Source organism: Coregonus clupeaformis, unplaced genomic scaffold, assembly GCF_020615455.1.
Source record: "Coregonus clupeaformis isolate EN_2021a unplaced genomic scaffold, ASM2061545v1 scaf0227, whole genome shotgun sequence".
NCBI lineage: Eukaryota > Metazoa > Chordata > Actinopteri > Salmoniformes > Salmonidae > Coregonus > Coregonus clupeaformis.
Window position 1 is genome coordinate 351,222 of NW_025533682.1, and position 71,182 is coordinate 422,403.

At 43.7% G+C, this 71,182-nt stretch overlaps 4 protein-coding genes across 7 annotated transcripts in view; 2 read left to right on the forward strand and 2 right to left on the reverse strand.

The window, feature by feature from the left end:
- Positions 1 to 13,947: 13,947 nt before the first annotated feature.
- Positions 13,948 to 19,677, forward strand: LOC121546254 (aldo-keto reductase family 1 member B1). Its single transcript, XM_041857398.2, has 10 exons — positions 13,948 to 14,140; positions 15,709 to 15,876; positions 16,107 to 16,223; positions 16,521 to 16,598; positions 16,856 to 16,978; positions 17,645 to 17,751; positions 18,039 to 18,120; positions 18,240 to 18,323; positions 18,410 to 18,492; positions 18,738 to 19,677. Exons 1-10 carry the CDS (start codon positions 14,075 to 14,077, stop codon positions 18,778 to 18,780), a joined length of 951 nt encoding a protein of 316 aa, XP_041713332.1. The 5' UTR covers positions 13,948 to 14,074; the 3' UTR covers positions 18,781 to 19,677.
- Positions 19,678 to 19,808: 131 nt separating this feature from the next.
- Positions 19,809 to 25,090, reverse strand: LOC121546253 (aldo-keto reductase family 1 member B1-like). Its single transcript, XM_041857397.2, has 10 exons — positions 24,853 to 25,090; positions 24,195 to 24,362; positions 23,734 to 23,850; positions 23,549 to 23,626; positions 23,307 to 23,429; positions 23,085 to 23,191; positions 22,714 to 22,795; positions 21,951 to 22,034; positions 20,481 to 20,563; positions 19,809 to 20,393 (listed from the first exon to the last, which is right to left on the reverse strand). Exons 1-10 carry the CDS (start codon positions 24,922 to 24,924, stop codon positions 20,351 to 20,353), a joined length of 957 nt encoding a protein of 318 aa, XP_041713331.1. The 5' UTR covers positions 24,925 to 25,090; the 3' UTR covers positions 19,809 to 20,350.
- Positions 25,091 to 32,110: 7,020 nt separating this feature from the next.
- LOC121546251 (short transmembrane mitochondrial protein 1) lies at positions 32,111 to 35,559 on the forward strand. Its single transcript, XM_041857396.2, has 3 exons — positions 32,111 to 32,327; positions 32,551 to 32,604; positions 34,793 to 35,559. Exons 1-3 carry the CDS (start codon positions 32,313 to 32,315, stop codon positions 34,862 to 34,864), a joined length of 141 nt encoding a protein of 46 aa, XP_041713330.1. The 5' UTR covers positions 32,111 to 32,312; the 3' UTR covers positions 34,865 to 35,559.
- Positions 35,560 to 39,669: 4,110 nt separating this feature from the next.
- Positions 39,670 to 71,182, reverse strand: part of LOC121546250 (striatin-interacting protein 1 homolog) — a 38,343-nt gene continuing 6,830 nt past the window's right edge. For 3 of the 4 annotated variants that reach the window (XM_041857394.1, XM_041857392.1, XM_041857395.2), the window contains exons 4-22: positions 68,838 to 68,972; positions 68,512 to 68,632; positions 52,688 to 52,756; positions 51,863 to 51,969; positions 50,382 to 50,509; positions 49,889 to 50,077; positions 49,432 to 49,482; positions 48,372 to 48,604; positions 47,144 to 47,209; positions 46,941 to 47,004; positions 46,367 to 46,438; positions 45,889 to 45,963; positions 45,615 to 45,712; positions 44,676 to 44,802; positions 42,767 to 42,867; positions 41,661 to 41,727; positions 41,434 to 41,538; positions 41,038 to 41,242; positions 39,670 to 40,502 (exon numbers count right to left, since the gene is read on the reverse strand). In XM_041857394.1, the coding sequence (XP_041713328.1) occupies positions 40,249 to 40,502; positions 41,038 to 41,242; positions 41,434 to 41,538; positions 41,661 to 41,727; positions 42,767 to 42,867; positions 44,676 to 44,802; positions 45,615 to 45,712; positions 45,889 to 45,963; positions 46,367 to 46,438; positions 46,941 to 47,004; positions 47,144 to 47,209; positions 48,372 to 48,604; positions 49,432 to 49,482; positions 49,889 to 50,077; positions 50,382 to 50,509; positions 51,863 to 51,969; positions 52,688 to 52,756; positions 68,512 to 68,632; positions 68,838 to 68,972 (2,267 nt within the window). In that variant the 3' untranslated portion in view covers positions 39,670 to 40,248. The remainder of the gene's footprint in view (positions 40,503 to 41,037; positions 41,243 to 41,433; positions 41,539 to 41,660; positions 41,728 to 42,766; positions 42,868 to 44,675; positions 44,803 to 45,614; positions 45,713 to 45,888; positions 45,964 to 46,366; positions 46,439 to 46,940; positions 47,005 to 47,143; positions 47,210 to 48,371; positions 48,605 to 49,431; positions 49,483 to 49,888; positions 50,078 to 50,381; positions 50,510 to 51,862; positions 51,970 to 52,687; positions 52,757 to 68,511; positions 68,633 to 68,837; positions 68,973 to 71,182) is intronic. The other variant, XM_041857393.1, reaches the window with a different exon arrangement.

A 71,182-nucleotide genomic window follows, 5' to 3' on the forward strand; every position in this document is an offset into this window, starting at 1 on the left:
TGGGCTGGTGTGGGCTAGCCCGTGTCGGGCAGGTGTGGGCTTGGTGTGGGATAGCTCGTGCTGGGCTAGACCGTGTTTGGCTGGTTTAGGCTTGGTGTGGGCTTTGTGTGGGCTAGCCCCTGCCCACCTTGCCCACGAAATACCCACATGGGGCCAATGGGATCATGATTGCTTGGTAATGTCCTTGTCTCTTCCTAAAGCTACTAAATGTAGTAGGAGATAATGAAAGTATCACTAGTAATAGGGAGCATCATGTTCTGTATAAACCATCTAAATTACCGCGGCATACAGCATTCAGTTGATACATAAACCAAATCAAGCTGGGCAATTGAATTGGGAAAACAAGTCTGCCAACAAACCAATGTTATCAGTAAATAACGAGAGTTAACTGTAAATGACCTAAAGTGACATATTGTGGTGAATTCGTCCAAATCATGCTTCAGCACAGTGTGGCCTATCCGTAAACAGTGTAATACATTTAAATTCCATGGTTTACTTTATGTTGTATAGTCCCACAGAGAGATTGTACCTCAATAAGTCAATTTGGGGCCTTTCTCAGTAGTGTATTTTACACATGCGTCAAATAATTGCCCGTAACCACTGATACAAGTTGACATCTTTCGTCTTCCTTGTGGTTTTGTGTAGATATGGAGTCGGGCAACTTCTGCCTACAGTGTGAATCACCTCTGGCACAAAAGAGGACCCCTCAGCCAGCTTCAGCTGCCCTGGCCAATGCCTGTCTGAATGTCTGTGTGTCATCCCTATGTGTTCCCCTTTAGAGATCAGGCAGTGGAGAGACGGCTCCACACACTCAGAGACAGCTTTGAGAAATAAACAGAGCAGAGACTAGAAGGGAAGGGGCCTCTAATAGGGAGGTAAGGAGAGGTGGCAGTGAGGTGGAAGGGATGGAGAAGTGTGTGGGCCCTAAGCAACTGCCCTTCTCCTCATCATCCCTTCTTTTACATGGAGAGGTAATTGGCAAGCTTCTGGCTGCCTCTCTCCACTTCTCTTTCTCTCTCCCTCTCGCCCTCCCTCTCTCGCTCTCTCTCTCCCTAGCCCTCTCTCTGTGCATAATGCAAACACTACCTCTTATTTTTTCTGTCGCCAGCATTGCAGAACACTGGGGCAAGATAATTGCCCATTCTATCTCAGACACTGGACAAATGTGTTGGATGAAGACGGGAATTTTTATATTATTTTGTCCACCTATCTGCATTCCACGGGTGATGCCTGTTTTAGCCTGCCCATTTGGAACAATTGGCCTTGTCTGCACTTGACTTGGGTCTGTGTCTGTGTTAGCCATTGTTTGTGTGTAGGTCCCTCTATTAGGTATAGGATATTCTGCCCTCCCAGACAAGGAGTCGATTTTGCCAGTGGTAATATACTAATGGGCAGTTGTGGGCAAGGTAATGTTACTAAACCAGGCTTTTGTTGCCAGTTGCATCCATCACACTACTTAGCCATATTTAGAGGTCAAATGGCCCTAAGTAATTTAGCAATGAATGTCTTTGTCTATAATTTACTAAACAGTTGACACCTACAGTGCATTCGGAAAGTATTCAGACCCCTTGACTTTTTCCACATTTTGTTACATTACAGCCTTATTCTAAAATGGATTAAATAAAACACATTCCTCATTAATCTACACACAATAGCCCATAAGGACTAAGCAAAAACAGGTTTTCAGAAATCTTTGCAAATATATATTTTTTTTAAACAAAAACAGATACCTTAAGTGTCCCTTTGCTATGAGACTCGAAATTGAGCTCAGGTGCATCCTGTTTACATTGATCATCCTTGAGATGTGTCTACAACTTGATTGGAGTCCACCTGTGGTAAATTAAATTGATTGGACATGATTTGGAAAGGCACACACCTGTCTGTATAAGGTCCCACAGTTGACAGTATGTCAGAGCAAAAACCATGAGGTTGAAGAAATAGTCCGTAGAGCTGCGAGACAGGATTGTGTCGAGGCACAGATCTGGGGAAGGGTACCAAAACATTTCTGCAGCATTGAAGGTCCCTAAGAACACAGTGGCCTCCTTCCTTCTTAAATGGAAGAAGTTTTGAATCACCAAGACTCTTCCTCGAGCTGGCCGCCCGGCCAAACTGAGCAATTTGAGGAGAATGGCCTTGGTCAGGGAGTTGACCAAGAACCCGATGGTCACTCTGACAGAGCTCCAGAGAACCTTCCAGAAGGACAACCATCTCTGCAGCACTCCACCAAGTGGCCAGACTGAAGTGGCCAGACTGAAGCCACTCCTCAGTAAAAGGCACATGACAGCCCACTTGGAGTTTGCCAAAAAGGCACCTAAAGGACTCAGACCATGAGAAACAAGATTCTCTGGTCTGATGAAACCAAGATTGAAGTCTTTGGCCTGAATGCCAAGCGTCACGTCTGGAGAAAACCTGTCACCATCCCTACGGTGAAGCATGGTGGTGGCAGCATCATGCTGTGGGGATGTTTTTCAGTGGCAGGGACTGGGAGACTAGTCCGGATCGAGGGAAAGATGAACATAGCAAAGTACAGAGAGATCCTTGATGAAAATCTGCTCCAGAGCGCTCAGGACCTCAGACTGAGGGCGAAGGTTCACCTTCCAACAGGACAACGAACCTAAGCACACAGCCAAGACAACGCAGGAGTGGCTTCGTTGACAAGTCTCTGAATATCCTTGAGTGGCCCAGCCAGAGCCCGGACTTGAATCCGATCAAACATCTCTGGAGAGACCTGAAAATTGCTGTGCTGCGACGCTCCCGATTCAACCTGACAGAGAAACTCCCCAAATACAGGTGTGCCAAGCTTGTAGCGTCATACCCAAGAAGACTTGAGGCTGTAATCGCTGACAAAGGTGCTTCAACAAAGTACTGAGTAAAGGGTCTGAATACTTATGTAAATGTGATTTTTAAGTATTTTAATACATTTGCAAAATTTCCCCCCGAAAATATTTCCTTTGTCATTATGGAGTATTGTGTTCAGATTGATGAGGGGGAAAAAAACATTTTTAATACATTTTAGAATAACGGAACAAAATGTGGATAAGGTCAAGGGGTCTTAGCCATAAGACTGCTGAACAATTAATCAAATGGCCACCCGGACTATTTACATTGACACGCCCCCTTTGTTTTTACACTGCTGCTACTCGCTGTTTATTATCTATGCATAGTCACTTTATCCCTACCTACATTTTACATTTTAGTCATTTAGCAGACTCTCTTATCCAGAGCGACTTACAGTTAGTGAGTGCATACATTTTCATACTGGCCCCCCGTGGGAAACGAATCAGTCAATTGAAATAAATTCATTAGGCCCTAATCTATGGATTTCACATGACTGGGCAGGGGCGCAGCCATGGATGGGCCAGGGAGGGCATAGGAACACCCACTGGGTTCCAGCCAATCAGAATGATTTTTTTCCCCCACAAAAGGGCTTTATTACAGACAGAAATACTCCTCAGTTTCATCAGCTGTCCGGGTGGCTGGTCTCAGACGATTCCGCAGGTAAAGAAGCCGGATGTGGAGGTCCTGGGCTGGCGTGGTTACAAATTCTCTAAAACGACGTTGGAGCCGGCTTATGGTAGAGAAATGAACATTGTACCCCCTGTCTATAGTCTGTGGTCCTCTGTAGCTCAGCTGGTAGAGCACGGCGCTTGTAACGCTAAGGTAGTGGGTTCGATCCCCGGGACCACCCATACACAAAAAAAATTAATTTATGCACGCATGACTGTAAGTTGCTTTGGATAAAAGCATCTGCTAAATGACATATTATATTATAGCTCCGTTATTGTTATTTTATTGTGTTACTTTTTATTTTTTACTTTAGTTTATTTAGTAAATATTTTCTTAACTCTATTTCTTGAACTGCATTGTTGGTTAAAGGCTTGTAAGTAAGCATTTCATGGTAAGGTCCATGTGACAAATACAATTTGATTTAATTTGATGTTGCGTTTTATATTTTTGTTCAGTATATTTCAATGAGATGGACCTCATACTACATGCATATTCCATATAGAATAGATTCAGAAAATTATATTCCCAGTCTGCCGTAAAATCAAGGTTGAATATGATTGAGTCACAAGATGACAAAACATGACATGTTAGGAAGCTTCAAAGCTTTGAATCCCCTTGTATTGTGTTCTCTGTTGCACCTTATTGATCACAGCATGCCATGATCACTTAATTCTCTGTCAATGGGTCAATCAGATCCCAGTTACATCTTCCTGTTTCAACGGGCCTCCAGGCTATTTAGTTGGGGTCTTTCGAGGGCAACATTCAAATGTTATTCTGTCTCGCTCTTTTTAAAACAGATGATAAAACAGAAACATGTCGTCATTGTCCCTCTGCTCCTCCTCTCACACACACAAATGTTTGTTTTACTATCCTTGTGGGGACCAAACAATTGATTCCCATTCAAAATCCTATTTTCCCTAACCCTAAACCTAACCATTAACATAACCTTAACCCCTAAACCTAACCCTAACTCCTAACTCTAAACCTAACCCCTAACCCTAATTGTAACCCTAACCCTAAAATGGCCTTTTTCCTTGTGGGGACTGGCCACATTTTCCTTGTTTTACTATCCTTGTGAGGACTTCTGCTCCCCACAAGCATAGTACAACCAAAAACACACACACCCACCTCCTTCTCAGCCCCAGAGAGAGGAAGTCAGTGCATCGTTTCCTCAGTAGGACGTTATGTTCTGAGCGTCTGTGTCACAGTCTGACGAGCAAACCCCCCTCCTCCCTCATGCCCCCTTTCACCCACTCCTCCACCCTCCACCTCTCCTCCTCATTAAAACCCTTCCCATAGATACCACCGCTCTGTGAGGCTCTCTGCTCTCTCGTCACCTTCTATCCCCCACTGCCTCTGTCTTCCTTTGAGCCTCAACCCTTTATTTTCATCAGGCAAGACATGAAGAGAAAAAACATGTTTCGTCTCTCTTCCCTCTCTTGTCTTCAGTGGGCTGCTGGGGCTTTGTGGCTGGCCTTTCAAGTAGCAAGCACCTATTTATTTGCTCTTTTCACCGCTAATTCTCCATCATTGTCCCTCCACACCTCCCATGGAGCTATGAACAAGGCAGCCATGAGAGACTGCTTTCTCTCCTCAGGATGTGAGTCACTGAGCTGGAATAATGATGAGGCTACGGACCCTGGAGAGATCCAGGCCCCATTCACGGCACAGCACTGCTATTCTGTTCTGAACACCCCAACAGTAAGCACTTTGCTACTCTACAATCACCACGTGTTATGTGTGCAAATGAACTCAGATTATAGGTCATAGTTATGAAATGACTTCTTGACATCACTTTTTCTTTCAATGCTGGGTAGAATAGGCATACCAGTCCATTTTGTGTTTCAAGATGTTACCTGACAATCTGATCATTCTTTGGGTTTGTTGTTTGAGAAAGGCATGTTGACACACAGGCTATTTGTTTTGCGTCAAGATATCACACTTGTTGATTGAACTTGACACTGTTAAATACATTCCTGGCAGGAACCGTCTCTTCACAAACGTGTACCACCTGTGTTCAGTTATCAGACAGACAGACAGACAGGCAGAGAGTCTGCCTAGCGATTACAGCATTACCCTACCCATGAGAGAGAAAATACACTTGTATCTGTCTGACTCACAAGTCAATCAGATCCCTTTCATTACTTCAAAGACAAAAGCGCCTTAGCATAAGAGACAGTGGAGTGGTCTCAGAGGGGAAAGATAGATTCCTCGTCTCCATCCTCTATGTCAATCTATGTCATCTCTGGTTGGTCAAGTCTGGGCGGCAACGTATACGTTCACTGAACTCAATGAGACCCCCCACTGGGGTAAGGTTAGCATGGTCTCCACTTGGAACTGAACTGTTAGACCATACAATGTTTACATTATTTTATCTATTTCTCTCTCTCTCTCTCTCTCTACATCTTGGTCTCTGTTTCTCTATCTCTCTCTCTCACTTTCACTCTGTCTGCATTTCTGTCTGTCTGTCTCTCTCCCTTCTGTCTATCTCCATCCCTCTATCTGTCTATTCAAGCCTTCTTTCAGCATTTTAGGTTAGTGTCTGTGGAGCAGTGAAGTGTCCACTCTTTTTCCCTCTACAGCAAAGTGAGTGTCTGAAGGGCTCTCCCATCACCAGACATAGCACTTGATAGAAGAGGAGTGTCATCTCAAACCAAAGTCATCCTTTTTTTAATGAGGCAATGTTATTTTGTCCACTATTATTAACATTAGTATGATATCTGAACTGTATTATATCTGAAATACTGAACGCTAAGATGGTAGTGGTCCAAGATGCTCAACTGTCTTCATGCTCAAGTTGTCTTTCCCCTATGATCCACAAGAGGGCAATGTATACACTATTTCCTATGCTCCTGGTCGTTCCCCTCTATTGCCATCCTATAGGAATGCATTGTTGAATCTCCACACCCAGTAACAAAAAGTACTATTATATGTTTAAATCCAGTTGGGGTAAAATTATATTAAGAAATCCTATTATAGCCTAGTTATTACATGAATCATGAATGAACTCTGACTCATCCAGTAGCCTACTCCCACACAAATTATAACACACTGACAGCACGCCAACACTTTTCACATAGTGGACACACCAGCCATAATGCACAGTATGCATGCAGTGGGCACTGCAATCCTCTCTGTCCTCTAAAGGTTTTAAAATAAAAAAATGTTGCTAAGTCATAGTGACACATTCTGCAATGACTCATGTGTCCCTTTAAATACTCACACTGGGTCCCTCGCCCCCTCACCAGTGTGGGGTGCAAACTATTGGGTGCAAGCCAATACATATCCTGTCTTAACAGGATGCCCATATAACATGATCAAATCAAATGCCCCATGATGATCGTGCCAAATTACAGAAGTCCGGAGAGTGTGTTCTACACATATTGAGAATAATATCTGGTGACCAAACAAAAGAGGAAATCCCCAAAAGAGGGGGGTGTGGAAGGCTTTTCTTGCAATGTCATTGTGTACATTGTAGAAGTTCACTGAAACAAAAACAATCACAGCACATGAGACATGCTGTTCTCAGGGCAGAAGAACAAGCACAAACAACTGCAAGGCTGCAGCAACACAATTATCTACAATGAACACACAAGGATGAATTCATAGTGAACTTCCAAAGCAATGTAGTGATTCACAACTCCTTGTCAATTAACACATTATCCAGTGCTATGACATCAGTGCTATCAGATCCCTAGAAAAGTGTTTTAGAGAGATACATTTTTATTTCCTTTCCTGATACTTCTCAATCACAAAGCGAGATGGATTTTTTTCTTTGTTAGGAGAAAATCTAATGGCAGTAAACCTCAGCATTACTACATACATTTTAATCAGGGCATATAATGATTCATGATGAAGCTTATGTATTATTATAGAGTTATTTTAGTTCTCCAACATCGCATAGCCAATCAGAACATCACTTAAAAATACCCAATCATGTGAATCAACAAGTTTCAACAGTTTAAATGCTTCCTATGTTTCTAAAGCGCAATCCATCCTGAATAAGATATACTTCCTGTTAAGCAGGATGTGGTTAGTGGAGAAGTTAGGGATGGATAGGACCAGAGTAGGTAGAAGTTGTTCCAACCACTCGTCTAGGGTCAGATACTTCATCCCCCCTCATGCTCAATGGTAGCATTGGGGATAGGGTTATTTGATCCTAGATCTGTGGTTTTGTGTACCTCCTGCTTCAAGCAATAGACAGGGGCAGAATTCCATCATCATCCAAATTCATGGAATCCATTCAAATTAAAATCACACAGACCTACTAGCTACAATTTATAAATCAGAAATATCTGTGTAGATAAATCTGTGATTATTGGTTATTACTAAGAAAACTGGCCCTATATGGATTAGCCTACCTGTGTTTGGAGTGAGTAGCAGGTCTGGAGGTGAAGTCAATTGAGTCTTATAATGTAGCACTCTAACTTCAGCTTTGGATATCAGCCCTGGATGAGCAAGTGAAAGGGCCCTAGATATTTAACCAAACCCTGTTTCCTCTTTTGTGTCTATTGGAGCGGAGTGCAAAGGGAAGTTCTTACGTCAAATCCTTGGTTGGACATATCTGGGACAGAAATAATCCCCCACAGATTTTGACAAGTCATCCTGCTATGTATACTGATGAATGTGTGTCACATCACTCTCTCCATGGCGTCTTTTTTGAAGAGGGTTGCATTGTTAGGACAGAGGAGTTTGAGCCGTTTGGAGCGCTGATCGAAAGTATAAGTGGAATTTTCAGATGAATTTTCAGTTTTTGATGAGGCATCTATTTCCTCAATGAGGGATGATTGTGAATTATTTTTAACAGAATATTGTTTACAGTAAACTGGGCTATTTGAAGTCCTGAAAGTCAGATACATTGCCTACATTCATACTAAAACTCATTTATAGAGACAATTTGATATCATGAAAGAGAAATACTGACAGCAGTTACTTGACATTCTTTTTTTCTATATTTTTACATTTTGCTCTTTATTTAGACAGCTGGAAACAGAGAGGGAGACAGGCAAGTATGAGAACAGTAGGAAAGGTGGACGCGGGAATTGAACCCCGGTTTACGGTGGAGTCTGGGGATTGGTATATGTGTCTAGCCACGAGCGTTGCTGCTAGACCTTAGGCTGTGCACAGTTACTTGACTTTCAACTAAGTCTTGACTCCTCAATCCTCAATCATTCTTGAGACAGTCTATCCATGTCTGTCTGTCGAGTGCAGTTCCTCTTCTCATGAACAAAGAAGCACACAGGAGAACGTAATTGCCAACCTTTGTGGAACTCTGACACTCTGTTCCATCCGGTACAAAGGCAAAGCACTTCTATTCCACATCTGTTGAGCACATGTCTGACACACACAGTATAATCTGCATAATTAGAAAGATGAACAGCCCATCAGAAGTGATTTGAGAGAAAAGGCCTCCAATTCCCTCTCAAAATATGTACTATATTGATTATGTTTATTCACACCAGTTAGGGCTGACGAGAGAGGGACATGGATGGGCACTTGTTTTAGCGAAAAAGAAACATCTTCAGATTGTCCACAGGGAACAAACAGTATTAAACCCAAAAAATCAAAGCGTCAGAGAAGCACTTCATTACTCTGCTTTTTCCCTGCAGTATTCTGTCTGAGAGGATGAACTAAGTGGTTAATCAAGCTGAAGCCTCTGCCTTGTTTGAGGGGCCAGGAGTAGACAGGAGAGGCCCATGGCTATGGATGCTCCACGGACCTTACACAAACACACACACGCAGTACGCACACACACCACATTACAAACACACAGGGAGGGAGTGGGCAGACGATGGAAGCAGACTCTCAAGAGGCTCGTGTCTGCCTCAGTGCCCAGCAGAGGTGAAGGTTCGCCCAGCTCTGAGAGGGGCAGCAGGCGTCCCACTGGGCAGAGGGGCTCTTTTGTGTGATGGTGAGGTGGATAGTGCAGACTACTTGTTGCATGTCTTTATATGACCTCACTCCTGAGAACTGAAGTATCATCATCAAGGCCTGATTGTCCAGCCAGAATTCCATCAAACTCTGAAACACTTTTATATTTAATGAACCATAGACTTTCTACAATGTTTCTGTTTCTATGTTTCTACATTGTGTTTTCCCGCAAATAACTTTTCTCAGAAGATGATAATCCACCGCTTTATTTTGATTCACACTGATCAGCATTGATCAGACCCAATTCAATTATAACTGCTTTGTTAGTGTTCATTGTCTATTAACCCAGTTGAGATTGCTATTATTCCTGGTATTTCCAGTGAAGATTTATAGTAAAAGCATGACGATGAAAAGCATTTTCCATTGATTCCAGTAGAGATTTCTAGTAAAAGCCTGATGACGATATCTCCTATATCGTGTTTAGTCCATAGACAGAATGTACGGTATGTGGTTGAACTCAGCAGGAGCTGACACTCAGTATTACCTCTGTGTGGACAGGGATGACCCAGTGCACCCTGGCAGACAGACAGAGTCGGAGAGAGAGAGAGGAGGCCCAGCGAGCCGAGCACAGAGATATTGTTTGATCTCCCCAGGACAGGTCAGGACTCAAAGATTTAGTGTGTGATCTCTGGTAGGGAGCAGGGAGAAGAAGGGAAGCATGGCCACCGGCCCACAGAGACCCCATTATAACCACACACATCAGGGAGGCCAGACTGGGAGATCAGTAGATCAGTAGCGGCATCAGGGGAAGGAATACTGGGTCAATAGTGTGTGTTGGTCAATAGCCTGAGTGTGTGTGCATGTGTGTTCTCTGTCCATATTTCTCTGTCTATATTTGCTTGCCTGTACTTTATCATAGGTAATATTGATCATACAGGCATATTGTATGTCATAGCATATAGCCATATCTTGACATGGATGAGACAGTGACAGTATATATGTATTTAATTAATGACTTTAGCATGAACTTTAGACGGAAGGTGATGAATATTCCATCTCAAATTCAAATTCTTCAGAATGTTCACACAACTCATTACAGTGTTGAACTTTTTGTCCAAAAGTTTCAGAGAGACAGTCAGATTAAGATCAACTAATCTCTCTTATCTTCAAAACGGATCATCTTTTTATCCTTGATTCTGATCGATGCACTGTCTCTGTTCGCCAGGAGCCGTGTCAACTCAGCCTAGTCAAGTTACACAAAAGATAAATGTAAAAAAATGAAAATGTTTTTTAGATGGCAATTGTATGTGGCCTCATGTCTGGCTTACCTGTGCCTTTTTGATCATGCCGGAGCATGGAGATGGCATGGCTGGGCGTTTGATTCCAGGGGTACTTTGACAGCTCACAGGCTGGCAAAAGGCTGTCGGATGTCTGCAGGCAGATCAGACGAGATGGGGTGGAAATCAGAAGTCCAGCTGGGAGAAGATCAGAAGAGACACAAACTTCAGCGAGAGCCATTGTGAGGTACACAGACAGTGGCTCTGATAACTTTTCTGTTTCTTGTTTCTTTTTCTTTTTTCTTTCGGTACGGCCTTTTCAGAATTTTGAACGGCGCATTTAAAGGTCTGTGAGGTTTTGTCTGACTTTGACTAAAGAGTTATTTTATTTTTTATTTTATTTGCCTCTTGGGGTTTGGCTTCATGGTGGTGAATAACTGTTCCGTTACTTACAGTAGGCTCCACACATTCACATTGCACATGTTTCAAGATAGAGTTTTTGAAAAATAGATTTTTATCTCAACGAGACTAAACTGGATTCAATCCATATCGTGGAAGATCCGCTTTATAGCTCGATAAAAATGTAAGGGCAATGTTCCCGCGTTCGCGGAGACTGCATTCAAGGTAAACGCTGCATATGTCGTCTCAATCGAAATTACCTTTACATTTTTACACGGATCTTTCGCGATACTTCCACGTTACGGATTTAATCCAGCCCTTAATAAAAGTTACATGTAAAAAAATATTATGGTATACTGTGTTTTTTACATTTTTAACCAGGTTGAAATTCAAGATACTGTATAGGAAGTTTTCAAATTACACTGAACAAAAATATAAACGCAACATGCAACAATTTCAAAGATTTTACTGAGTTACAGTTCATATAAGAAAATCAGTCAATTGAAATAAATTCATTAGGCCCTAGTCTATGGATTTCACGACTGGGAATACAGATATGCATCTGTTGGTCACAGATACCTTAAAAAAAAAAGGTAGGGGCGTGGATAAGAAAACCAGTCAGTGTCTGGTGTTACCACCATTTGCCTCATGCAGTGTGACACATCTCCTTCGCATAGAGTTGATCAGGCTGTTGATTGTGGCCTGTGGAATGTTGTCCCACTCCTCTTCAATGGCTGTGCAAAGTTGCTGGATATTGGCGGGAACTGGAACACGCTGTCGTACAAGTCGATCCAGCGCATCCCAAACAGGCTCAATGGGTGACATGTCTGGTGAGTATGCAGGCCATGGAAGAACTGGGACATTTTCAGCTTCCAGGAATTGTGTACAGATCCTTGCGACATGGAGCCGTGCATTATCATGCTGAAACATGGTGATGGCGGCGGATGATTGGCATGACAATGCCTCAGGATTTCATCACAGTATCTCTGTGCATTCAAATTGCCATCCATAAAATGCAATTGTGTTTATTGTCCGGAGCTTATGCCTGCCCATACCATAACCCCACCGCCACCATGGGGCACTCTGTTCACAATGCTGACATCGGCAAACCGCTGACTCACCCGACGCCAAACACGCAGTCTACCATCTGCCCGGTACAGTTGAAACCGGGATTCATCCGTGAAGAGCACACTTCTCCAGTGTGCCAGTGGCCATCGAAGGTGAGCAATTTGCCCACTGAATTCTGTTACGACGCCGAAATGCAGTGAGGTCAAGACCCTGGTGAGGACGACGAGCACGCAGATGAGCTTCCCTGAAACGGTTTCTGACAGTTTGTGAGGAAATTATTCGCTTGAGCAAACTCACAGTTTCATCAGCTGTCTGGGTGGCTGGTCTCTGACAATCCCGCAGGTGAAGAAGCCGAATGTGGAGGTCCTGGGCTGGCGTGGTTACACGTGGTCTGTGGTTGTGAGGCCGGTTGGACGTACTGCCAAATTCTCAAACGTTGGAGGCGGCTTATGTTAGAGAAAGTAACATTAAATTCTCTGGCAATAGCTCTGGTGGGCATTCCTGCAGTTAGCATTTCAATTGCACGCTCCCTCAAAACTTGAGACATCTGTGGCATTGTGTTGTGGGACAAAACTGCACATTTTAGAGTGGTCTTTTATTGTCCCCAGCACAAGATGCACCTGTGTAATGATCATGCTGTTTAATCATCTTCTTGATATGCCACACCTGTCAGGTGGATGGATTACCTTGGCAAAGGAGAAATGCTTACCAACAGGGATGTAAACAAATTTGTGCACAACATTTGAGAGGAATAAACCTTTTGTTGCTATGGAACATTTCTGGGATTTTTTATTTCAGCTCATGAAACATGGGACCAACACTTTACATGTTACGTTTATATTTTTGTAAAGTGTAGTAAATACTAGTCTATATTATACTCCCTAATCACATACTTTAGGCTTTATCCTTTTCTAATTCTTATTTTTTAAATAAAATATTGATGGCATTGCAGTTTTTTCTTTCTTGACCACATCTCTTCCTCACATTTCACACAAATATAGACATCTTAGTATCAATACCATATTAGAATGTAACCTTTTGACTTCATGCAGGTATCACTAAATGCATAATTTCAGTTTTTCCTTAGAGTTCAGTATTCCATGGTGTAGTATCCATAATATCCAGTTAAAGGTGCAATCTGCAGTTCAAAAAATAACAAAGCGGCCACACCACTTCTAAATTGGTAAATAGCTTAGGGATTGTGGCTGGAGAAATGTTACCACTCTTAAATTCATAGACAGAGCTATGGATGCTCAGTCCTTGCATAAAAGTGATAGGTTTAACCGTGTTTTGAGGCAATACAAACAAAGGAGTAAAACAAGCTTATATTTTAGGTTCTGATGCGGTAAGACAATTTAACTAAGCTCATGAGGCATTTATAAGTTATATTTTTGAAGAATCAATGGATATATGAATTTTAAAGTTTAACAAATCGTAACAATTGCAGATTTCCCCTTTAAGTGTTTGATTGCCAGCTGAACGGTGTGGTAATGTCTCCCTCTAGTGCTTGTTACACATAATGCTTGAGGTGAAGCATACATTTCTGATGAAATGTCAGAGACAAATTGATAAGATGCAAATGTGGAATTCAAGGTGTGGCGGGGAAGCAATGACTATTCAATTTGTGAAAATGCTATTAATAAACTGTTTTGGTTCAGGATTCTGTTTTATAAAGAACTCATTCGTATTCTGGAAATATTTAAAATCCATCTGCAGGTTTATGTCAAAGTAGCCTGTATGACGCCAATGTAAAATCATTAATAAAGAGAGTGAGGGTGGCGCTGTTGTCCAAGATGTTTACTTTTGAGCTAAATATAATTCTAGACATAAGCAATCGATCAACAATGTGGGTTGGCTGCTGTACATTCGTAGTCTGCACTGTGCGCTGCACTTGAGGTTGGACCGGCAGCGTCTGCAATTGCAACAAAGTATATTTTGCAACAAAGAGGACGATGGCAACATCCGTGAAATTGAACAGCGGTGCAGACATGCCCATTCTCGGTCTCGGGACGTGGAAGGTTTGTTCTAAATTTAGCAAGTAATCCCCTTTACTTGTAGTTTGTCAAGAAAGCTAGCTAGCTCCAACTTTTTTAGTTCTTGGTCTTTGAGCTAGTTAGCTACTTTGGAAATTACATAATAGTATGCATTCATGACAAATGAATACGTAGCTTTCTCTCTTCCGTTATTAATGTAATTATAATATATTGTCAAGTACTTTTCTCTCTATATACATTTGAATCCACAAGGGAGGGACCGTACATTTGCAGGCTACTGAATATTTTTTTCCCCTTTCTTTTTATTATTGGACCATCCACCATCCCCACTTCGAAGGACAAAAATAACTTTGTTTTTACAGCTTTTTCTTTTTTGTTACATGTACATTTTACATACATTGCACTTTCTTTTACACAGTAGTTACATAGCAAAATATAGTTATTTGACACATTACATCTGGATACATAGTACTTTTTCTTTATTTTTACTATTTTCTACATTTTGTAGAATAATAGTGAAGACATCAAACCTATGAAATAACACATGGAATCATGTAGTAACTAAAAAAGTGCTAAACAATTCAAAATAGATTTTATATTTGAGATTCTTCAAATAGCCACCCTTTGCCTTGATGACAGCTTTGCACACTCTTGGCATTCTCTCAACCAGCTTCACCTGGAATGCTTTTCCAACAGTCTTGAAGGAGTTCCCACATATGCTGAGCACTTGTTGGCTGCTTTTCCTTCACTCTGCCGTCCGACTCATCCCAAACCATCTCAATTGGGTTGAGGTCGAGGCCAGGTCATCTGATGCAACACTCCATCACGCTCCTTCTTGGTAAAATATCCCTTACACAGCCTGGAGGTGTGTTGGGTCATTATCCTGTTGAAAAACAAATGATAGTCCCACATAGCCCAAACCAGATGGGATGGCTTATCGCTGCAGAATTTCTTGCGGATCTATTTGGACAGTGCACATTCGGATCAAAATTATTGTTAATTAATATCATCACCCCTTTTGAGTTTATTTGCCCATGACAGAAATATTTCTTCCTCCCTGTCCTTTTTCCACACAACCTCATCTGTAGTTGTAGAATGAGTTTCCTGTAAACAATAGATATTATATTCCTCTTTTAGCCAGGTAAAGACTGATGTTTTAAAAAAAATCTGCTAAGCCATTACAATTACAGCTAGCTATACTTATTTCACCACTTACCATAATGAGATACCAATTTCAATTATACTTACCATAATATATGCCTGTAAACTTACTACCAAAAAGTACCATGATGATCAAGCTGCTTGACACCCTGGATTTATCCATACTTACTAATACTACCAGAATCAATGCCTGACATCTATCCATGTAGCTGTACCATAATACATGCACTGCTAAACATACTGTAGCTGCAACTGACTCTAAGTAGACCTCCAATTGTCTTTCCAATATCCCTCCTGGGAAAGCCTCCCCCATCCCAGAAGGGTCTGTTGTCCCTGATACTATCATACCACCCCTGTACCGATTGGCTACTGAAGATCTTAATAATGTTGTAGTTGAATCATTCTGTTTCCCTCTCCCTCCTCTGTACCAGTCCCCTCCAGGTAAAGTAACTGATGCGGTGAAAGCGGCCATAGCTGCAGGCTACAGGCACATCGATGGGGCCTTCATCTACCAGAACGAGACAGAGGTGGGAGAGGGCATTCATGCCATGGTCAAGGAGGGGGTGGTGAAGAGAGAGGAGCTGTTCGTGGTCAGTAAGGTGAGATACAATGTCACTGTCTGCAGGACAGTTTTCTGTGGTCTCAAGTTTGTACCACTGACATTGCAGTGAGAAGTTGAACCACTCTTTAATATGCTTCTTAAAATAAACAACTTGATATCAAGGCTGTATGATTGAAATGATCAAATCTTGGCTAGTGAATTTGTGGTTTAGATTGAATTGAGGAAATTGGGTGGTAGTTACGCAAGTCAAGCTTGTTCTCGTTTCAGCTGTGGTGCACATTCCATGGGAAGTCTATGGTGAAAGAAGGCTGTCTGAAGACTCTAAGTGATCTCAAACTAGACTACCTGGATCTTTATCTGATACACTGGCCCATGGGCTTTCAGGTGAGACTAATACCATTTTAACACTATCTCACTTGTAGCTTTTTTTGCTCAAGTAGGCTCCATCATTGGTTTATGGCAGGGGTATTCAAATCCAAGCCTGGAGGTATGGCGTGCTGCTGGTTTTCTGTTCAACCTGATAATGTCCCAGGACTAAATCAGTCCCTGATAAGAGGAAGAATGAAAATCAGCAGTAGAACTGGCTTCAAGGTCCAGGTTTGAATACCCCAGGTTAATGGTGTTGTAAGAGGAGTGTCTAATGACTTTTATAATTGTTGAACTACTATTGTTGTTGCACAGCCTGGAGAAGCCCTCTTCCCTACGGACAGCAATGGAAATAATATCGATGATGGGTCCAAATTCCTGGAGACATGGGAGGTGAGTCAGTGAGAGAGGACGCGTCCTCTAAGACACTATAGGACACTGTACAGTTCTCTTCAATTGAACATCACTTAAACTGGGTTATATTCATTAGACAGCAAACAGACTGAAACAGGGACTACCTGGTCCAATAAGAACCGCTCATTTTAGTTTTCTGTGTGCCCTAATTAATACAACCCTGAGTTTATTGTAATCTATCACACTTTGGTTATGCTGTATTGACTTGTCTGATCTGATGTTGTCCTGTATACTAGGGTATGGAGGAGCTGGTGGATGCTGGTCTGGTCAAGGCTATCGGTGTCTCCAACTTTAACAAAGACCAGATTGAATCCATCCTGAACAAGCCAGGCCTCAAGTATAAACCTGCCAACAACCAGGTACTTACTTTCCTTCATTACTGAATGAGAGTTTACTAATACTGATAGTCACTGAAAAAGCTCACAAGCCTGGGATCAACACAATACATTGTGAATCACACAATGCTGATCCTATATTCTTATGTGATGTTAATTGTATCTATCAACCTTCTTCTAAATGAGACTTTTCAGGACACTGAGCACCCAACGCTTGTTTTAAACATTGTCAATATCCCTGCCCCATTGTCTTATTCACAGTGACAGCTTGGTTAGATAAAGGCCAGTTTAGTGTCTTATAGTCAGCCTCTTTCCCCGAGGCAAGGCAGCAATGCTTTGGTGACCTTACATTCCTGCTGTTTTCCAGGCACATCTATCCCAATAGACATCCTGATTAACGGGACATATCAATCTGATTATTTGAGTGGACACACCCTCTTGTGCTTTCTATTGTCACCATACTGAACAGCCTCCCAGGCCTCCCGAATAAACTGCATAACTTTATGGGGCTTATTTAACAGTAATACACAATGGGTCTTAATTAAATTTGATTTGTAATCCACCATATAATACAATTCTGTATGTTTAGCAACATAAAATACCACTTCACTTATACTACAGTACATCCCATGTGTTGTAATAAGAACTGTATGTGAAGTGAATAACCTCACAAATGATTTCTACTGACAGGTTGAATGCCACCCGTATCTGAACCAGGAGAAGTTGGTCAACTACTGTCACTCTAAGGGCATCTCTGTGACAGCCTACAGCCCCCTGGGGTCCCCAGACAGACCATGGTGAGTACATACTTTAACTAATAATACCTAAATGATATACACTGAGTATACAAAACATTAAGAACACCTGCTCTTTCCATGACAGACTGACCAGGTGAATCCAGGTGAAAGCTATGATCCCTTATTGATGTCACTTGTTAAATCCAATATTGCGACTCATTATTAGGAAGGTGTTCCTAATGTTTGGTATACTCAGTGAACATTCACCTTGTACATGAATTATGAACATACACAGCCATTTGCAGTTCTCCCTGTGAAAAGATTGTAACACTGTGCGTCAATAACAGGGCCAAACCAGAGGACCCTTCTCTGCTGGAGGATCCCAACATCAAGGCCATCGCTGAGAAGCACAAGAAGACCTCTGCCCAGGTACAGTACTCCAATACCCTTTTCACATTATAGAGCCAACCCGAACCATACTGATATTTTCTTTAACCTGTGATCACATTTACATGTCCGCTTTTCTCTCTCCGTCATCCTCACTTCAGGTCCTGATCCGCTTCCATATCCAACGGAACACGATTGTGATTCCCAAGTCTATCACCCCCACACGTATCCAGGAGAATTTCAAGGTATTATCCCGCAGAAATGTGATGTGTGTCATCTGTTTTAGTTCACACGTGGCTTTGGGGTAATTGTGTCTTTTTGAACCATGCAGGTGTTTGACTTTGTGTTGAGCGACGAGGAAATGAAGACCATTCTGGGCTTCAACAGGGACTGGAGAGTCTGCCCAATGACAGGGTGAGACTACGTGGTTTATTTTGACCCATGTATTTTACTGTATACTCACTCTCTGCAGAGGCTCAAACTGTCTAAACAAGTATTATGAAGTTCCCCCAAATTTCAGTCAAATCATCATTTTATTGTGATGATGACAGCTATGTTTATTATAGTGTTACTTTTCTTTGAATGCAAATATACTAAGTGTTTATTTGATTTCTGAACATGGGAACAACTGTTCGTTTTGTTTTTCCTTTGTCACCCAGGAGCATGAAGCACAAGGACTACCCCTTCAATGCTGAATTTTAAGGAAACAGTGGATTCACAAAGTTACATCTGGTGCTGTGGCTCACTTGATGTCTGCTCTCTCTCTGTTCTTGTTTAGATTCATTCTTATTTCTCCCTTTAAGACAATGTGCATAAATAGCCGTCCTTGAGCTAGTTTCTAGCGATTACAGACTGTGATTTAGTATCTGTGTGTTGCACAATGCAGTTGCAGTATTGTATTTCTCATGAGATATACACTCTGACCTATATTATTGCTTTCTACCATAGCTGAATACACAATGGTCATTATTTTTCAACAATCATGGAAACATCATTTGACATAGGATCGATATTAGTGAAGTGTAAAAACAAAGCTTGTGAGTTTGGTTACTGGTTTGGTAGGAAATCTGGAGCCTTGGATTTGCTAACGCACAAAGTGTGTGGCTTCTCACATGACTCAGTTTGTTTGTGTCTCTTTGGATTTGAGTCTCTAATGGTCTCTCACAAGCGTTTATCAATGAGCCTCCACATTTACAGGCCATATAATAACCATATGACTTTAAATAATCAATGTTAACCATAAGAATTCATAGTTCCACCATAGGAGTTGGGTATGTCATACCTGGTCTTAATGTAGTAAGTTACAGAAATACCACAGTGGTACATGGACGTTGTATGTGATGTACAGTATTACATATCATCTGTGAGATATTTCATTTAAATCCATCTGGTTTTGTTTCAGGGATAAAAACAGCCACAGTGGAAAGTTGGCGTGAAATGTAGACATAGCTTATCCTAATAGTACATTGACCTATGTGCATGAAGATATTTTGTTGAACACTCCTTCCCTCAAATGCCTAGTCATATGAGCCCTTTTGCCTAGAATGAGTCATCCACACTCCTTCCCTTACAGGATGATAAAGCACTTCTACTCATTGACTTTGACTTGTGTGGTGATACTGTTGTGAAATTCCCATTTCCCTTTATTTTTTAATATAAAGCTTTCTTTGCTTCAGTCGTTTTGTGTGCTTATATAATATTATACATGCAGATAAGGAAATATTCATATATCAAGGTAGTCAGTTAGAAGTTTATATTTCAGGATTAGAATCTTGTTTCAAAATATGTAGAAATACATAACATCTTAGTGCAGAACATCAAGAAATTCTGGAATGAGTCACATTTTACTGTGTAAGTTGTCAATGTTAACATTGTTTGAGATATCGCTAAAGAGCACTGTAATGAATTATAATTTCATAGAACGAGGAGCACAGGGACGCCATGCTTTCAAAGGCACTTTCCAACATGTAAGTAAACTTACAACTATGCAACATGCATAAACATGTTTAAACTCTGAACAAGTAAAGGCAACACTATTTGGCACTTATTACATTACACATTGACATTATCTGTGGATGTTCTGTTCAGCTACTGAACTTCTCTGTATCTCATGAACAATGTCAAAGTAGTGGTTGAATCTATATACAAACACTGGACTTCTCGCTGTATGTCCCCAGTGTCTTTCACAGACAGGAAGACAGGCACTACAGTATAGGAATGTGGGTGTCAGGTCAGTGTCCTTTGTCTTTAGCTCCAGTTCCACTCAGATGTTTCAGTACTCTGCATGCAGAGGGAAGTCTTTGTGCTTGTTGCCCCTGCAGTGAGGAGGAGGGTACGTCAGGGAAGAACAGGTAAAAGAGGAAAGTGGGGTTGAAGTCAGCATCTAGACAGTCTGGACTCACCATTCCATAGCGAATCCTCTCCAGTTCCTGTTGAAACCCAGGATGACTTTCATGTCTTCGTCATTCAGCTCGAAGTCCAACACCTGTTTGAAGGCGACAAAATAACAATGTAGAAGTGTGAAGGAATCAGTGGCTTGAAACCAAAAGATTGTAGGTTCAAATCTCAAATTTTCTCTTTTTGCATACAATTCTGCAACTGTCAATATCAAATATATGAAGAGAAGAGGTAAAACTGTAAAGGTGTCAGTGTCTCCCAGGTTAAATCCCTGCCTTGCATGTAGGTTCAAAACTCATCTCTTGTCCGTTTGTGTACAACTCTCAATATCATATACACTGAGTGTACAAAACATTAGGAACACCTGCTCTTTCCATGACAGACTGACCAGGTGAAAGCTATGATCCCTTATTGATGCCACTTTGTCTTGACCATTCAGTGGGTGAATGGGCAAGACAATATTTAAGTGCCTTTGAAAGGGGTATGGTAGAAGGTGCCAGGCGCACCGGTTTGAGTATGTCAAGAACTGCAACGCTACTGGGGTTTTCACACTCAACAGTTTCCCGTGTGTATCAAGAATGTTCCACCACCCAAAGGACATCCAGCCAAATTGGCACAACTGTGGGAAGCACTGGAGTCAACAGGAGGGGAGGGGGAGGGAGCAACTCAATATTATAAAGGTGTTCCTAATGTTTTTCACACTGTGTATACAAAGAGAAGGGTGAGAAGTCTGAAGGGGTCTGTGGCTCTGGTGTAAGGATCTTGCCACCCCCAAAGCACGAGGTTGTAGGTTCGAACTCAGGTGCCAGCTCTTGAGCATGGTTGGGTACTGAGGACTGCTGGTCAGTGAGTCAAGGCCACTTCAGGGAGTGGCTGCCACACAATGATGCCCAGAGGGCAGTGGAGTTGGCTAGAAGGGCGTGAAAAGTGGACGGGCTAAACCACTCCTGGAAAAAATAGGCACTTAGTTTAATATAGGCATGTCTCCATTTAAAAACTAAGTGGCTACTTTTTCCATGAGTTTTTCTCCATAACCGCTGCTTTTCACAGGAGGGGACCCCAGGTATTTACCACCATGAGTTCTGAGAGCCTTCCAACAATCCTGGAGAGTCAACGCAACCACATTCAGGAGCTGAGCCTGGGATCAAATCTACAACCCTGTACATCAGAGGTAAGATTCTTACCAGAGCCAACGGCTCTTCCACACTTAGAACTGCTCTTCATACATGACATTGAAAGCTGAAGAAAACAGACGAGATGAGATTTGAACCTAGAACCTCTAGGTTGGGAGGCAGGGATTTAACCTCTGAGCGACCAACTCCTTCAGGATTCTGTCTTTCCAGAATTGCCCTGTGTAAGCACGCCCTTAGAATGCACTTACAGTGATTTCCACATCTCTATCTAGGCAGTTATATGTGATAGGAAAAGACACTGCCAAAGTTCGCTTCCATCCAGTTATAATTGTCAAAAAATACCTGGAAATTTTCCTTGATCCGGGAGGGCGTAGCCGACTTGGGAATGACGATCACATTCCTTTGGATTTGAAAGCGGATAAGGACCTGTGGAGAGGATAAGAACAAGGATTGGTCACTTGACTGACCCTAGACCAAGACTCCTTTTACCCAGCCAAAGAATGTAACTGTTACCATGTGAGTGTTGAACCATCACCCAGATGACATAGTTTCAAAACAATGATTCTTATGTTAGAAAGACTTGGAAAACAGCCAAAACCTTGACAATTGATTGTCCCCATTCTAACCCCTAGCCGTTTTCATTAAACGCTACACATGGGACCCATATCCAATTTCATACATAGGCTAATCATTGTATATAAATCTATCAGCATATATAATTGTACTGTAAGGTTATTTTGAAGAGTGGTACATCAGCCGTGTTAACCTCAACTTGAATGGACTTTCATTGAAAATGGAGAATGTCACAAATTACAGGAGTAAGCATGTTTGAGAACACGGTTGGTTCTGCCCTTTGTATTCCCTATAACTAGGGCCCTGTGTTTGGTGCAATCATGTGACATGCCTGGATTTTAACTTTATTTTTATTTTTTTATTGTCAGCTGGTCCAGCACCATCCTCAGACAATTGCTTTCATTTTTGGTGTAATTCAATATTTCTGGATAAGGTTTCAAATACAGGATAAAATCTGGCTACAGTATGTCACTACAGGCAGAATTAGGGGAAAGTTCACCGTTTGTAGAGGTTATTGTTGTTTCTCTCATACCTGTGCTGTGGTCTTTTTGTGCTTATCAGCAATGGCCTTTATCTTTGGGTCCTCAAGCAGAGCTGGCTCACCAGGTTTCGCCCTGTTGAAAATGTAATTTATTTTAGTCTTCCTTATGTTGACACATGAAGTCAAACACACGTAATTTTTAATGGTGGGTGGGCCCTAAAATAAATCTGTAAGTAGGGAAAGAGTAGGGTACGACACTGCACACGCTCATTGAAACATTGTCAATAACCAATTAAATACAATGCATGTTTTGGATAATTTCAGTGTACAGGTCAATTGTACTTAATTCTATAACCTTCCTTTTGATCCAAAGTGACTGTATACACATTAGGAACATCTTATAAAAGTGTGATCTAGCTCACCATGGTCTGTCTGGGGAGCCCAGAGGGCTGTAGGCTGTCACTGAGATGCCTTTAGAGTGACAGTAGTTGATCAGCTTCTCCTGAGTCAGATAGGGGTGGCATTCAATCTGGAGGGACAAATGCAAAGATGAGGTGTTGGTAATACAGAGATGGGGCAGTAACGCCTTGATACAAACTGTACTGACTTGTTTTGTCTGTCTTGATCATCGCAGACTACAGTACCTGGTTGCAGGCAGGTTTGTACTTGAGGCCTGGCTTGTTCAGGATGGATTCAGTCTGGTCTTTGTTAAAGTTGGAGACACCGATAGCCTTGACCAGACCAGCATCCACCAGCTCCTCCATAGCCTGTTCAATAGGTCAAGATCTAGCTCAGTAAACTGTCAAATGTCTTGTAGTATGATCTTGTTTGCTAGTGTTGGGGATGTTTGTTTTGGAATACAGTATACCATTTTTGTTTTCCTTACCTCCCAAGTATCCAGGAAGTTGCTGTCACCTGCGATTACTTGTCCGTCTTCACCAATAGGAAATAGATTCTCTCCAGGCTGCAATGACAAACAAACTAGTTACAGGGGAATAGTCCTCTCACTCTTAACCAGGGATAGTTTGAAAGCTGATAGAGTAGTTTTATTGACACAGACACACACAGTACCTGAAAACACATAGGGAAGTGTATCAGGTAGAGATCCAGGTAGTCTAGTTTGAGGTCCCTCAGAGTCTTCTGACAGGCTTCCTTCACCATAGACTTCTGATGGAGAGTACACCACAGCTATTTGGGAGACACAGTAATATTAGACTGCTGCAGCGCATGTTGAAATACAATTTAAATGCCAATATAGCCTATGGACAAATTGAAGGGTCATGGTGATGTGTGGCAGTTGAGTAAGTGTGCACCCACAACAAATGATAGTACTAGCATGACATTGGTCACCATACAGAGCATGTACATGACATGACATGCCTTCAGCATGTATGGAGCTCTTTGTCTGCCTGGCATCTAGGGGGAAATCATAGTGGCTCCATGACCAAATCTACAAACATGACTAATGTATCTTGTGATTCTTTTCCCCTTTCTGGCACAGTGACCAAGTCGATAATCGTCCTCGTACGCACCTTACTGACGATGAAAAGCTCCTCTCTCTTCACCACCCCCTGGCCAATCATGGTGTGAATACCATCCCCCACCTCATCCTCATTCTGGTAACAGTACGCTCCGTCTATGTGTCTGTAGCCTGCAGAGATGGCTGCTTTCACTGCCTCTGCTACCTTGCCTGCTTCTGCCTGCACAGGGATTCAGAGGAATTACAGATTAGGGCCTAGATATTGTGTTCTATTGTGGTTACCTCACACTTTTAGCCTATGTCTGAAAGGCTACATAATACTGTTGAAATACTAATCATGACAGAATTATGATTATACTGTATAATATAATCATCATCATCATTAAATATCACAGAGTTATGTAACTAAATGATGGCCTATGTTGGTAGGTCAAAAGTCAAGTATAGGCTAACCCCAGATTCCAAGTGTGACAGTAAAATATTTGTGCAAAAATAAGATGCTTAATCTTGGTCATCATCATAGTTCATTAAAACTCTCAGGATATATGGCAAATGAGAAGACTGTAATTTATTTTAACATGAACATACCAGTAGCTGCCAAGGGAAAGAAGCAGTTAACTGCCAATTGTTGATTCCACGAGTTCAGTTCAACAATGATCAATGCCATCCATGCAAGATGACTAGAAGAAACAAATTGCGCTTTATCTTACCCTCCATGTCCCCAAGCCCACGATAGGCATGCTGGCCCCGGTGTTGAGAGTTACAGTGGGTGTGGGTGTCATCTTTAAAGATCTGCTGTAGTATCAATCCTAGGATGCTGGGTTGTGAGAGGAGAGGATCCCTGTATTCAGAGTAGAAGGAATAAGGAATCAGTATTCTCAGTTCAGCACATAAAGAGCTGAAACACAGATGTGAGGTGGTTATGGGGTTTATGTAGAGGGAGAGCGTCTGTGTTTGATTGGTTACGCCTGCCTCCCGCCCTCTACAGATAAAGGGGCCAGAAAAGGGAGTGACGGAGTAGCTGAATGAATCAGCATGTATGTGTGTGTGTGTGCATGCGCAGAGGGTTTGCTTGTCACAATGACAAGGGGACACATTGTTTGTTTAAATAATTCAGGGTGTGATGCAGCATGCATCTCATGCTAATGTTGATTGAGTTGAAGAACATACGATATAACATGATGTCATCAAGTATACAGCTTTTTTGGTGATCAGTATTTGTAGGTTGTCCATAGCCAGAACATCTTCCTTATACAAGGTAATAACCTGCTCACTGATAGTCTAGTGTTCAAATACAACATTACTGCAATATTGGAGTGATTTTTGATCTTGCAATTATTGTAATAAAAAGGACAAGTCATGGTGATTTCAAGTCAGTGATTCAAGCTGTAATGATTGAGTCACTGACTGTTGAAATAAGCATCATGTGCATACATGTTTTGTATGAAGGTGTGACTAGCATAAAATGTATGAAGGTGTGACTAGCATAAAATGTATGAAGGTGTGACTAGCATAAAAACATAATAGATTAGATTAAATGCAACAGACCCAGAACCACAGACTCCATATTTGATGCAGATCTGCAACAGAAGCTACAAAAGCATAGTTTACTAGATTTAAACCCACAAGCTATCTAGGTTAGGCATAAAGTTAGCAGTGTGGTTAAGGTTAGGTTTAAAATCACATTTTAAGAAGAGAAATTGTAGAAATGGACGGGGTTTATGATTTTGGCTGTAGTAACTAGTGATGGCCCTGAAGAGCCTGTCTAGAGGTATCTGGAGCCACAAACTAGCTAGCTAGCTTCTGCAGTGCACACACATTGTTTTATGCACGTTTATCTGAACATGAGAAACAAAGGATGCAAAACTTAGATTGAACAGTACATTAGATTAGTCTATGCTTGGATTGAACCCATATCACCAGATAAAGACCTTAGCTACCCAGATAGCAAGAAGGATCCATGCCAAATCCATGCCTGGATCTATTGCAACATCTGGTCTGGATCCGTGAAACGGACCTGGGGTCCAGATGCACAACGGGCCAATACCGGCATGGTCTGGATTCCGGATCTAAAACAGAGTTGGGCCAGGACAGCCCTAGCGTTTTCCCAAATCTCCCATACAAATTTTACCTCTGGATTGGCTCTGGGCCAGATCTGTATGAGCTCTGATTTTAACTCATTACTGATGGTGAGGTGTTCTAATTTTCTTACTTTAAATACTGTATGTTGAGCAATTAATTCAGATTCAAATTTAAATGGATTTTAACATATTTAACTTATTTGTGATACGTTTCCATCCAGACCATAACATTATCCTACCATAATTCTCATCATAACTGAAATTTTCAAACACACATACCTAAAGTATTGCAGTAATTATCTGTAAAAGCATACTGTATAGCAAATACTTAACCAAGGTAATCTACTGACTCAAATACTAAAATAAAACATTAAAAAATATTTATTGATTTAAAAATGTATTCAAATGTGTGTGCAAAGTGGTGTAATTGTTATACTTTTAAATTAAAGACATCACCCAGAAACATTTTCAATAAGTATACTGAACAACGCAACCATTTCAAATATTTTACTGAGCTACAGTTCATATTAGGAAAAATGCATTAGGCCATGGAAGAACTGGGACATTTTCAGCTTCCAGGAATTGTGTACAGATCTTTGCGACATGTGGCTGTGTATTATCATGCTGAAACATGAGGTCATGGCAGCGGATGAATGGCATGACAATGGGCCTCAGGATCTTGTTACGGTATCTCTGTGCATTGAAATTGCCATCGATAAAATGCAAATGTCCGTAGTTTATACCTGCCCATACCATAACCCCACTGCCACCATGGGGCACTCTGTTCACAACGTTGACATCAGCAAACCGCTCGCCCACACGACCCCATACAAGTGGTCTGTGGTTGATAGGCCATACTGCCAAATTCTCTAAAACGACGTTGGAGGTGGCTTATGGTAGAGAAATGAACATTAAATTCTCTGGCAACAGCTCTGGTGGACATTCCTGCAGTCAGCATGCCAATTATATGCTCCCTCAAAACTTGAGACATCTGTGGCCTTTTATTGTGCCAGAGGGGAGGTCTGCTGCTCTGCAGGATGTTTCAAGGATGGGGGCCAACAACGCAGCACGGGAGGCAATCCGTGTGCAGGAGATCGTCACCTACTTCTTCGAAGAGGGTGCTGTTCCCTGGCAACACCATAGATTACAATATGCACAACCAAAGGCTCTTTTAAGAGCCATCCACATTGCAATAAGAGTATTCTTCCATTTACTTAGCTATGTCAACTGCAGTTATTCAATTCCCCAGTTTCTCTCCCTTTGATTTCTACTTCTCAGGTGAGGGTGCTGTTCAGGTAAGGGTGATGTCTGTACAAAAACAAAACAGGCTCTTTTAAGAGTCACCCATATTGAAAAAATGTAGAACAATTAGACACCCTATAACCCACACCTACACTCGTACATCAATCTGATTGATGGATTGTGTTGTGCAGTATGCTGGCTCAGGTGGATAACTGTGGCTCCTTCCACCTTCAAAGAATAGGCAAGAGGACCAACCATGGAGAATAGTAAGACTTCATTATTTCTATTTGCAGTATATAACTACGCTATATTGTTTGTCCTCGTGTGTCTGTGCATGTTTTTCAGTATAAAGTACTCTGCAGCCACTTAGTGTGGACACCAGGTGAGGCCACACACACACATTCCTGTTGAACACTGTCTCTTTAACTACCTTATTTTCTCATTAACAGTCTCTCTCCTTCACTTCATCCCTCTCCCCCTTCTCCCTAAATCCTCTAGGTTATATCAGCTGTGTCGGTGAACCCCTCCCGCATCTGAACTGGCTACATAGAAGTCACAGCATGATCAGAGGTGAGAGGTCACTTGGTTGGGTCAACAGGAAGTATTATTAAAGAGATGCTTTATATTGAAATACAGATAGAGTTATAGTAGTCCCAGAGTTAATGATCCAAGGTCAGTTTTGCATTTCACCTCCTGATGATTATGATGACTTAATAAAAAAAAACAAGGCTTAATCATGCTCTCTCTCTCTCCATCTGTCTCTCGTCTGCAGATATATTTTGATGTGAGAGAGGATGCCAACCCCCAGTCCCGTCATCGCCACCTCACCCGCTCTTAAGATAACCTTCGGGCCAACTGGGGGCCCAAGGCTGGTTAGGAGACACCACTTGAGACACTATGTAATTGTGATGACCTGAGAGTAGCACTGTAATTCATTATGCTGTCTTCCCTGCTCTTCTGTTCTTACCTCTTTCCCTTTCTGTCTTTTACACTCTCTCACACCTCTCTCCCCACCTCCTCTTTCTTCCTCAGTTTTTATAATGCACACCAGATGTGCATTGAAGTACAAATTTAACTTGTGTATATATATATATATATAATATGACAATTATAATATTTATAATGCACGTATTATGTATTTATAACACTTGGATAATTAACTTCTTTCAATAAAGCGTTTCACATTCTCTACTGGTTGAAATTAAGTCTCATTTGATGAAATACTACACCTATCTTGTGTCCTCAGTACAGTGCTGACGAAGGAAATTAGATATTGAGATGAACCTGTTTTAGAGTATTTACATGACACATAGGAAGTGTAGTGTACTGTTTTTAAAACTCTGTATATATGAATTACAAATCAGCCTTTAACTAGTTAAATCATGTGTCCTAGTCTATTGCATAGTTACAATGTGTAACCATTGATGTCACAGGACCAGACTTAGTAAACACTGTTGATGTGAATAATTGTAATACATACATGCAGACACAGCATCATTCAAAAGACTGGAGTTTGATACTCCTGGTAATGGATATGACTGAAAAAGAATGTCTCACAGACATTCATACCTGAAACGCACCTTTATTTGCCAAGGTAGAGTACATGATCAGTTAATATATTCAATGTACATGCTACAATGTGGGGAATTCATGCTTGGTAATAACTACATGTATATACGACTTGCATCCTTGGCAAAATAAATTATATTCTATTCTACTCAATCCATAGGCTTCATTGATGCCATTCAGACTGTTTTGCACTCGATACAACCGGCTATGATAGCTGAGGTTCATAGCTAGGTTCTGAACTAATATTTATACCAAACGTTTTAGGGTCCATACACATTAAACAACACGAATTCCAATGTCATACTCATGTCACAACGCCCATAAAGCTAGCTAGCTAGCTGGCTAATGTTAGCTAGTCAGCTAGCATGCTAAATAGCGAATTTCGTAAATTAACTTTATGACAAAAAATATGCATAATGGTTTGTCTCTACATTAACTATCATATTCCTCTACAATAATGTATGCACTCACTAACTGTAAGTCGCTCTGGATAAGAGCGTCTGCTAAATGACGTAAATGTAAATGTTGATGTATTCGTGTCAGCCATCTTCCTTGAAGAAAGTCTCCAGTTGGGTCGCATAGCGTCAAATTCGTCATGGGAACCACTCGATATGATTGGTCATCACCCAGCGTTCGCCTCCCACGCCACGTTCGCGACGACCAACTGTCCCCCGCGCACTCTGCTTCTCACCGCTTTCCTTCCATTGAAAATTAATGGGAAGAGGTGTTTCAACGCGCGGTGCCGCCAGTAAAAAAAAAAACGAGGGGCAACCCTGTGGAACGAGCCATAACATCCGTAAAAACAAAGATATGTGGTAAAAACATAACGGCGGATTCCGCAACGGAGTCAGCTGCTATCTGGGTAGCTAGTAGCTACAAAAACGTACAGTGTTGATGAGTCTCCAGTCCTTTAGCTCACGTAGCAGACAATACCTGCTTTATGAGGTACTACAAACCCATGGCTGGATTAGACAAATGGGTATACAGATAAGATTTACTTGGGACTCAGCCCATGTGGGGGTGGAGGGGAACGAGGCAGTTGATGTGCTGGCTAAACAAGCACTTAGTAGTGGGGATGTTGTAGTTTCAATGAGCAAGGCAGAGGCAAAAAGCCTGATATGAACAGTGATGGTGCAGAGATGGCAGGAGCAGTGGAATAGAGATACTAAGGGCAGGCATTTATTTCAAGTACAGAGGAAAGTCGGGGAGGGGAGGACGGCAGGAAGGGACAGAAGAGAGGAGGCTATTTTTTACAAGATTAAGGGTGGGACACAGCCGGTTGAATAAGACTTTAAATGTGATAGGAAAGCATCTAATAGGAAAGTGTGATAATTGCCAGGAAACAGAAACCATGGAGCATGTATTGCTACAGTGTGGGCAGTATCAGAGGGAAAGAGAGAGGCTGAGATCTAGTATGAGGGAGAAGGGGATACAGGAGATTAGTTTAAAGAGTATATTGAGGAGAATGTCATTAGATATAGTGTCAAATATTTTGTTATCTTTTTTTAAAGAGCAACGGTAGGATTTAGCTTCTCCGTCTCTTGCCCACACTCCAGTACAGTAGGTGGCGGTAATGCACCATAACGTTGGAGGCCAACCGCCGATAAACCCCACCTAAGAAGAAGTAGATGTTTGATCAAACATCTCCGGCGTAGATGACAGGAGTGGGTGTCTGAGATTCGAAAAGATGGCGGAGACGGACGATGAAGTGGATTGTGAATCTAATGTCGGTAGAATCAAGGAGGATTGGAGTATTGTTCAAAATAATGGAAAAATGAGCAAAGTAGGGTACAGTCAGTTTGAGCTATCCAAACTGGTGGAGAGAGTGATGGGTAAAGTGAAGGATGTGAGGATCGCGAGAGGCGGGTTTGTTTTGATTTTTTCTTCTTCTGCGGATCAGAAGGAGAGTGTGTTGCGGGTCTCCGGATTTGAAAAGTTTGACGTGTCGTGTGTGTGTGTGTCTTTGGAACAGGGCACCCCTCAAGGTGGAAATATCTGGCGTCTCGTGGAAAGTCAATATTAAAGAGATGAAAAATATTCCTGGAGTGATTGATGCACGTCGGATGAATCGAGTGGTGAATGATGAAAATGTGAAGAGTTTATGTTTTCTTTTGTTTTTTGATATGGAGTCTCCCTAATCAAGTGCAGTTGGGGTATATAAACTACAAATTCAGAGCATTTATCCCAAGACCAATACAGTGTGATCACTGTAAAGGTTTTGGTCATGTGTCAAGGGTTTGCAGACGGGAGAAACCGAAATGTCCAAGTTGTGGAAGAATAATTTTAATGTGTTATAAAAGTGACGATAAAGTGAAATGTTGCAATTGTGGTGGGAACCATGAAGCCACGTCTTTTGAGGTGGCCAAAGTTAGTTTGAATGGTGCTCCTGAAGAGTCCATGGTGGTGGATAGGCCTTCAATGCAAGCTGCAGGGGTTGCCCTTCACCAAGATGATCCTGACATTTTAAAGGTTAAAAAGGTGGACTTTGGGGCCTTTATTGCAATGGTGATTAATGGCACTGCCAAGGTGGATTTAGTTAGTTTCCCTATTATGTATGGTTTTCTTTTGTTACATGGAATATTAGCAAAGGCCTTATCACTCTCTCGGGTCCTAGAGCCTCCCGATTGGCGCAGTGGTTCGAATCCAGGCTCTGTCGTAGCCGGCCGCGACCGGGAGACCCATGGGGCGGCGCACAATTGGCCCAGCGTCGTCCAGGGTAGGGGAGGGAATGGCCGGCAGGGATGTAGCTCAGTTGATAGAGCATGGCGTTTGCAACGCCAGGGTTGTGGGTTCGATTCCCACGGGGGGCCAGTATGAAAAATAAAAAAATAATGTATGCACTCACTAACTGTAAGTCGCTCTGGATAAGAGCGTCTGCTAAATGACTTAAATGTAAATATGGAGAACTAAAAGGAAGAAATGGGAGTTTCGTTTGTTCTGGCAATGTACTATTTGTATTAGGGTGTAGTAAGTTAGTATCACTAAGTATGAATTTATTATATATATTTTTTGGTTTCAAACTGTCCAGTTGGTGGCGGCAATACAACTTTTGGATGTAGTCCGCCATAAAACCCACTGAAGAAGAAGTAGTAGATGACAGGAACCTTGCAGACAGGAGTCGTGGCCAATTAAAATGCTTTTTGAAGGCGACATGATATGCGCGTTATTCACTGTTGATGACATTGCGAGCTGGCTAGCTGTTTCGAACGAGCTTTGAAACTTAAATACCAACTTGATTGCTAAAATACAAAATATTATATCCTTCGTTAGACACGACCATGCTACAGTTTCTGGTGAGTTTATATCGAAATGAAAACGATATATTGCAAACTTTCTGCGTCTCTTTGTGATGTGTGTATTGATGATGAGCTAGCTAGCTTGCTAACTTAGCTAGCTATCATAACTATGCTGTATGCTAGCTACCTAACGATGCATTGTCAATGCTGCTGACTTAGCTAGTAAAAGCAACAATATGTATTATGTCTTAAATAACAATGTTTCTTTCTAATCTTGCAGGCTGGGTTTACTTTGGGAAACGTTGTTGGGATGTACCTCGCTCAAAACTACGAGGTACTAAGTGGAAGAACTAACGTTAGGGCCGCGTACTAAACTCCACCACCAACCGAGTGGAGCAGAGACAAGGCTTTGTGGAGTCTTAACTCCAGCTACAGCCGTGGTCAAACGTTTTGAGAATGACACAAATATTAATTTTCACAAAGTCTGCTGCCTCCGTTATGGTGGCAATTTGCATATACTCCAGAATGGTATGAAGAGTGATCAGATGAATTGCAATTAATTGCAAAGTCCCTCTTTGCCATGAAAATGAACTTAATCCCCCAAAAACATTTCCACTGCATTTCAGCCCTGCCACAATAGGACCAGCTGACATCATGTCAGTGATTCTCTCGTTAACACAGGTGAGTGTTGACGAGGACAAGGCTGGAGATCACTCTGTCATGCTGATTGAGTTAGAATAACAGACTGGAAGCTTTAAAAGGAGGGTGGTGCTTGAAATCATTGTTCTTCCTCTGTTAACCATAGTTACCTGCAAGGAAACACGTGCCGTCCTCATTGCTTTGCACAAAAAGGGCTTCACAGGCAAGGAAGATTGCACCTAAATCAACCATTTATCGGATCATCAAGAACTTCAAGGAGAGAGGTTCAATTGTTGTGAAGAAAGCTTCAGGGCGCCCAACAAAGTCCAGCAAGCGCCAGGACCGTCTCCTAAAGTTGATTCAGCTGTGGGATCGGGGCACCACCAGTGCAGAGCTTGCTCAGGAATGGCAGCAGGCAGGTGTGAGTGCATCTGCATGCACAGTGAGGCAAATACTTTTTTGGAGTATGGCCTGGTGTCAAGGGCAGCGAGGAAGCCACTTCTCTCCAGGAAAAACATCAGGGACAGACTGATATTATGCAAAAGGTACAGGGATTGGACTGCTGAGGACTGGGGTAAAGTCATTTTCTCTGATGAATCCCCTTTCCGATTGTTTGGGGCATCCGGAAAAAAGCTTGTCCGGAGAAGACAAGGTGAGCGCTACCATCAGTCCTGTGTCATGCCAACAGTAAAGCATCCTGAGACCATTCATGTGTGGGGTTGCTTCTCATCCAAGGGAGTGGGCTCACTCTCAATTTTGCCTAAGAACACAGCCATGAATAAAGAATGTTACCAAGACATCCTCCGAGAGCAACTTCTCCCACCCATCCAAGAACAGTTTGGTGATGAACAATGCCTTTTCCAGCATGATGGAGCACCTTGCCATAAGGCAAAAGTGATAACTAAGTTGCTCGGGGAACAAAACATCGACATTTTGGGTCCATGGCCAGGAAACTCCCCAGACCTTAATCCCATTGAGAACTTGTGGTCAATACTCAAGAGGCGGCTGGACAAACAAAAACCCACAAACTCCAAGCATTGATTACGCAAGAATGGGCTGCCATCAGTCAGGATGTGGGCCAGAAGTTAATTGACAGCATGCCAGGGCGGATTGCAGAGGTCTTGAAAAAGAAGGGTCAACACTGCAAATATTGACTCTTTGCATAAACTTAATGTAATTGTCAAGAAAAGCCTTTGACACTTATGGAATGCTTGTAATTATACTTCAGTATACCATAGTAACATCTGACAAAAATATCTAAAAACACTGAAGCAGCAAACTTTGAAAACCAATGCTTGTCATTCTCAAAACTTTTGATCACGACTGTACATCGACAAGGTCAATACTTTAAATATATGTTTGTCCTCTGTAGTTGCGTGCCTTTCTTTGTTTGCTGAAATCCATACTTTTTCAATTAACGTTAATCAAATACAAGCACCAACTGTTTCCTTGAGATTCAATTGGCACATGCGCATTTGCCATCTTAGAGCAACAGCAATGAGCAAACAGTCGGTGGTTGTATCTGATTCACTTTGATTGAAAACGTATGGATTTCAGCAAAAGAAAGGCACACAACTATGGAGGACAAACATAGGTACAAGGTAGGCATTTCATAATTCAATTTGTTTGAAGTATTGACCTTGGGCGAATTGATGTAGTCAGAGCTAGATTCCGCATTGCCTGCTCTCTGCTCCACTCCATTGTTGGAGTCATCAGAAACTTCCTTCACCGTGGAGTTTAGTCCACTAGGGAACAACCCACTATAGATCTCAGTCAGTGTCAATGGTTCCCCTGTATATTTGCATGACAAACACAATAGGCCTATGTCATTTAACTCTTTCTTTTTTGGCACGCTTCTCTGATTACTCCACCTCTGTTTTAAGGTCCCCAACATTACCAAAAAGATAGAAGCCTTCAAGAAGGATGTGGAGGCAAAGAAGAAACCTCCAGAGTGAAGGAAGAGATTTCTTTCCATCCATGTTGTTGATCAGAGGCAGATTGAAGAGATGGGGACTATTGGAACAACAAGAATCACACCACAGAGGATATATATTTTCCCATCTCATTTAATCTTTGCTATTAAAAGCAATATGTGTACTAAGGTTACACTGGCAGAGGACTAAATTGTGTACAAAAATAAATGTAATTCTCTAAGCAGGGTTTTTACAGTGCCTGGACTGGGCCAGTGTTCTTGATTTCTTTAGTTTGTATTCTTAAAGTACTTTTTAAGATAATATGAGGGTCCTATTTATGAGTGGATATGCAAAGATGACTGCTGTGAGATCTAAATTCCAGAATCCTTGGCCTTATCCTCGCAAGCAGCTTGGCAGGGCAGGCCTTTAGGTGGGGCAATGGCATTTATATCAAGTCTAAACATGGCATTTGTACAATTTATGCTTGTAATTTTTGCCAACTAAACAGAGTGCAGTTTCTGCTTTTGAGTGGTGTTATCATATAAATAGAATTTAATTGGGAAGCCTGTTCTATGGGTTATATTGCTGTGGGTGTTATGGTATTGAGATTGAACAGCTCATGTAAATTGTATTGTTTGGCGTCTATTCTAGGCTAAATGCTGTTCTCGAACATCGTAGGCCTAATTCAGATGTGCCTACATCTGTTCAGCCTGCATGAATATATTTGCTGAATTTTGTTCAAGTGTCTGTCATAAATTGAAAGGAGAAAGGTGTTACATCGCATAACAAGCTAGTGTTTTCAAGCAAGGGACCTAGCGCAACACTTCATCACCATCCAGTAAAATATATTATTTTGTAGGCCGGTTATTCGAACTAGCCATGTTTATTCTTAACATCCATTATCCAGAGAAGCATTCTTCTTAATAGGCATCACAACCATTTTTCTTGAGAGCAGCTGGGTATGGTATGCCAGCAGAGGTCAACATAGTTCTACGTTTTCTTTCCCCTGTGCTGTAAATAACTACCAATCCATCAGAGGTCACCAAAGTTCTATTAGATAAAAATCAACATTATAATTAGGGCTCTATTAAATCTGTAAAGCTGAAGTGTTACAGATTCTGTGATAGAAGTTTAAAGGTAATTTCCGATTTAGACGACATAAGCAGTGTTTAGCATGAATGCAGTCTCTGCTAAAATTGGAAACAGTGGAGACTGCTGAGGGCTCATAATACTGGCTGGAATTAAGTGTATTGGCTGGAATGGAGTGAATGCTATCAAACACGTGAAACCATTCCATTCACTCCATTCCGGCCATTATTATGAGCCGTCCTCCCCTCAGCAGCCTCCACTGATCGGGAAAATTGCCTTTACATTTATATCACGCTGTAAAGCTGGATTTCTGCCATGCAGATTGAATAGAGCCTGTACTAAACTATGACAATGTTTGCTTTGGTCTTGGCACGGTTGATGGTTTTTTGCCCTTCAATCCTCCTGTTTTCTTTTTTGCTGACTCAGGCCATCCAAAGCCTCTGAACTCCAGACAGTCAACTGCATTGTGGGAAATGTAGTAAACATTCTGCATGGCTGCTGGACTGAGAATGTCCTATTCTGACTTGGTGGCTTTGGCACTGACTGATCTCTTCTTGGATGACCTTCTCCTCCTCTCAGCCTTTTTGACAGGCCTGCCACTGTGTGACCTTGACTTTCTGGATTCTGTTGATTTTCTTAATTGGGTAGGCTGTGGACAAACCATTTGATAATCACTATAGATAACATGGAACAGTTCCTGTTAAGCAGTATGTTCAGTAATGTAGGCTACTAGCTCTACACTGCACCCAGTGATCAGTGTATGCAACAACTGCATCAAATTTACTGTACCATTGTGGGGACATTCCTCTCCTATAGGATTTTTGAGATCATTCATTCTCTGCAAATGCCACCAAAGAAACCTGGAAACATCAGGGACATCACACATAGGTTACTTTTACTTTAAGTAAAGGATGCATGCCCACATCCCAAACCTTACAAGTTGCAATATGTCATTGTTCTTGGTGTTTGAATAGGCAGCTGCTTTTACAAGGTTCTCCCCCTTCTCTGTGCTGCTGGGCATGGCGTTAGTTGCTGTCTCACATGTCCTTTGTCTCCCACAAAGAATGTCTGTTTACATCACCATGGTAATCTGCTGATTATCTCCTGGCATCATGAATATTATATTACAAAAACACCATTCCTTATTGACAATCAATAAATAGACCTATACCAAAGGGGGAAACTATTTTGCTTACCTTTTTAACTTTGGGATAAAAACAAAAAATACTTTCATACAAGAAATCATCACATATTCTCACACTACCTGATCTCCAGGAAAACCTTATGTGGAATGCACATAAGTCAGACAACACTATCCTGAATAGGTTGTAAAAAGGGTGTAGACTTCCTAAACATTATACATAGAAAAATGTATACTAATTCAAACCAGTGATCTCTTTATTTAGAAAATACAGTATATGAAGGACAGAATTTCAACTCCGATATTATAATATGTCTTTCAACAGAATAATGCCTCTGTACAGGACAGTGATTGCACATACCCCTGAACAAAATCAATATTATTATAATTACACTGTCCTATAATGACAAAAACACACAAATAGCAACATCCAAACTTTGCAAAACACATCTAGGAACACATCCTTCAACTGTGCCAGAACTCAAACATACATATGTACTGTAGAGTATTTCCAGTGATTGTACAATTTCAGGTAGAAAAAGAGAGATTGCATTGTTTTGAATGAGAGATGCTCGGAGTAAGGCATTCATTTATAATCAAACTGGCACTCATTACTTTGGCACATGAGATTAGGGTTTCTGAAACAAAGTCGTGAGTAACTGCAACGAAAAGTGTAAAGAAATTATCAACATTGTGTTAGATTACTGTATGTACCAATCCAAGTGTAGACTACTTTTCAATGCTTACATTGTTATTACCATGTTATTTACAAGTCCACCAGTTGCATTCATACTTGCATACTGTAGTTGTACAACCTGAACTTTAACCTGAGAACCTCAAGATAAGCAGTTATTTTGAAAGCTTTTGCATTCAAGAAAACCCAGAAGTAAAGGCCAAATGGCTTTCTCTTCACCTGTGTGGGACAAACTTGACATGTCTTTTGAGACACTCCAGAAGCACATGGTGCTGATTCAATAGATAAATGTATGTGCTTTTACCAAAACACCCTACATATACCAATTGTGAGTGAGAGTACATTTTGAATGTGTTCTAAAAACTGAATTTTAACAAAAGTCACGTCGAAATATTGTATGACATTTCAGAATACAGTTTTAAATATGACATGTTCAAACAGAAATATAAAACTGCAGCCATGCACACTTAGTTTCCACAAAGAAGCACAATTCAGTTACACAATCATTGTTCAATACAAAGATAATACAACAAAGTACATCTCAGACGCCTACACAAATTCCCCGGAGAGAGACACTAAAGACTACAGTAGATAGTATGAAAAAGTGACCATGATCATGTCTTATGTGCTTGTGTCATCAGAGAATGTTCCATAACCTTCAGAGAAAGTTACAGAACACTCAACAGAGAATACTTACTGGCCTTGACAGCCCAAGGTAGTTCTAATTTACAGTGAAAGAAATTGACTATACAACAGATGTCATAAAAATCAGCACCATTGTGTGACAACTACTGTGTATTCAGCGAGGGAAATCATAGCCTCACAAGGATACTTCAGCCGTTGTGCTGTTATTCAAGGTTGGCTGCTGTGCTGCTCTGTGGAAGCGGGGAGGTGGACTGAGGGCTGAACCAAGACAGCCAGGACACCTTTGGGATGACAGAGAGTGAAGCACAGGTTCCCAGAGGGAGTCAGGGACACTGCCCTCGATTTACCCAGAGACAGCCTTCCCACATTGGGCCGATGAACTCCCTCCAGCCTCCCAATCCCTGGTCAAACAGTTCCGATCAGCCTTAAAAGGTGTCCTTATCCTTTCTTTTCTCTTCCTGTTCCCTCTATCTGGCCAAAGGCTTCACAGACCTTTATAAACATAAATTAACTACCACATACTACTTACAGCAGGGTTCCCCAACTGGCGACCCGTGGGCCGAATTTGGCCCGCGGGTGATTTTATTTGGCCCCCCAAGTTCTTATTTTTTTCTCATTGTTGGACATAAAAAAACTTTAAAAACACCAGGAACACAGCTCCAAGTGATTTTAATTTTGGAAATCTGTTCCCAAGTATTCCCACGCATAATAGAGAGACGTGATCGTATACAAATGTAAGCAAGCTTTGAAGTTATCTTGGTCAAATACTATATCTGTTTGGCCTTTTTGCGGTCAATTTGATGTCTACAAATTATTTGTAATTATGTTCCCGCCCCCCGACTATCCGCTCAAGAAAGAAAATCGTCCCGCGGCTGAATCTAGTTGATGATCCCTGACTTACAGGAATATCTGTTTCTGATTACATACATTAAAATACTATTAATCTAGAAAAGGGGAAAAGTTGTTAAATTCTCCCTTAGAAGCTCAGTGCAGTCAAACATGTGATTTTCCTGTGTTTTGTATATATTTCCACACGTTGAGGTTGGAATAATACTATGACAATGATGATAATGCCCTTTAAAACGTAAGAGCTGTTTCTTCCTGTTGTGGTGGGATGGAGTTTTGGTCTGCCTGGTGACATCAGCAGGCGGTAAATTAGTTAATAAACCAATAAAAAAGAGAGTTCCAAGCCTGTCTGCCAATAACAGCTAGTTTTCCCCTCCCTACTTAGACCACTCCCAGACAGTCCTAGCAAAATCCTTAGTTGAGAAATTGCTCTTTGCTAAGAAGCTATTTTTGTATATTTTTTACAATTTTAATTTAAAACAATCACAGTAAGGTACTTAATTGTTAGTCTGTTAATACATAGTAGTTTCTTTCCAAAGAGGCATTTTTTCTAGAAATATATATAAACCACAATACAATCTGCAGCTATGAGAGTTACGCACTTAAACATAATGGCTGTGATCAGAAATAAATACACCTGTAAAACATCACATAAACTAAACATCATGCTGGTACTTAAATGTACATCTTCATAAAAAAAAAGACATGCCGTGGATGTAAAATGAATTATTCCACAAAGCACAGAAGATAACCAAATTTAGTGAGAAAAAATAAACTGGTTGGATTGGTTGTTGTGACTGACAGAATAGTGACAGTATTCTACATAGCTTATACTGTAAGAGCCTGCTCCTGCCAAGTTGCCATGACATCATTATTACTGTCTATATCATTACTGTACAATTTCTGCATGGATACAGGTGATTACAAACAGATGCTCTATTTCTGCCACATATTTACATGAAGATCACAGTCGTCGTAGGCTTGTGTCCCTGGTATGTGTGTCCTCCCCCCTCACTGGGCCTGTTGTAGTAGGCCCTCCCATTGGATAGGCTGTGAAAACACCTCTCTCTCCAGCCACATTTCATAGCTGTAGTGGAAGTCCTCCGGCAGTTCAACACGCTGGCCCAGAACGCTTTGCAGGCAGTTGTCCACCGGGGCGAACTCTCCGTTCTGGGTCTTGTCATAGCGGCGGCTGTTGAACTTCTCGATGCTCTCCCTCAGGGCGCACTCCTCCGCCTGGAAGTCCCACGGCCGTGCATCGATATCTGGAGGACAAAAGAACAACAACAAGATAACCCTTTCCCTCGTCTCTGTCAATTTTGTGCTTGGAATATACATGTTATACTGTTGTTAAAGGACAATAGACCTCAATAATCAATCAATACAAAGAAAACAGTGAAGTCTGGGATTGCAATTACAGCAGAGGGACATGTGGGACCAAGGGATCTCTCTCCTCTCTTGCTCTCTGTCTATCTGGTCCATTGAGAATATAATCTGAGACATGTGATGACAGACAGTCGTCTCTTTTTCTCTGAGGGCCTCTAACCCCTAGCTGACCCCTGGTTTGGTTACTATGGCAACACACCCTTAGTTACCGGCCTTCATCTTACTGTAGTTGGGTGATTGGACTTTCAGTTACGGAGATCCTAATCAAAGGCATATAGTATGTACCTACCGCATTACATTCACATTCATCATCACATTCCGATTCGTTGCATAGCTTTCACATCTCCTACTCACCAGTGAATTAAGAGTTGACTTCATGTATGCGTTCAAAAGTGTATTTCCTCTGCATCTTACCGTTGCCATAGGCCCAATCGTCATTGAGCCTGTGTCGTACTTTCTGGTAGATTGCTGACATGGTCTTCATGTTGCTCTTCCTCCACTGGCGGCCCAGGTACTTGGTCTGGATCTTGAGCAGCTTGAGGACATACAGCTGCATCATGGCCTGTTTGACCTTCAGCGCCCTCTTCAGGATGGGAGCAGACTTGAACACCACCAGCATCTGAGAGAAGAGGAGGAGGTGGAAGAGAAGGACACTGAGTGCATCTCAAAAGCGTCCCGTCACAAATCTTTGAATTGCAAACTGACCCCTGGCCTGTACTCCCTAGGCAGTCTTGTGGATTTGATAGGTTCTACAAGTGGGCATTGAATAAGGGACATATGATCATAGAGGCAAGACCAGGTCTCTCTCACCATGGTCCTGGAGTGTTTCCACTTGGTCAGCTTGTTGAGGATCCTCAGCAGGTTGATGCAGGAGAAGAGATTCCGCCAGCAGAACTGATTACTGTCTCCAGCTTCCTACAACCACAGCAAACACGGCCAGTGTCTAATCACAGCCAACTGATAAACCAAACCCATTGACATGTCTTTAACATTTGAACAGTCTGATGTAAACACATGGGTTTGGGATCTGGACTCACCAAGCTCTCAGCCGTGAGCTCAGGCATCTCATGGACCACACAGTGAGGGAAGTCCAGCACACATATACTACAATGAGAGCACACAGAGGAGATCACACACAAAAACAGATTATTACAGCCCATTTTTCTGTCAACAGTGGTGTTATACCTGTAATTGAGGTGTGAGAGACAAATTTACCATCCACACCTGAACCCCCTGTGTTTTGGCATCTCTACCTCTACCCTGCAGCCACCTGTGTCTTTTATGAGCAGGAAATAAAAACCTGCCAGACAGAAGCCATGCCTTTATGTGGATGCAGATGGAAGCCATGTCTTTATGTGGGTGCAGATGGAAGCCATGTCTTTATGTGGGTGAAGATGGAAGCCATGTCTTTATGTTGGTGCAGATGGAAGCCATGCCTTTATGTGGGTGCAAATGGAAGCCATGCCTTTATGTGGGTGCAGATGGAAGCCATGCCTTTATGTGGGTGCAGATGGAAGCCATGCCTTTATGTGGGTGCAAATGGAAGCCATGCCTTTATGTGGGTGCAGATGGAAGCCATGCCTTTATGTGGGTGCAAATGGAAGCCATGCCTTTATGTGGGTGCAGATGGAAGCCATGTCTTTATGTGGGTGAAGATGGAAGCCATGTCTTTATGTGGGTGCAGATGGAAGCGATGCCTTTATGTTGGTGCAGATGGAAGCCATGCCTTTATGTGGGTGCAAATGGAAGCCATGCCTTTATGTGGGTGCAGATGGAAGCCATGCCTTTATGTGGGTGCAGATGGAAGCCATGCCTTTATGTGGGTGCAAATGGAAGCCATGCCTTTATGTGGGTGCAGATGGAAGCCATGCCTTTATGTGGGTGCAAATGGAAGCCATGCCTTTATGTGGGTGAAGATGGAAGCCATGCCTTTATGTGGGTGCAAATGGAAGCCATGCCTTTATGTGGGTGCAGATGGAAGCCATGCCTTTATGTGGGTGCAAATGGAAGCCATGCCTTTATGTGGGTGCAGATGGAAGCCATGCCTTTATGTGGGTGCAAATGGAAGCCATGCCTTTATGTGGGTGCAGATGGAAGCCTCTGGTACTGTGGCAGAAACTAAGTGGTAGTCAGTGAGTCCTACCTGTTTTTGGCACTGATGTAAGACATGATGTTCTGGTTGAAGAACTTGAGGATGAGCGGGATGCAGTTAGCGAACACCAGGTGTTGAGAGACAATCTCAAACTGAAGAGAGAGAGAGAGAGAGAGAGAGAGAGAGAGAGAGAGAGAGAGAGAGAGAGAGAGAGAGAGAGAGAGAGAGAGAGAGAGAGAGAGAGAGAGAGAGACAGGAAGTACAAGGTCACTGCAAAGTCACTGACTGTCTTTAGTGAACAAGAACCATGGAGGACAAGATAAAGCACTAAATCACACTGGCCCTTTAATTCCTAATAAGGAAAAATTCATAGCTATTAAATAATAAAATATTAATCCTCCAACCCCCAGTCTTTCTATCTTTTATGAGCAGCCTGCGGAGTTCAGGAATAGTGCGATTTTAAAAAATATTTTATACATTCTATGCAATCGTTTACTATCATCAAAAGAATGTTCAAGACCACTTTTCATTAGCACAGCTACTATTATTGCTGTATGCATATGAATTCAAAGCAGGAACTATGATGAGCATTCTATCATCATCATTTTGAGGTGAGAAAGACACTCTGAAATGACAACCCCTCTACACTCTCACGAGGGGTATGAGGGGGGCTCCAATAAGAGGATTTAGCCAATCTGCTCTCCCTAGAGGTACTCAGCTCTGCGCCACGGCTGTCTAAGAGCCAGCAGGATAGGAGCCATAGGAAGACTCTTAACCCTTTCAGTCAGCTGGGGTTCTGCAGTTGCATTAATAAGTCTTTGTAACAAGCTTCATTTGACAGTTGGTAGTGGGAAATAAGAGTGAAAGTGATCCTTTTGTAGACAGCGCTACTATAATTTTACATCCAGCTATGTTCATCCTATTAAAATGGGGAACCAGCTCCTTTTTCATTTAGGATTTGACAGAACGGTCCTGACATGCTTCCAGGTATGGGATGCAGACAGGTATAAGTACACTATTCTCAAAATAGCTCCATTTCTCTGTGAAGACAATTCACTACCTAGCAATAGTGGTGGCGTGCCAAACAGTAAATCTTGAACCAATCCCTTTTGATTTTGTGTGCTGAAGAGAGACACTCTCATCTCAGGGAGAAGCAGCAGTAGGAGGACAATAAATGAAGCTAATCTCCCCAAAATAGGAATTATAATCCTCCTTTACAAGAGCAGATTTTGGAGGGAGCTCAGCTTTGCATTTTGGGAGAAGGATATTGCTGCTATGTACCCATTTCTTGTCTGATGGTACTTCTCCAACCCTCCTCCTCCTCCTCCTCTCTCTATTCTGCCTCCCTCTATCCATCGCCCTCTCTTCGCACGGGGAGATGTATGAACTTTTGACTGTGTGCCTATCATTCCAGTGCAGGATCTGTGTTGTCGACTGCCAGGAGCCAAAGGGGTGGGGGCAGGGAGAGGAGATGGAGAGAGGAAGAGAGAGAGACGTGGTGGTGAACGTGGAGGGCAGGGAGAGGAGAGAGAGCAGAGGCTGACCTGGTTGAGGTGGGGGTGGGGGGCAGAGAGAAAGAGAGCGAGACAGAGAGTGGAGGCTGATTCAGTGTGTGAGGGTGGGAAAGGAGTGTGTGGGGGGGGAGAGATCAGTGATGTAGTGGTAAAAAAAAAAAAGGTGGATAAACTAATCGTCGGTTGCGTTGAAAAAAGTAACTCTTCCTATACGTTCAATGCATTTTCCCGCAAAAGTGGTTAAACTGCGTTTACTTGCGTTTACCCTCAAATACACCACTGGAAGAGATATGAGAGCGAGAGAGCAGCGGCAGAAGTGAGGGGTGGGGGAGAGGGAGGGAGGGAGGGAGGGGAAGGGATGGAGAGCAAGAGAGAGGCTGACCTGGTGTGTGGAAAGGTGGGAAACAGAGAAGGAGAGAGACAGATAGTGGTAGTAGGTGGCTTACTTGGTAGATGTGATTGAGTTTGAGGTGCTTGAGCAGCAGCAGCAGAAGTGCAGAGATGGCCTTGACGATGATCTCCTTATGTCTGTTCACGTCAATACCCAGCTTCATGCTCTGGAGGACCGTGATTCTGCCATCACACACACACACCTTTTATGTGATTCATAGCAACAACTTCCCTTGTGTTGGGATCTATTTTCTTATAGTTAGATGTGATGCCTAGCTTAAAAAGAATACATAAATGATTAAACATAATAGGTTTGTGCTGTACTGATATAGATTGTTTAACATAACAAGCTGTGACTAATGTGAGGAACCGTTAGGGGGGAGGCTGAGATAGACTTGTGACACACACATACACACTGCCTCTTTGTTAAACCGCTCAAGGACATGTGTACTGCAACAATGAAGAAGAAGAAACTATGTCTGAGGTTGCTGACTCTCGAGACAAGTTGCAAAAATAACTAATGCCCGGCAACAGTGAAGCGCCAAGGGTCTGGGACCAGCCTGTGCGCCAACGATAGGCTGAGTAAGTTTAAACCACGCTCAGCCTCTACTCTGACAGGCCCGCTTTGAACGGGAACTATCTCTGTCAGAGTATTAAAATAATAACTTTGGGTTGGGACAGTTAGTTCTCTGTTTTGCCCTGCGAGGTGTTACAGTGAACCCGTATATACGAAAATTGCATTTACCATTTATTCGCTTGACTAATTATATTAATAAAAAAGCTGAGAATATATTCAGTGACTTAGTGTTAAATTCTGTTCTGATACCAGATTCGAATTACGCAACTTAACACTTGACATGATAAATCTATAGTCATTCACTTTATTTCTGAACAAACTGAATTCATTTCCTTCTTATTGCCATCTCTCAACTTAAGCCTGAACAGCAAAGATGACCGTGAGGGAACAAGGAGAGGCACAAATCTTTTACACTTACGGCATCTCCTCTGGCAGCACATCAGCCAGTATATTGATGGAGTCTGTCTTGGCCTTGGAGGTAGGTGCTGCAGCCAGCAGCAGCTTCAGAAGGGCAATCTGATAAATACAACATGGGTTTTAGCTTTCAACCTCTCAGCTCTGAAACATTACAGGCCTATACAGCAAATACTTCTTAAAAATCTACAGTGCAGGCAAGATTTTCGAGACGCAAAATAAGATGATGCCATGTGAAGTGTCTTGGTGGAGCAGAATATAATGGTAGATGTCCTCACCACATACTGAGACAGGTTAGGAAGCATTCCCAGATACAGGATCTCTGTTGGGGTCTCATCCACATCCTCTTCTCCCTGACCAACACAACACCACACAATATGAGTTACACACGGTTTATAGTCATCTTGTTTCCATTCACAAAGCCCTGTTCCAACACTTAGAAAATGAAGGATCATATTATTATGTTACCAGGTTAGTCTTATTGAGATTCAAAATCTATTTTACAAAATAGAAACACAAAGTTTCATTACAAAGACACATTTACAACATAAAACACAAAGCACTACAGTTTAAAAATACAAATGTAGACATTGAGCAGACAAGATGCTTTGGGGAGGTGTGGTGCAACTAGGGGTCAAAACATTGATAGCCCCCCCACTTCATTGTCCAGTATAGTTTTAGCATAGTGTTAAACTCATTCAAATAGAGGAGCTCCTGTAATTTCTTATAAAGTCAACAGTAAGAAGCGTCACTGACCAGGGTCATGGGGCACTGTTGAAGATCCTCTTCCCTCTTGATCTGCATCTCGGCTATGGAGACATATTTGTGCTGGAGGGAAAAGAGAGCATGGGGTTGGATATGGGGATTTAGCCTATACTCCACCACCGCACAATATAAAGCACTATGAGAATTAGTGAAAAGCACTTCATAACCACAATCCATTCCATTCTATTCCACTTCACACCTTTTCAATGAGACATCACCATGGCGATATACTATAGTATTCTGACATCATCACTTGTCAGGCAGTGCCCAATGTGTATACAGAAGAGGCTTTTAACGGGCGTTAATTAGACTTCACAGATTGACACACAGAAGGGCATTCCTCAGTGTAAGGGTGTTTCACAGTCAGTTCAAACACACAATTGATTTCTAAGTGGGATGTCAATGTCCAGGGATATTGACTAGCTGGTCAAATAAACGTCAATACTTCATCACCAGTGTAACACTCGATCCTGGTGGAGAGAGAGGAATGGAGGGATTCAGATGAGAGGGGGTGTGGGTGAGAGGATAGAGGAGGAATGATAAGAGGGATTTCTCTCCTCCTTACCTGTTTAAGGGTCTTCACACTCTCGTGTATGGGTCTAGGAAGACCGACCAGTGTCTCTGTGTCACTACAAAACATACATAGCACCAGTCAGCACAGCAACAGAGAGAGAACATTCACTGGCACTGCAATAACTATGACCACACATGACAGTGTACTACATGGAGCGAGCCTTTCAGATAGAACACAGTGATAGTGACACTCACTTTCCCAGAGTGAAGCCAATGAACTTGTTCCTGCTGGTCTCCAGGAAGTGCTCGATGTCTTTCTCTCTGTGGAGAGAGACAGACATACAGACAGACAGACAGACAGAAAGGGGAGGAGCTGGTCAGGCATCTCAAATCACCTGAAGCCTGCTGCACCTCACTAACCCCCTGTCTGAGATCCACATTCTCACTGATCACACTACTAGACCTACTGGGTTTCCTAGTCTGGCTTCCCAGGCTTGTAGCGATACTATCCAAACAGACTGCTCAAAGACATACGGCTGCTAACCAGATGATGCATCTTCTCACACTTTGCTGAAATGTTAACCACAGACATCCATCTTAGGGCGTTTACACACACACTTTAGTGTTAACTCTTGCCCCTTCTGTGTTTGCAGATCTGAAGGGATTGGATAGGTGTAATATAGCTGAAGCTCCCCAAAAACCATCGGAAGGCAGGGTGGATCTATCACCTTATTGCTTACCTCAGATCTGCAAACTCAAGGGATAACATTTTCAAAAAATGTTTTGTTATTTACACACACACTGCTTAAAGCCTCATCAGTCACGCTCGATGCTGCCTCTGTACTCTGTGGGATATTGGGATCTGGAACTCTGCCTCATGCGCTAAATCAGCCCAGCGCTACGCTATGGCTCAAGGGTAAACGCGCACACGCACACACACACACACACACACACACACACACACACACACACGTCTGTTGGGGTGAATAATACATGAGTTTACAGATAATGAGTAGAGGATGATAAGCGCTGAGACTGGATCGCTCGCGGCCCTCCTTTCCTTGCCTCCCCTGTCTCCCTCTGTCCTCTCGGTCTTATCCACACAGCTGCATTATCCATGTCCCCAAGTCTACACACACACACACACACTGGAGAGATAGGCCACTTTCACTAATGTGTAGACAGCTGGCTGTTACTTTATGAGTGACTGAGGTGGGTTACTTTGAGTCCTCCTGAACAGAGGGGGCACTATCAGCAGCATGAGTGTGTAGAATAACAAAACATTTTTTGAAAATGTTATCCCTTGAGTTTGCAGATCTGAGGTAAGCAATAAGGTGATAGATCCACCCTGCCTTCCGATGGTTTTTGGGGAGCTTCAGCTATATTACACCTATCCAATCCCTTCAGATCTGCAAACACAGAAGGGGCAAGAGTTATGGCGAGGGGCTAGAGGTTTGTTTGGAACTGGGCCTCCCAGTCTTACCTGACTTTGGGAGCCCAGGGCAGACCCTTGGGGAGGGATGCCCTCTCAGTGGGGGGTCTGAGCGGGGGCGGTGGGGGTGGTGGTTGAATGATGACATCACGGTCCAGGGGGTCCACCTCGCCCTCGATGCCACTGTCGGCTTCCTCTCCATCCTCCTCCTCGTCGTGTGCGTCGTCGTTCTTAAAGGGGTCGCGCTCGTTGTACGTGTCTAGGCTGTCCTGCTTTACCAGGGGCTGGAACCCAGAACAACCAGCAGGGGGCATGAAAGAGGCCGTCCTCTCATACACACAGGGTTAGGCCCTGGCTTTCCACTTCAACCTCAAGAAATACTCAGACTTACCTACCGTAAGGCTGCACTCCAAGACAAAAGGTTACAGATATTCGCACAAAAAAACCTGAGGAACGTTTGGGCCCGACTCCATATTCAAGCGTTAAACATTCCACTTACATCAGTCATACAACACAAACCCAGTAATCTCAAACCACTTCTATAGTTTTAATGAATGACTGAGGCATTGTCAATGCAACAAGCATCAGGCAGGTGGGGGGGGGGGGTGCATTTAATAGCAGCGAAACACCAGTGCAATGTAACGTATGGTGGTGTGGTGGTAGTAACTAGTCACCAGGTAGAGTGTGTGGTGCTGAGGAGAGCAACAGAGGTGACGGAAGCAGTGTGACCAGCATAGACTTATATCCCATGGAGAACAAGCCATTCAGCTATGTGGTGGGAAAGAAGCTGCAGTGAACTGTTGGCTACAGTGATACTGTGGCAGCTAAACAACCCAGTGGAGATGGAGACTAGAGGAAAGCTCCAAGTCATGTCCGCAGTGACCTCCATGACCACAGCAAGCCCTGTCTCTCTGTACCCACCCATACAGTGCAGAACGCAGTGAAGGAGGACAGAGGATAAAGAGAAGGAGGAAGAGGAGGAGTAGGAAGAGGATAAGGAGGAGGTAGAGGAAGAAGAGGAGGAATAAGAGGAAAAGAAAGAGGTAGAGAAATAGAAGGTGCAAGAACCAGCCCAAGGCAGAGAAAATGCAGAGGGAAAGTGGGTAAAGACCTGCTTCTTGGGAAAGGGACTGTCTCCTTCCAAGCTATCAACAAAGGCACTCTGTAGGGACACAAGGAAGAGGAGGTGGGTTGAGAGCCCGATGAAGTCAGAGCTCTAGTCTAAAAACAGCACAGTTAGGATTAGAGGAAGAAGTTAAAGGAACGAACGTGTCATTCATTCCACTGTCAGGGGAATACAGTATTACAGTATACTGATGGTATGCACATGGTTCCTATTCACATTCTCTACTGCTATAGCCAGGCTGAGCAACCAATGCTTGTTAGCCTCACACACCATGCCCTCTGTAACTGCAGGGGTTTAGTTAGGCTCACTGTTAGAACACATCAGGTGTGTATTCAGTCAAGTGTGAGTCTAACGCACAGGTGTGTGTATGTGAAAAGCTCCAGGAACAGTGTGTGTGTGTGTGTACAGTATGTGCATAATATAATGATTGTATAATACGTACCCTGCGGCTGCGGCGTCCTCTCTTGGCCTGCTGTTGCTGTTCTATGAGCTCCATGGCCGAGGCTGGAGGAGAGGCTGCTCTCATGCTCCGGACCACCTTGATGCTGTCCTCAGGTAGGGGGGGCAGGCTCAGCCTCTCTCTGACTCGAACCTTCATCTCCTGGAGCTCCTCGAAGCCCCCCATTGTGAACTGTAATACACATACACACACAGATTGAGATGGACACATATGCAGAGACAGATGGACACAGAAAGCCATAGAGATGTACACAAACACACATGCACAGAGCTCTATGCAGATATTGGCAAACCAAATTTTCCCAACCCATCAATTCCATTGTGGAATTAGTCTAGCCTGACACTACTTTAACATTCTAACAAGTGTTTTGAATTTACAATAGATGATAACATAATGGTGGATGAAATATCTCTGTTACGAAGCTGCTAGCCTACTAAACGGACAGGTATTTGTGTCTGTGCTGTAGCTTACTGACCAGGATGGTCTTCCAGAGTAGCAGCAGGACCTTCTTCATGGGAAAGTGTGGAGCGTTCATACTGCAGAACTTGGTCACCATGGTGAAGAGTAGCAGGGCAAATGGCTCTCCATTATACAGAGGAGAACCTGAGGTTAGAGGAAAGGGTCAATAGCCAGCACACACATACAGTACACACATGGCACACATACAGCGCACACACTGTAAAAAAATTCCTGTATAATTTACAGTAACTTACTGGCAGCAATTGGCCAGTAAGTTGCTGTAACTTATTTTACAGTACAGCTACTGTAATCAATTTTACGGTACCAAAAGTCAGTTACTGTAATCTAAATTACAGTACCAATTACAATTACAGTATATTACTGTAATTACCCAGTGACATATTAGCCAGTGTTCTTTGCAAGTTTTCATTTTTACATTAAAATGTTGGTCATTTAGCAGGCGCTCTTGTCCTTAGCAACTTACAGTCGGTGCATTCAACCAAGGTTGAGCATTTTTTAAATCAAAGTCATAGCATGTAAAACGTTTCTGTAACCGTTACTGAAAATATTGTTGTAGTTAAGGATATACTGGTCTTCAAAATAATTGTAATTAAAACAAGATATCTTATGATATATCTCTGACTATCTCTGGATAGTGCCAATACATTACTGAGATATTCAGGGTAACTTGATGACAGCTTCCTGTAAATGACTATAATGTCAAAGAAATTAAACACAGTACAATACTGTAAAGGAGACTAATAAACTGTAAGAAAGTAATATTTACAGTATTTTACTGTAATTACAAGGGATTGGAGCAAGAAGGTTGGCTGCTCTGCATTTGTATATTACAGCATATTAATGAATAATAGGTGTTTTATATCACTTGCACTTCTAGAGGCCTAAACAAAGGCTTCCAAACTCGCCGTGATTACAGGGCAAAACAGATCAAATGGACATGGTTAAATATTCAGCCATTAAAGGTTTAAGACCCGCTGCCACTCTGATCTAGTCTGGCAGACACTAGCTCTCGAGCTGTGTAGTCACGTGGGTCACGTCAGCCAGGCTACCTCTGATCTGTTCCCTATATACATTTCATTGTTAGGGAACCACTACCACATATCAGTTAACAAGGTTTGTAGAATTCCTAAAATACAGTATATTACTGTATTCTGTGGGGGTACAGCATTCTCACTAATGGGTGCAACAAACATAGCCTCTTACAAGTCACACATTAACATACTGTATGTTAATGAGCCAGAGACTCTTTCCCCACTCACAACATTAACCCAAGATGCACCATAATTAATTCTGTAAACACATTTAAGGTATTTTACTGTGCATTTCATAGTGTTTTACTGTTGAAATTAAAGAATAGTCTTACAGTGTGCTGTAAAACACAGTTACGGTATTTTACTGTGCATTCTACAGTGTTTTACTGTTGAAATTACAGGAACGTCTTACAGTGCACACACACGCACACACACAAACACAAACCCAGTTCAGTCTTGAAGGCCTCTCTGGCAGTTCTCCACTCTGGCCTGTCGTCCTCTGTCTGCAGACGGATGGTCTCCACCATCAGGTACATGATGCTTAGCAAGACCCTAGTAGAACACAAGATGTCAGAGGTTAGAATGAACAGGTGTGTGCATGTTTGCATCAAGACAAATAGGTCAAGACAAACAGGTCAAGACAAATAGTCTGTAAGCTACTGAGGTAGAACAACTCTCCACTCCAAAAACATAACTATGTGTGTTTGTGCATACATTATGTCTGCCTATGTTTAGTTTGTGTAAATCTGTAAATGTGTATGTGTGCATACTTAATACTCTTGTACACCTTTCCACATGCACTAATGCATCAGCCTAAATCACCCTACAGTAATTAAACAACGTTAGCGAGGCAGTGTCCCGTGCATTAACGCCTTGATTCAGACGGAAAACAAGCCATAATGGCCTCCATTTTCTACAAGCTATTAGGACGGGTTATTTGGTTTCCCACTCTATTAGGACAGATCTGTTCTCACAACAGATCATTACTGGGGGAGGCACACAGAGAGCTGCCTAGAAAGAGTGGTAGAGATGGGATGGGAGGAACAGGTGAGGGTGGTAGGTAGTTATCAGTCTATGGAGTTCAGTGAGGGATTGACTGTACAGTCTGGTACACTGGTACTTTAGAGTCTGGGCTGAACTGGTACTTGAGACTCTGGGCTGGGGGGGTGAAATGTCAAGTGATTGCTGGAGTAGTGGGGTTGAAAACCACTACTTGGCTTGGCTGATTGGGGGACTGCTGTAAACATCAGTGAGGTGTAAAGATGCTCACCTGAGTTCTGTGCTGTCCGCCAGAGAGATGGCAGGTTTCCTCACTGCACTGCTGCAGGCTTGGTTGTTACTGTCGAACACAGAAGCAGTTTAGCATACATACAGTACAAATCGTACCACACCACAGCTAAACATAACAGACTAGAGATATCGCTAATGACTAGGACCTGGTCAGGTCATGGGGTCAGGAAGTTCTCATTTCCTATAACTGCAGTGACAAAGACTAGAATGGCGATGGAATGTATAGTGGCTGTTTTATGGGCTCCTGACCAATTCTGCTATTTTGTGTGTTTTTTTGCGCTGATCTTAACTTTGTTTGTATATAATGTTTTCCGTCATCGTTTCCTATGACCGAAAAGAGCTTCTGGACATCAGAACAGCAATCACCAACCTCGATTTGGATGAAGATTTCTACTTCAACGAGTCGGCGGCTCAGGACATACTGCTCACCCCAGACCAGGCCCTATTCCCCGACACTCGGAAAATAATATAGAGGCAGACGTGCCGGCACCCTGATGAAACTACGGCAGCGTGTAAATAAACCGCCTCTACCCTCTGTTCTATTGGCAAATGTACAATCACTGGAGAACAAACTGGACGAGCTTCGTTCGAGACTATCCCATCAACGGGACCTGAGGTATTGTAATAATATAATAATAATATGCCATTTAGCAGATGCTTTTATCCAAAGCGACTTACAGTCATGTGTGCATAAATGTTTACGTATGGGTGGTCCCGGGGATCGAACCCACTACCCTGGCGTTACATGCGCCATGCTCTACCAATTGAGCTACAGAGGACCACCCATAAGTAAAAATTTATGTTTCTCGGAAACTTGGCTGAACAAGGACATGGATGATATAAATCTATCTGGCTTTTCTATCTAGGTGGTGTGTGTCTCTTTGTTAACAACAGCTGGTGCACAATCTCTAATATTAAAGGAAGTCTTGAGGTTCTGCTCGCCTGAGTTAGAATACCTCATGATAAACTGGAGACCATACTATTTACCAAGAGAGTTTTCATCTATATTTTTCTTGATGTCGATTTAACACCACAAACCAATGCTGGCATTAAAACCGCACTCAATGAGCTGTATAGATCCATAAAACAACAAGTAAATGCTCATCCAGAGGCAGCGCTCCAATTGGCCGGTGATTTTAATGCATGAAAACTAAAATCCATCTAATCTAATTTCTACCAGCATGTCACCTGTGCAACTAGAGGCGAAAAAAACTCTAGATCACCTTTACTCCACACATAGAGACGCATACAAAGCTCTCCCTCAACCTCCATATTGCAAATCTGACCATAACTCCATCCTCCTGATTCCAAGCAAAAACTCAAACAGGAAGTACCAGTGACGGAAGTGGTCCGATGAAATGAATGCTAAGCTACAGAACTGTTTCGCTAGCACAGACTGGAATTGGTTCCGAGACTCATCCGATGGCATTTTCAGAGTTTACCATATCAGTCACCGGCTTCATTAATAAGTGCATCAACGACGTCGTCCCCACAGTGACCGTACGTACATATCCCAACCAGAAGCCATGGATTAAAGGCAACATCCGCACTGTGCTAAAGGCTAGAGCTGCCACTTTCAAGGCGCGGGACACTAACCCGGATGGTTATAAGAAATCCCGCTATGCCCTCCGACGTACCATCAAACAGGCAAAGTGTCAATACAGGCCTAAGATCGAATCCTATTATACCGGCTCTGATGCTCATCGGATATGGCAGGGCTTACAAACTATCAGGGATTACAAAGGGAAACCGAGCCACTAGCTGCCCAGTGTCGCGAGCCTACCAGACAAGCTACAGTTGAAGTCGGAAGTTTACATACACCTTAGCCAAATACATTTAAACTTTTTCACAATTCCTGACATTTAATCCTAGTAAAAATTCCCTGTCTTAGGTCAGTTAGGATCACCACTTTATTTTAAGAATGTGAAATGTCAGAATAATAGTAGAGAGAATGATTTCTTTCAGCTTTTATTTATTTAATCACATTCCCAGTGGGTCAGAAGTTTACATACACTCAATTAGTATTTGGTAGCATTTCCTTTAAATTGTTTAACTTGGGTCAAACGGTTCGGGTAGCCTTCCACAAGCTTCCCACAATAAGTTGGGTGAATTTTGGCCCATTCCTCCTGACAGAGCTGGTGTAACTGAGTCAGGTTTGTAGGCCTCCTTGCTCGCACACGCTTTTTCAGTTCTGCCCACACATTTTCTATAGGATTGAGGTCAGGGCTTTGTGATGGCCACTCCAATACCTTGATTTTGTTGTCCTTAAGCCATTTTCCCACAACTTTGGAAGTATGCTTGGGGTCATTGTCCATTTGGAAGACCCATTTGCGACCAATCTTTAACTTCCTGACTGATGTCTTGAGATGTTGCTTCAATATATCCACAAAATGTTCCTTCCTCATGATGCCATCTATTTTGTGAAGTGCACCAGTCCCTCCTGCAGCAAAGCACCCCCACAGCATGATGCTGCCACCCCCGTGCTTCACGGTTGGGATGGTGTTCTTCAGCTTGCAAGCGTTCCCCTTTTTCCTCCAAACATAACGATGGTCATTATGGCCAAACAGTTCTATTTTTGTTTCATCACACCAGAGGACATTTCTCCAAAAAGTACGATCTTTGTCCCCATGTGCAGTTGCAAACCGTAGTCTGGCTTTTTTATGGCGGTTTTGGAGCAGTGGCTTCTTCCTTGCTGAGCGGCCTTTCAGGTTATGTCAATATAGGACTCGTTTTCCTGTGGATATAGATACTTTTGTACCTGTTTCCTCCAGCATCTTCACAAGGTCCTTTGCTGTGTTTCTGGGATTGATTTGCACTTTTCGCACCAAAGTACGTTCATCTCTAGGACACAGAATGCGTCTCCTTCCTGAGCGGTATGACGGCTACGTGGTCCCATGGTGTTTATACTTGCATACTATTGTTTGTACAGATGAACGTGGTACCTTCAGGCGTTTGGAAATTACTCGCAAGGATGAACCAGACTTGTGGAGGTCTACCATTTTTTTTCTGAGGTCTTGGCTGATTTCTTTTGATTTTCCCATGATGTCAAGCAAAGAGGCACTGCGTTTGAAGGTAGGCCTTGAAATACATCCAGAGGTACACCTCCAATTGACTCAAATTTGGTCAATTAGCCTATGAGAAGCTTCTAAAGCCATGACATCAGTTTCTGGAATTTTCCAAGCTGTTTAAAGGCACAGTCAACTTAGTTAATGTACACTTCTGACCCACTGGAATTGTGATACAGTGAATTATAAGTGAAATAATTTGTCTGTAAACAATTGTTGGAAAAATTACTTGTGTCATGCACAAAGTAGATGTCCTAACCGACTTGCCAAAGCTATAGTTTGTTAACAAGACATTTGTGGAGTGGTTGAAAAACGAGTTTTAATGACTCCAACCTAAGTGTATGTAAACTTCCGACTTCAAATGTAAATGCCTTCTATGCTCGCTTTGAGGCAAGCAACACTGAACCATGAGTGAGAGGACCAGCTGTTCCAGACGATTGTGTGATCACCCTCCCCGTAGCCGATGTGAGTAAGACATTTAAACAGGTTAACTAACATTCACAAGGCCGCAGGGCCAGACGGATTACCAGGACGCGTAGTCAGAGCATGCGCTGACCAGCTGGCAAGTGTCTTCACTGACATTTTAAACTTCTTCCTGACCCAGTCTGTAATTGTCACGGTTTCGGCCGAGGCTGCTCCTCCTCCTGGTTCGGGCAGGCTTCGGCGTTCGCCGTCCCCGGAATACTAGCTGCCACCGTTGTATGTTTCGTGTGTTGATTGCTTTGGTCTGTCTGGTACACCTGTGTCTGTTTGTGTCCTAATTACGTGTCCTATAAGTTCCCTGTTTTGTGTTAGTTATATTGTGTGTTGTTGTCCGCGTGTCTTTTGAGCTGCGTGTTTTGCGCTCTTCATGGTATTTGTTTTACGCATGTTGCGTACTGTTTCTCGCCTCTGTATTTTCGAGGTCGTGTATGGATTATTGTACACTTTACTAATAGTAAAGTTTGTTGGACTAAACCTCTGTGTCCTGCGCCTGACTCCTCATCACATCCACATCGGTACCATACTGACAGAACAACACACCACTTATGGAGTCAGCAGGATCAGCGATGACAGCCTGGTCACTAGAAGAACGGCTCAGTCAGCAGGACTCCATGATCCGGCAACTGGAGGCCGTTCTAGGCGAGGTGTCCAACACTCTGCACCGGTTGGCTAGTGGAGAGGTGCCCACGTCCACATACACCATCCCATCGCCACCGGTCAATCCTCCTCTCTCAGCGCCGGAACCCAGTGGTATTCGGCTCTCGCTCCCAAGGGCATATGACGGTTCTGCAGCCGGGTGTCAGGGGTTCCTCCTGCAGATAGAACTATACCTGGCTACTATACACCCAGCGCCCTCGGGATACGAAGCGTCTCCGCCCTCATCTCCTGTCTATCCGGTAAGGCGTTGGAATGGGCCAACGCCGAATGGAGGAGAATAGACGCAGCTACCATCACCTACGCTGAGTTCTCCCGCCGCTTCCGGGCAGTCTTCGATCACCCACCTGAAGGGAAGGCGGCGGGGAGCGTCTGTTCTACCTCCGACAGGAGAAGAGGAGCGCACAGGAGTTCGCACTGGAGTTCCGGACGTTAGCTGCGGATGCGGGATGGAATGAGAGGGCCCTCATCGACCAGTACCGGTGTAGCCTGCGAGAGGACGTTCGTCGTGAGCTGGCCTGCAGGGACACCAACCTATGCTTCGACCAGCTGGTGGACATCTCCATCCGGCTTGACACCCTGTTGGCCACCCGCGGACGTCCCGAGTGGGGGTCGTCCATTCCATCCTCCAGCACCTCCGAGCCAATTCCTATGGAGCTCGGGGGTGCTGGCGCTAGAGAGAGGAGGAGGGAGAACCCGAGGAGGGCCACCCCCTGCACCAACTGTGGCCGTGGAGGACACACCGCGGCCAGGTGCTGGGGAGGGTCTTCTGAGAGAGGGGACAACAGGTCAGGCAACAGAGGGCTCTTATGGAGTGGTCTGCCCAGTGTGTAGGGAGATGTCTAGGTGTTTCCATAGGGGCGACCTCGGTAGAGAGTCCGAACCAAGTGTCCGCACTGCGCATTCCCCCTGAGTATGAGGATTTAGCACTAGCGTTTAGCAAATCGAGGGCAGCACGGCTACCTCCTCATAGACAGGGGGACTGTGCGATAAATCTCCAGACCGGAGCAGCTTTTCCCAGGAGTCATGTGTATCCCCTGTCTCAAGAGGAAACTGCGGCTATGGAGACTTACATAGCCGAGTCCTTGGCACAGGGATACATACGGCCCTCTACTTCTCCGGTCTCCTCGAGTTTCTTCTTTGTGAAGAAGAAGGATGGGGGATTGCGCCCGTGTATTGATTACCGTAGTCTCAATCAGATCACAGTAAAATACAGTTACCCACTTCCACTGATTGCGACGATGACGGAGTCATTACGCGGAGCGCGGTTCTTCACAAAGTTGGATCTCAGGAGCGCGTACAATTTGGTGCGCATTAGGGAGGGGGATGAATGGAAAACAGCATTTAGCACCACCTCGGGTCATTACGAGTATCTCGTCATGCCGTACGGGTTAATGAATGCTCCTTCAGTCTTCCAATCCTTTGTTGATGAGATTTTCCGGGACATGCATGGGCAGGGTGTAGTGGTGTACATTGACGACATTCTAGTGTATTCTTCTACACGAGCCGAGCATGTAGCCCAGGTGCGCCGAGTATTGAGACGACTGTTGGAGCATGACTTGTATGTCAAGGCAGAGAAATGCCTGTTCTTCCAGGAGTCCGTCTCTTTTTTGGGTTATCGGTTGTCCGCGTCTGGCGTGGAGATAGAGGTAGATCGGGTATCGGCTGTGCGTAATTGGCAAACTCCAACCACCGTAAAAGAGGTGCAGCGGTTCTTGGGTTTTGCTAATTACTACCGGAGGTTTATCCGGGGCTTTGGACAGGTTGCAGCTCCCATTACGTCCCTGCTAAAGGGGGGTCCGGTGCGCTTGCAGTGGTCAGCTGAGGCGGACAGGGCATTTGTCAAGCTGAAGAACCTGTTCGCCTCGGCCCCGGTGCTGGCGCATCCGGATCCTCTTTGCCTTTCCAAGTAGAGGTGGACGCGTCCGAGACCGGTATTGGGGCAGTCCTGTCACAACGGTCCGGCACGCCACCTAAGCTCCGCCCCTGTGCGTTCTACTCCAAGAAGCTCAGCTCGGCGGAGCGCAATTATGACGTTGGGGACAGGGAGCTGTTAGCTGTAGTCCAGGCCCTAAAGGTGTGGAGGCATTGGCTTGAGGGGGCTCAACACCCTTTTCTCATTCTGACTGATCACCGTAACCTGGAGTACATCCGGGCAGCTAGGAGATTGAACCCTCGTCAGGCTAGGTGGAACATGTTCCTGACCCGGTTTGTTTTTAAGATCACATACATCCCTGGGTCCCAGAACGGTAAGGCAGACGCACTGTCCCGGCAGTATGACACGGAGGAGAGGTCCATTGAGCCTACTTCCATACTGCCGGAGTCTTGTCTGGTGGCTCCGGTAGTATGGGAGGTCGATGCGGAAATCGAGCGGGCGCTGCGTACCGACCCTACTCCCCCGAGTGTCCTGTGGGGCGGACGTACGTTCCGCTCGAGGTTCGTGATCGGCTTATTTCTTGGGCTCATACATCACCCTCCTCTGGACATCCTGGTATTGGTCGGACGGTGCACTGCCTTAGCGTGAAATACTGGTGGCCAACGTTAGCCAGGGATGTGAGGGTTTATGTCTCCTCCTGCTCGGTGTGTGCCCAGTGTAAGGCACCTAGACATTTGCCCAGGGGTAAGTTACATCCTCTGCCCGTTCCACAACGACCATGGTCCCACCTCTCGGTAGATTTTGTGACCGATCTACCCCCTTCCCAGGGTAATACCACCATTTTGGTCGTTGTGGATCGGTTTTCTAAGGCCTGTCGTCTCCTCCCACTGCCGGGTCTCCCTACTGCCCTACAGACCGCCGAGGCCCTCTTTACCCACGTGTTCCGGCACTATGGGGTCCCCGAGGATATTGTGTCCGACCGAGGTCCCCAGTTCACCTCCAGAGTCTGGGGGCTTTCATGGAACGCCTGGGGGTCTCGGTTAGCCTTACCTCGGGGTACCACCCAGAGAGCAATGGGCAGGTTGAACGTGTGAACCAGGATGTGGGTAGGTTTTTGAGGTCCTATTGCCGGGACCGGCCGGAGGAGTGGTCGAGGTATATCCCCTGGGCAGAGATGGCCCAGAACTCTCTCCGCCACTCCTCCACCGGATTAACACCTTTCCAGTGTATTTTAGGGTATCAGCCGGTCCTGGCACCGTGGCACGAGAGCCAGACCGAGGCCCCTGCGGTGGACGAGTGGATTCGGCGCTCGGAAGAGACGTGGGACGCTGCCCATGTCCATCTGCAGCGTGCCATCCGTCAAATCAGAAGGCCAGCGCCGATCGCCACCGCAGTGAGGGGCCGGTGTACGCACCGGGAGATCGAGTCTGGCTCTCGACTCGAAACCTGCCCCTCCGCCTGCCCTGCTGGAAGCTGGGTCGGCGGTTTGTGGGGCCCTTCAAAGTCCTGAGAAGATTGAACGAGGTGTGTTACAGATTACAACTGCCTATTGAGTACAAAAATATTAACCCCTCGTTCCATGTGTCTCTTCTCAGGCCGGTGGTAGCTGGTCCACTCCAAGAGGAGGAGATAGGAGAGACCCCTCCACCCCCTTTGGACATCGAGGGGGCACCGGCGTACAGGGTCCGGACTATATTGGACTCGAGGCGCCGGAGGAGTGGTCTCCAGTATCTCGTGGAGTGGGAGGGGTACGGTCCGGAGGAACGGTGCTGGGTGCCTAGGAGGGACATCCTCGACCCATCCCTCCTGACAGAGTTCCACCGTGGGCATCCCACGCGCCCGGGTCTGCGTCCTCCTGGCCGTCCCTGAGACCGGGGTCGACGCACGGCTGGAGCCGCGCGTCAAGGGGGGGGGTACTGTCACGGTTTCGGCCGAGGCTGCTCCTCCTCCTGGTTCGGGCAGGCTTCGGCGTTCGCCGTCCCCGGAATACTAGCTGCCACCGTTGTATGTTTCGTGTGTTGATTGCTTTGGTCTGTCTGGTACACCTGTGTCTGTTTGTGTCCTAATTACGTGTCCTATAAGTTCCCTGTTTTGTGTTAGTTATATTGTGTGTTGTTGTCCGCGTGTCTTTTGAGCTGCGTGTTTTGCGCTCTTCATGGTATTTGTTTTACGCATGTTGCGTACTGTTTCTCGCCTCTGTATTTTCGAGGTCGTGTATGGATTATTGTACACTTTACTAATAGTAAAGTTTGTTGGACTAAACCTCTGTGTCCTGCGCCTGACTCCTCATCACATCCACATCGGTACCATACTGACAGTAATACCTACATGTTTTAAACAGACCACCATAGTTCCTGTGCCCAAGAACACCAAGGTAACCTGTCTAAATGACTTTCGCCTCGTAGCACTCACATCTGCAGCCGTGAAATGCTTTGAAAGGCTGGTCATGGCTCACATCAACACCATCATCCCAGACACCCTGGACCCACTCCAATTCACATTCCACCCAAACAGATCCACTGATGACACAATCTCTATTGCACTCCACAATGCCCTTTCCCACTTGGACAAACGGAACACCTACAGTTGAAGTCAGAAGCTTACATACACTTAGGTTGGAGTTATTAAAACAAATTTTTCAACAAATTATTTCGCTTATAATTCACTGTATCACAATTCCAGTGGGTCAGAAGTTTACATAACCTAAGTTGACTGTGCCTTTAAACAGCTTGGAAAATTCCAGAAAATGATGTCATGGCTTTAGAAGCTTCTGATAGGCTAATTGACATCATTTGAGTCAATTGGAGGTGTACCTGTGGATGTATTTCAAGGCCTACCTTCAAACTCAGTGCCTCTTTGCTTGACATCATGGGAAAATCAAAAGAAATCAGCCAAGACCTCAGAAAAAAAATTGTAGACCTCCACAAGTCTGGTTCATCCTTGAGAGCAATTTCCAAATGCCTGAAGGTACCACGTTCATCTGTACAAATAATAGTACGCAAGTATAAACACCATGGGACCACGCAGCCGTCATACCGCTCAGGAAGGAGACGCGTTCTGTCTCCTAGAGATGAACGTACTTTGATGCAAAAAGTGCAAATCAATCCCAGAACAACAGCAAAGGACCTTTTGAAGATGCTGGAGGAAACAGGTACAAAACTATCTATATCCACAGTAGAACGAGTCCTATATCGACATAACCTGAAAGGCCGCTCAGCAAGGAAGAAGCCACTGCTCCAAAACCGCCATAAAAAAGCCAGACTACGGTTTGCAACTGCACATGGGGACAAAGATCGTACTTTTTGGAGAAATGTCCTCTGGTCTGATTAAACAAAAATAGAACTGTTTGGCCATAATGACCATCATTATGTTTGGAGGGAAAAGGGGGACGCTTGCAAGCCGAAGAACACCATCCCAACCATCATGAGGAAGGAAAATGATGTGGATATATTGAAGGAACATCTCAAGACATCAGTCAGGAAGTTAAAGCTTGGGGTCTTCCAAATGGACAATGACCCCACGCATACTTCCAAAATTGTGGCAAAATGGCTTAAGGACAACAAAATCAAGGTATTGGAGTGGCCATCACAAAGCCCTGACCTACAAAATATGTGGGCAGAACTGAAAAAGCGTGTGCGAGCAAGGAGGCCTACAAACCTGACTCAGTTACACCAGCTCTGTCAGGAGGAATGGGCCAAGATTCACCCAACTTATTGTGGGAAGCTTGTGGAAGGCTACCCGAACCATTTGACCCAAGTTAAACAATTTAAAGGCAATGCTACCAAATACTAATTGAGTGTATGTAAACTTCTGACCCACTGGGAATGTGATGAAAGAAATAAAAGCTGAAAGAAATCATTCTCTCTACTATTATTCTGACATTTCACATTCTTAAAATAAAGTGGTGATCCTAACTGACCTAAGACAGGGAATTTTTACTAGGATTAAATGTCAGGAATTGTGAAAAACTGAGTTTAAATGTATTTGGCTAAGGTGTATGTAAACTTCCGACTTCAACTGTACGTGAGAATGTGGTTCATTGACTACATCTCAGTGTTCAACACCATAGTGCCCTCCAAGCTCATAATTTTTCACATTTACATTTTTGTAATTTAGCAGATGCTCTTATCCAGAGCAACTAACAGTAGTGAGTACATACATTTTCGTAATGGTCCCCCATGGGAATCGAACCCACAACCCTGGCGTTGCAAGTGCCACGCGCTGCCAACTGAGCCACACGGGACCGATCATCACTAAGCTAAGGACCCTGGAACTGAACACCTCCCTCTGCAACTGGATCCTGAACTTCCTGATGACACGCCCCCAGGTGGCGAGGGTAGGAAACAACACATCCACCACGCTGACCCTCAAAACGGGGTCCCCTCAGGGGTGTGTGCTTAGTCCCCTCCTGTACTCCCTGTTCACCCACGACTGTGTGGACGATCACGACTCTAACACCATCATGAAGTTTGCCGACGACACGACAGTGGTAGGCCTGATCACCGACGACAATGAGACAGCATATAGGGAGGAGGTCAGAGACCTGGCAGTGTGGTGCCAGGTCAACAACCTCTCACTCCACGTCAGCAAGACAAAGGAGCTGATCGTGGACTGCAGGAAACGGAGGACCGAGCACGCCCCCATTCACATCGAAGGGGCTGTTGTGGAGCGGGTCAAGAGCTTGAAGTTCCTATGTGTCCACATCACTAAGGATGTATCATGGTCCAAACACACCAACACAGTCGTGAAGAGGGCACGACAACACCTCTTCCCTCTCAGGAGGCTGAAAATATTTGGCATGGGCCCTCAGATCCTCAAAATGTTCTACAGCTGCACCATCGAGAGCATCTTGACTGGCTGCATCACCACTTGGTATGGCAACTGCTTGGTATGGCATCCGACCGCAAGTGCGTACCGACCAGTACATCACTGGGGCCAAGCTCCCTGCCATCCAGGACCTCTATACCAGGCGGTGTCAGAGGAAGGCCCAAAAAATTGTCAAAGACTCCAGCCACCCAAGTCATAGACTGTTCTCTCTGCTACTGCATGGCAAGCTGTATCGATGCACCAAGTCTGGAACCAACAGGCCCTTGAACAGCTTCTACCCCCAAGCCATAAGACTGCTAAATAGTTAGTTAAATTGTTAACCAAATAGCTACCTGGACTACCTGCATTGACCCTTTTTGCATACATTTGTCTGACTCATCACATACGCTGCTGCTACGGTCTGTCACTTTATTCCTAGTTATATGTACATATCTACCTCAATTCCCTCGTACCCCTGCACATTGACTTTGTACTGTTACCCCTTGACTCCTGAACAGCTAATCATGGCTACCCGGACTATTTGCACTGCCCCCCCACCCCATCCTTTTTACGCTGCTGCTACTCTGTTAATTATTTATGCATAGTCACTTTAACTCTACCCACATGTACATATTACTTCAACTACCTCAACTAGCCGGTGCCCCCGCACATTGACTCTGCACCGGTACCCCCCTGTATATATAGCCTCCCTACTGTTATTTTATTTTACTTCTGCTCTTTTTTTCTCAACACTTTTTTTGTTGTTGTTTTATTTTTACTTTCTTTGTTAAAAATAAATGCACTGTTGGTTAAGGGCTGTAAGTAAGCATTTCACTGTAATGTCTGCACCTGTTGTATTCGGCGCATGTGACCAATAAAATTTGATTTGATTTGATTTGTATATAGCCAAGTTTTCGTTACTCATTGTGTATCTATTATTACTTTTAAAGTTTTTCACTTTTCTATTATTTCTCTATTTTCTTTCTCTCTGCATTGTTGGGAAGGGCCCGTAACTAAGCATTTCACTGTTAGTCCACCCACCCCTGTTGTTTACGAAGCATGTGACGAATAAAATAGTATTTGATTTGATTTGAAGTGAAAAAACATCGTAATCACAACTGAGAATGAACACCAGTGCAGGCAGGATAAATGGCAGAGGAGAAATACAGATAGAGATAATTCCCTGTATGTTTGCTCCGCAGCTTAACAGGTGCTACGAAGTAATAGGGGGCAGCTGCTTGCCTGCTAAGGCTAAGCAGTAGAATCAGAGGTCGACACGAGACCAAGACTAGAGGCGGCAGGCGCAGATAGAGAAGCACATAGACTAAAGGAAGGAAACAAAGCCTTGAAGGCTCTGCCGCCTCGCCAGTGAGCTGTTTGAAGTGTGAATCATAGAGGCCGGTGCCCTCTCTCTCTGCTCTCGCCCTGTGCTCTCTGCTCTTACCCCCCTCACTAAGAGCCAGCAGGTGCCTCCTATCCTACGCTGAGGCGAAGAGGGATGGAAGTGGGAGGTAGGGAGGAAAAGAGAAAGAGAGAATGGTGTATTCATTAATTAACATTTCTGGTGAATGTGTGTGTGTGTTTGTGTGTGCGTGCGTGCGTCTCTCTGCCTGTCTGTGAATGTACGTGTGCATGTACGTGCCTGTGCGTGTTTAATTCTACACTATCCAGGGTCCCTCAGCAACACTCAGCAGGGATTAGCTTGGCCTGGCGGTGACTCTCTCATTAAAGAGGAGCCAGGGGGATGGACAGAAATACCCAATAGAAGAAACAGAACAGGAAGCCATTCCTGGACACTGAGTCATGATGGAGCGGTCTGTCTCCTCTTCACACACACATAGACCCAGAGACCATAGCCTGTACCCCCTCCCACCTCCCCTAGTCACTCCCACCAGGAGAATAATTAAAAATAGATGTTCAGTTCTGTGGCTGCTTTCCTTTTAGTGTAAGAGCTGTTTGAAAAGACACCTGAAATTGTCCGGAGTGTACAAAACATTAAGAACACCTGGTCTTTCCATGACATAGACTGACCAGACGAATCCAGGTGAAAGCTATGATCCCTTATTGATGACACTTGTTAAATCCACTTCAAATCAGTGTAGATGAAGGGGAGGAGACAGGTTAAATAATGATTTTTAAGCCTTGAGACATGGACTGTGTATGTGTACCATTCAGAGGGTGAATGGGCAAGACAAAATATATAAGTGCCTTTGAACGGGGTATGGTAGTAGGTGCCAGGCGCACCGGTTTGTGTGAAGAACTGCAACACTGCTGGGTTTTTCCATGCTGAATAGTTTCCTGTGTGTATCAAGAATGGTCCACCACCTAAAGGACATCCAGCCAACTTGACACAACTGTGGGAAGCATTGGAGTCAACATGGGCCAGCATCCCTATGGAATGCCTTCGACACCTTGTAGAGCCCATGCCCTAATGAATTGAGGCTGTTCTGAGGCAACTCAATATTAGGAAGACTTATCTATGCAGTCACTTTAACTCTACCCACATGTACATATTACCTCAATTACCTCGACTTACCGGTGCCCCCGCACATTGACTCTGTACCGGTACTCCCTGTATATAGCCTCCCTACTGTTATTTTATTTTACTGCTGCTCTTTATTTTTATTTATCTATTTTTTACTTAAAACAAATAAAACAAATAAAAAAGTGTTAACTGCATTGTTGGTTAAGGGCTTGTAAGAAAGCATTTCACTGTAAGGTATACACCTGTTGTATTCGGCGCATGTGGCAAATAAATGTGATTTGATTTGTTCTTAATGTTTTATACACTCAGTGTATATGACTTATTGATGATGCACATACATTTAGGCAGATATTTTCTATTGTATGACAACACACTTTATGTTATGTTTCTGAAAATGTACCTACTGAGATGTTCTAATAAGCCTAAACCTACAGAGCAGTACATTACTTTCCTCTACTGATTTCCCCTGCTGTATCTTTCTCCTACTCCTGGGAACACCTAGTGAGAGTGAATGCTACTGTGTCACGGAGGCTCTCCACACTGCTAAAGCTAACTCTCTCTCCTCTGCTCTCGTCCTTCTAGACCTATCTGCTGCCTTTGATACTGTGAACCATCAGATCCTCCTCTCCACCCTCTCCGAGTTGGGCATCTCCGGCGCGGCTCACTCTTGGATTGCGTCCTACCTGACCGGTCGCTCCTACCAAGTGGCGTGGCGAGAATCTGTCTCCGCACCACGTGCTCTCACCACTGGTGTCCCCCAGGGCTCAGTTCTAGGCCCTCTCCTATTCTCGCTATACACCAAGTCACTTGGCTCTGTCATATACTCACATGGCCTCTCCTATCATTGCTACGCAGACGACACACAACTAATCTTCTCCTTTCCCCCTTCTGATAACCAGGTGGCAAATCGCATCTCTGCATGTCTGGCAGACATATCAGTGTGGATGACGGATCACCACCTCAAGCTGAACCTCGGCAAGACGGAGCTGCTCTTCCTCCCGGGGAAGGACTGCCCGTTCCATGATCTCACCATCACGGTTGACAACTCCGTTGTGTCCTCCTTCCAGAGTGCGAAGAGCCTTGGCGTGACCCTGGACAACACCCTGTCGTTCTCCGCTAACATCAAGGCGGTGACCCGATCCTGTAGGTTCATGCTCTACAACATTCGGAGAGTACGACCCTGCCTTACACAGGAAGCGGCACAGGTCCTAATCCAGGCACTTGTCATCTCCCGTCTGGATTACTGCAACTCGCTGTTGGCTGGGCTCCCTGCCTGTGCCATTAAACCCCTACAACTTATCCAGAATGCCGCAGCCCGTCTGGTGTTCAACCTTCCCAAGTTCTCTCACGTCACCCCGCTCCTCCGCACACTCCACTGGCTTCCAGTTGAAGCTTGCATCTGCTACAAGACCATGGTGCTTGCCTACGGAGCTGTGAGGGGAACGGCACCTCCGTACCTTCAGGCTCTGATCAGTCCCTACACCCAAACGAGGGCATTGCGTTCATCCACCTCTGGCCTGCTGGCCCCCCTACCTCTGTGGAAGGACAGTTCCCGCTCAGCCCAGTCAAAACTGTTTGCTGCTCTGGCACCCCAATGGTGGAACAAGCTCCCTCACGACGCCAGGACAGCGGAGTCACTCACCACCTTCCGGAGACACTTGAAACCCCACCTCTTTAAGGAATACCTGGGATAGGATAAAGTAATCCTTCTACCACCCCTTACCCCACCCCAAAGAAAGAAAAAATAAACATATTGTAAAGTGGTTATCCCACTGGCTATAAGGTGAATGCACCAATTTGTAAGTCGCTCTGGATAAGAGCGTCTGCTAAATGACGTAAATGTAAATGTAAATGTGTTCCATCTCTGGGGCATTAAAAGCCCAGTGCAGTCAAACACTTACATTTCCTGTGTTTTATATACATTGCCACCCTAAGAGGTTGGGATAATACTGTGAAAGACCGCCTGAAATTTCAGCTTGTTTTGGTGGGATGGAGTTTTGGCCTGCCTGGTGACATCACCAGGCGGTAAATTAGTTAATAGACCAATAAGAAAAAGAGTTCCAAACCTCTCTGCCAATAACAGCTAGTTTTCCCTTCCCCACTCAGACCACTCCCAGACAGTCCTAGCAAAATTCTTGCTTGAGAAATTTCTCTTTGCTAAGAAACTATTTATGTTTGTTTTTGACCATTTTAATTAAAAACAATCGCAGTAAGGTACTTAATTGTTACCCAGAAATTATTTGATATTGAGATAAAAACGGCTGCATTGGACCATTAATCAAGGGGGAAGTAAGCACTAACCACAGTGGTGCTAACACTAACACAGAAATATAGTAATTACGAGATATTGTGGCTGTTGTGGTAGCGTTATGGTGACATTGTAGTGATGTTGTTGTGCGGTTGTAGTAACATTGCAGTAATGTTGTCCTACTCACTCTATCTCCATGCTCAGCAGCTCCAGGAGAGCGGTGAAGATGCCCATGTCATACAGCAGGAACACGTTGTGGCGAGACCAGTGGATCACGTCCGCGTCTGTGTCACACTCATCAAACACCCCTGGGGAACGCCACATGACAGAGACACACATAGGCTTCAACAGATGCTCATTCACCACACAACACTCTCTGTTTCATAAGAAAATGTTGGTCAGTGAAATCGCAAGGGAAATATTTAAATATTCACTTAATCTCCTAGATGCATGTCAAAATACACTATGATCAAAGCAAATGATCATGTAGTGTGCAGTGATGGTGATGATTACCCTGTGCCAGGTAGAGGATGGCCCGGGCCACCTTCAGCCTCTTGTCCCGGTCAGTGACCTCCAGAGCATCTAGTAGTCTCATCACATAGGCCCTCTGCTGCTCCTGACCCAGCTCAATCCACCTCCTCCCCCGCACTGCAGAGAGAGACAGAGAGAGTGAGCTCTCTCTCTCTCTCTCTCTCTCTCTCTCTCTCTCTCTCTCTCTCTCTCTCTCTCTCTCTCTCTCTCTCTCTCTCTCTCTCTCTCTCTCTCTCTCCTCTCTCTCTCTCTCTCTCTCTCTCTCTCTCTCTCTCTCTCTCTCTCTCTCTCTCTCTCTCTCTCTCTCTCTCTCTCTCTCTCTCTCTCTCTCTCTCTCTCTCTCTCTCTCTCTCTCTCTCTCTCTCTCTCTCTCTCTCTCTCTCTCTCTCTCTCTCTCTCTCTCTCTCTCTCTCTCTCTCTCTCTCTCTCTCTCTCTCTCTCTCTCTCTCTCTCTCTCTCTCTCTCTCTCTCTCTCTCTCTCTCTCTCTCTCTCTCTCTCTCTCTCTCTCTCTCTCTCTCTCTCTCTCTCTCTCTCTCTCTCTCTCTCTCTCTCTCTCTCTCTCTCTCTCTCTCTCTCTCTCTCTCTCTCTCTCTCTCTCTCTCTCTCTCTCTCTCTCTCTCTCTCTCTCTCTCTCTCTCTCTCTCTCTCTCTCTCTCTCTCTCTCTCTCTCTCTCTCTCTCTCTCTCTCTCTCTCTCTCTCTCTCTCTCTCTCTCTCTCTCTCTCTCTCTCTCTCTCTCTCTCTCTCTCTCTCTCTCTCTCTCATTAAACTCACACTGACCCAGGCGCAGAGTCAAAGTGACCTGGCCTCAGCTCACATGCATGGTCACAGCAGGCTATTTCAGCTCTGGCCAGGTACAGTAGTACACACACTGATCATGGATTACCCGCTGTGAACGCTCACTAAAGAGAAAATAATGCCAGGATCAAACATCAAGGCAGCAATGCCTTTTACTTCAAGGCTATGAGCGATTGATTCCTAAAAGTGAAATATATTATATAAATAGGAATGTTTGTCATTTATGTTTTACCTCAACTCTTGGGATTCTTGTAGGACATCATGATCATTGAAATTCAAATAGCTAGTCAGTTCCCCTCTTTTAGTATACATTTTCTGACATACAGTGCCTTCAGAAAGTATTCATACTTATTCCACATTTTGTTGTGTTACAGCCTGAATCCAAAATGTATTAAATTGATTTTCTTTCTCACCCATCTACACACAATACGCCATAATGCAAATGTATTGAAAATGAAATACTGAAACATCTCATTTACATAAGTACTTACACCCCTGAGTCAATACGTTAGAATAACCTTTGGCAGCGATTACAGCAGTGAGTCTTTCTGGGTAAGTCTCTAAGAGCTTTGCATACCTAGATTGTACAATATTTGCACATTATTATTTTGAAAATTCTTCAAGCACTGTCAAATTGGTTGTTGATCATTGCTAGACAGCCATTTTCAAGTCTTGCCATAGATTTTCAAGACGATTTAAGTCAAAACTGTAACGAGGCCACTCAGGGACATTCAATGTCGTCTTGGTAAGTAACTCCAGTGTATATTTGGTCTTGTGTTTTGGGTTATTGTCCTGCTGAATTTGTCTCCCAGTGTCTGTTGGAAAGCAGACTGAACCAGGTTTTCCTCTAGGATTTTGCCTGTGCTTAGCTCTATTCCGTTTCTTTATATCCCCCCCCCAGAAAAAACTCCCTAGTCCTTGCCAACAAGCATACCCATAACATGACGCAGCCACCACAATGCTTGAAAATATGAAGAGTTGTACTCAGTGATGTGTTCATCCATCCTCAGTTTTCTCCTATCACACAGCCTTTAATCTCTGTAACTGTTTTAAATTCACCATTGGCTTCACTGTTTCCTTCCTCTCCAGCAACTGAGTTATCTTTGTAGTGACTGGGTGTATTGATATACCATCCAAAGTGTAATTAATAACTTCACCATGCTCAAAGATATATTAAATGTCTGCTTTTGTTTTACCCATCTACTAATAGGTGCCCTTCTTTGCGAGGCATTGGAAAACCTCCTTAGTCTTTGTGGTTGAATCTGTGTTTGAAATTCACTGCTGGACTGAGGGACCTTAAAGATAATTGTATGTGTGGGGCACAGAGATGAGGTAGGCATTCAAAAATCATGTTAAACACTATTATTATTAACACTATTATTATACATACAACTTGTGACTTGTTAAGCAAATGTTTACCCCTGAACGTATTTAGGCTTGCCATAATAAAGGGGTTGAATACTTATTGACTCAAGACATTTCAGCTAATCATTTTTAATGAATTTGTAAAAATGTCTAAAAGCATAATT

Excerpts from the sequence above, each read along its gene's own strand:
- LOC121546254 (XM_041857398.2), top strand. The coding sequence starts at position 14,075 with ATGGCAACATCCGTGAAATTGAACAGCGGTGCAGACATGCCCATTCTC. Across the intron at positions 18,121-18,239 it reads ACAAGAAGACCTCTGCCCAG|GTCCTGATCCGCTTCCATAT; the intron begins GTACAGTACTCC and ends TCCTCACTTCAG. Across the intron at positions 18,493-18,737 it reads AGAGTCTGCCCAATGACAGG|GAGCATGAAGCACAAGGACT; the intron begins GTGAGACTACGT and ends TTTGTCACCCAG.
- LOC121546253 (XM_041857397.2), bottom strand. The coding sequence starts at position 24,924 with ATGACACCCACACCCACTGTAACTCTCAACACCGGGGCCAGCATGCCT. Across the intron at positions 23,430-23,548 it reads ACTTCCTGGATACTTGGGAG|GCTATGGAGGAGCTGGTGGA; the intron begins GTAAGGAAAACA and ends CCTATTGAACAG. Across the intron at positions 23,192-23,306 it reads ACAAACCTGCCTGCAACCAG|ATTGAATGCCACCCCTATCT; the intron begins GTACTGTAGTCT and ends TTGTCCCTCCAG.
- LOC121546251 (XM_041857396.2), top strand. Across the intron at positions 32,605-34,792 it reads ACCTCGCTCAAAACTACGAG|GTCCCCAACATTACCAAAAA; the intron begins GTACTAAGTGGA and ends CTCTGTTTTAAG.